Source organism: Salmo salar, chromosome ssa05 (genome assembly GCF_905237065.1).
Source record: "Salmo salar chromosome ssa05, Ssal_v3.1, whole genome shotgun sequence".
NCBI lineage: Eukaryota > Metazoa > Chordata > Actinopteri > Salmoniformes > Salmonidae > Salmo > Salmo salar.
The window spans coordinates 8,607,721-8,675,932 of NC_059446.1; the positions used below are offsets into that span (position 1 = coordinate 8,607,721).

At 43.7% G+C, this 68,212-nt stretch overlaps 2 protein-coding genes across 2 annotated transcripts; both read right to left on the reverse strand.

Annotated features, from left to right (window-relative positions):
* Window positions 1–569: 569 nt before the first annotated feature.
* LOC106604136 (complexin-2) lies at window positions 570–32,604 on the reverse strand. The gene is made up of 4 exons (XM_014198540.2): window positions 32,523–32,604; window positions 13,810–13,955; window positions 5,366–5,553; window positions 570–1,255 (listed from the first exon to the last, which is right to left on the reverse strand). Exons 2-4 carry the CDS (start codon window positions 13,838–13,840, stop codon window positions 1,043–1,045), a joined length of 432 nt encoding a protein of 143 aa, XP_014054015.1. The 5' UTR covers window positions 13,841–13,955; window positions 32,523–32,604; the 3' UTR covers window positions 570–1,042.
* A 20,171-nt stretch (window positions 32,605–52,775) lies between these two features.
* Window positions 52,776–62,352, reverse strand: LOC106604175 (solute carrier family 25 member 48). Its single transcript, XM_014198593.1, has 7 exons — window positions 62,056–62,352; window positions 60,820–60,863; window positions 60,162–60,233; window positions 59,368–59,620; window positions 57,932–58,222; window positions 54,243–54,376; window positions 52,776–53,498 (listed from the first exon to the last, which is right to left on the reverse strand). The coding sequence occupies exons 1-7, from the start codon at window positions 62,099–62,101 to the stop codon at window positions 53,394–53,396; spliced, it is 945 nt and encodes a 314-aa protein (XP_014054068.1). The 5' UTR covers window positions 62,102–62,352; the 3' UTR covers window positions 52,776–53,393.
* Between the last annotated feature and the right edge of the window lie 5,860 nt (window positions 62,353–68,212).

Below are 68,212 nucleotides of genomic sequence, written 5' to 3' on the forward strand. Positions count from 1 at the left end.
AGTGTATAATGTTGAATATGAATCGTGTATATTCTATGGATAATCTGAGTATATAATGTTGTATATAAATCGTGTGTATTCTCTGGATAATCTGAGTATATAATGTTGTATATAAATCGTGTGTATTCTCTGGATAATCTGAGTGTATAATGTTGATGCAGTGATCTTTGTTTATAATGCAACAGTAAGTAAAGATTGTTTCTCTCACAAAAACTGATAATTAGAGATGTTTTATATTAGTCACGTTTTTAAAGGGAAATCAAATAGTCCAGTTGCCTTAGTGTTTCATAGCATAAGAAGGTATGGGACCAGATCTATACATAGAGCCAGACTAACATTAAATACATACGTCATAATGTGGCAGGTTTACTTCCTATTAAGACAAACACCATATTATAAAGTTAAATTACGTCGTCAAACGACTTCAACGAGACCCTCATTTAACGGCTCCCCTGTTGGAGGAAGTCCTACGAAGACACAGTCTAAACTAACTAAACCGGTGTTCTCAAAAAGACCTAGAATAGAATATCCACTTCCCATACAGTTACAGTAGCTTACTTACTATAAAAATAGAAAAAGCCAGTGAATGAAAAAAAAGCGCTCCTTCTCCAGATAAGTGTTGGCAGTGCCCATTGAAGTGTCCATTAGTACGGTGTATTGAATCCTGCTCTCTAATGCATGGCTGGACAGAAACTCCATACCCCAGTTAATACCAATGGACAACCAATCCAAATGCATCTACCTGATTCCGTGGATCGATCTACCAATGTTTGAATGTTAGATAAGTGGATCGTTTGTTTTATATACACTTAGTCGGTGGTTGAGAGACCGACCAAAAACTGTAGGGCGATATATAACCACATTGTGTCTAGTCTAGAAAACAACAAATATTTCTGTAAAGGCAGTGAATAGCCACCTCCCACAGTTTGGCAAGAACCCTTCCACCCCTCCTACCCCCATCCTCCAGTCCCAGATCTCCCCTCCCCCTCCCCCTCCCCTGGCTGGACCGAACCATGTGTTGTTGTTGATGTCGATGTGTTCATTACTTCTTGAACATGTCCTGCAGAGGTCCAGGGAGGAACTTGAGGACGGTGTCCAGAATGCTCTCCTCATCCTCGTCGTCCTCGTCTCCGCACCCGGCTGGGATAGCCTTCTTGGTGCGCGTCAGAGACCCCTCACAGGCCTGCTCCATGGCTGCCTTCTCCATGGCTGCCTTCTCCTCCGCCTCCTTCTCCTCCTTCTTCTTCAGGCCATACTGCACGGATGAAGGGCAGAGAGTTAACGATATACAGTATATATGAAGATGTCACTTTGAAAGAAGTAACGCCCCCCCACCCCCTGTTGAGGTCATATTGTGTTCCACAAGGTTTGATTCTTGGACCTATAGTGTCTTCAGAAAGTATTCACACACTTTGACTTTTTCCACATTTTGTTGTATTACAGCCTTAATTTTAAATATATTAAATTTACATGTTTTTTTTTGTCACTGGCCTACTACACACATAACCCCATAATGTCAAAGTGGAATTATGTTTTAAGATTTTTTTTTGTTACTAATTAAAAATGAATAAGTATTCAACACCTTTGTTATGGCAAACCTAAATAAGTTCAGGAGTAAACATTTACTTAACAAGTCACATAATAAGTTTCATGTACTCGACAAAACCTATTCCTATCCCCCTCAGGAGACTGAAAAGATTTGGCATGGGTCCTCAGATCCTCAAAAAGTTATACAGATGCACCATCGAGAGCATCCTGACTGGTTGCATCACTTCCTGGTATGGCAACTGCTCGGCCTCCGAAAGCAAGGCACTACAGAGGGTAATGCGTACGGCCCAGTACATCACTGGGCCAAGATTCCTGCCATCCAGGACCTCTATACCAGGCAGTGTCAGAGGAAGGCCTTAAAAATTGTCAAAGACTCCAGCCACCTTAGTCATAGACAGTTATCTCTGCTACCGCATGGCAAGCGGTACCGGAGCGCCAAGTCTAGGCCCTTATGCTGCTGCTACTCTGTTAATTATCTATGCATAGTCACTTTAATAACTCTACCTACATGTACATATTACCTCAATTACCTTGACTAACCGGTGCCCCTGCACATTGACTCTGTACTGATACCCCCTGTATATAGCCTCCACATTGACTCTGTACCGGTACCCCCTGTATATAGCCTCCACATTGTCTTTGTACCGGTACCCCCTTTATATAGCCTATACACATTACCTACATGTACACATTACCTACATGTACATATTACCTACATTACCTACACATTACCTACATGTACACATTACCTACATTACCTACACATTACCTACATGTACACATTACCTCAACTACCTTGACTAACCGGTGCCACTACACATTGACTCTGTACCAGTACCCCCTGTATATAGCCTCCACATTGACTCTGTACCGTAACACCCTGTATATAGCCTCCACATTGCCTCTGTACCGGTACCCCCTGTATATAGCCTCCACATTGACTCTGTACCGGTACCCCTGTATATAGCCTCCACATTGACTCTGTACCGGTACCCCCTGTATATAGCCTCCACATTGACTCTGTACCGGTACCCTCTGTATATAGCCTCCACATTGTCGCTGTACCGGTACCCCCTGTATATAGCCTCCACATTGACTCTGTACCGGTGCCCCCTGTATATAGCCTCCACATTGACTCTGTACCGGTACCCCCTGTATATAGCCTCCACATTGACTCTGTACCAGTACCCCCTGTATATAGCCTCCACATTGACTCTGTACCGGTACCCCCTTTATATAGCCTCCACATTGACTCTGTACCGGTGCCCCCTGTATATAGCCTCCACATTGACTCTGTACCAGTACCCCCTGTATATAGCCTCCACATTGTCTCTGTACCGGTACCCCCTGTATATAGCCTCCACATTGACTCTGTACCGTAACACCCTGTATATAGCCTCCACATTGACTCTGTACCGGTACCCCCTGTATATAGCCTCCACATTGACTCTGTACCGTAACACCCTGTATATAGCCTCCACATTGACTCTGTACCGTAACACCCTGTATATAGCTACATGATTGTACCCCCTGTATATAGCCTCCACATTGTCTCTGTACCGTAACACCCTGTATATAGCCTCGCTATTGTTATTTTACTGCTGCTCTTTAATTATTTGTTTGTTACTTTTATTTCTTATTTTTTACTTAACACTTATTTTTCTTAGAAGTGCATTGTTGGTTAAGGGCTTGTAAGTAAGCATTTCACTGTAAGGTCTACACCTGTTGTATTCGGCGCAGGTGACAAATAACATTTGATTTGATTTGACTCACTCTGTGTGCAATAATAATGTTTAGCATAATTTTTGAATGACTACCTCATCTCTGTACCCCACACACAAAATTATCTGCTAGGTCTCTCAGTCGAGCAGTGAATTTCAAACACAGATTCAACCACAAAGACCAGGGAGGTTTTCCAATGCCTCGCAAAGAAGGGCACGCATTGGTAGATGGGTAAAAAAAGAATTCTAACATTGAATTTCCCTTTGAGCTTAGTGAAGTTATTAATTATACTTTGGATGGTGTACCAATACACATAGTCAGTACAAAGATACAGGTGTCCTTCCTAACTCAGTTGCTGGAGAGGAAGGAAACCGCTCAGGGATTTCACCATGAGGCGAATGGCAACTTTAAAACAGTTACAGAGTTTAATGGTTGTGATAGGAGAAAACTGATGATGGATCAACAACATTGTAGTTAATCCACAATACTAACCTTGTCACGTCCTGACCAGTAAAGGGGCTGTTTGTTATTGTAGTTTGGTCAGGGCGTGGAAGGGGGTGTTTGTTTAGTGTGGTTCGGGGTTGTTTGGGTTATGTTCTATGTTAGTGTATTTCTATGTTATTTCTAGTTGGTCTATTTCTATGTGGTGTTTATTGGGTTGACCTTCAATTGGAGGCAGCTGCTTCTCGTTGCCTCTGATTGAAGGTCCTATTTATAGGGGTGTTTGTTCTATGGGGGTTTGTGGGTAGTTATTTCCTGGTTTAGTGTTTGTTGCACCTGACGGGACTGTTTGGAGTCGTTTGTTTTGTATACGTGTTTATTTTGTTTTCCTTCTTCAAGTAAAAAAGTAGATGAGAATACATTTTCCCGCTGCGTTTTGATCCACTCCTTACGACAATCGTGACAAACCTAAATGACAGAGTGAAAAGAAGGAAGCATGTAAAGAATAGAAATATTCCAAAACATGCACTAAAGTAATACTGCAAGAAATGTCGCTAAAGTAATTCACTTTTTGTCCTGAATTCAAGTGTTTCGTTGAGGGCAAATCCAATACAACACATTACTGCATCATGTTATGGGTATGATTGTAATCATTAATGACTGGGGAGTTTTCAAGGATAAAATAAAATATGGAATGGATCTAAGCACAGATAAAATCCTAGAGGAAAACCTGGTTCAGTCTGCTTTCTACCAGACACTGGGAGATGAATTCACCTTTCAGCAGGACAATAACCTAAAACACAAGGCCAAATCTACACAAGAGTTGCTTACCAAGCGGTCAATGAATGTTCCTGAATGGTTGAGTTACAGTTTTTACTCAAATCTACTTGAAAATCTATGGCAAGACTTGAAAATGGTTGTCTAGCGATGATCAACAACCAATTTGACAGAGCTTGAAGAATTTTGAAATGAATAATGGGCAAATATTGTACAGTCCAGGTGTGGAAAGCTCTTAGAGACTTATCCTGAAAGACTCACAGCTGTAATCACTGCCAAAGGTGATTCTAACATGTATTGACTCAGGGGTGTGTCCCGTGTGGCTCAGTTGGTAGCGCATGTTTGCAACACCAGGGTTGTGGGTTCGATTCCCACGGGGGACCAGTATGGAGAAAAAAATGTATGAAATGTATGCATTCACTACTGTAAGTCGCTATGGATCAGAGCGTCTGCTAAATGACTAAAATGTAAATGAATACTTATATAAATTAGACATTTCTGTACTTCATTTTCAATAAATTAGCTAACATTTCTAAAAACATGTTTTCACTTTGTCCTTATGGAGTATTGTGTGTAGATGGATTAGACACAAAATCAATTTAATCCATTTTGAATTCAAGCTGTAAACACAACAAAATGTGGAATAAGTTAAAGGGTCTGAATACTTCTGAAGGCACTGTACATTATTTCGAATTTACATTAAAGGGGCAATCTAGGATTAAAAGAACAACAAAACACGTTTTTAGGTACAGTATACAGGTGAAGGTTGGGTCTGGAGAAATGTAACAGTTTTTTAATCCTAGATTGCCCCCGGGGGGGGGGCTACATTGAATGTAAAATAGTTTCAGACTAGTTTGTGGACTGCTGCAGTGCTCACCTTGTCCCTGATGGACTGTCGTACTACTTCTCTTTCTGCCTCCATTTTCCGGTGCTTATCCTTCCTCTCCTCCTCTTGTTGTCTCAGTGCCTCCTGTCTCTCCTCCTCTTCCTCCTTCTTCTTCTTCACGACCTCTGGATCCTTCTCCTCCTCTCCTCCTAACATTTTCCCCATGTCTTTAGTGGCCCCTGGAGGAAACAGTCACACACACAGAGCCAGAAGTCATTCAATTAAAATACTGTAGACTGGTGTGTGCCTTTCCAAATCATGTCCAATCAATTGAATTTACCACAGGTAGACTCCAATCAAGTTGTAGAAACATCTCAAGGATGATCAATGGAAACAGGATGCACCTGAGCTCAATTACGAGTCTCATAGCAAAGGGTCTGAACACTTATGTAAAAAAAATGTATTTGTGTTTTTAATTTTTAAAACATTTGCAGAAATGTCTAAAAACTGTTTTTTTGCTTTGTCATTATGGAGTATTGTGTGTAGATCGATGAGGAAAAAATGATTTAATAAATGTTATAATACGGCTGTAAAATAACAAAACGTAGAAAAAGGGACGGGGTCTGTATACTTTCTAAATGCACTGTATAGGATCATCTTTATAAGGTAAAGATCTTGATCCTGATTTAAAGAAGAGTGGTGAATTCCCTCTTTAGAAAAAAGGGTACTTTCAAGCTTCAAGAATGAGATATTAATCAATTAGGCCTATGCTAATCCAGTTAAGGTCCATTTATGTCTTTGAAGTAAAAAGAGAGGATGGTCGTAGTGAGAGTCCCATGAATTTGGTGGATCGAATCCCCGAGCTGACAAGGTAAAAATCTGTCGTTCTGCCCCTGAACAAGGCAGTTTAACCCACTGTTCCCCGGTAGGCCGTCATTGTAAATAAGAATTTGTTCTTAACTGACTTGCCTAGTTAAATAAAGGTTAAATAAATACAAAATATATTTTTTTAACTGTGGCTATGAATGTGCAATGTATATTATATAGAGTATAAACAAAGCCGTTGTTCCATCGTTCTTAAAGGCCTAGTGCAGTCAAAAATGTGATTTTCATATGTTTTATATATATATATATCCACACTGTAAGGTTGGAATAATACTGTGAAATTGTGAAAATTATGATAATGCCCTTTTAGTGTAAGAGCTGTATAAAAAAAAAACACATGAAATGTCTGCCTGTTTTGGTGGGATGGAGTTTTGACCTGCCTGGTGACATCACCTGTCGGTAAATTAGCTAATAGACCAATAATTAAGAGTGTTCCAAACTTCTCAGCCCAAAACAGCTACTTTTCAGTTTCCCCCTCTCCGCTCAGACCACTCCCAGACAATCCTAGCAAAATTCTTGCTTGAGAAATTGAAGAAGGTAATTTAGTTTATGTTTTTGACCATTTTAAATGAAAACAATCACAGTAAGGTACTTCATGGTTACCCAGAAATGATTTGTTATTGATATTAAAATGGCTGCATTTGGGCCTTTAGATGAAGGTGTATCTGTGGTGTTACATGGGTATATCATTAGTTAGACTGCTAAGTGAGATGTAACAGTGTTACTTCCGTCCCTCTCCTCAACCCAACCCGGGCTCGAACCAGGGACCCTCTGCACACATCGACAACTGCCTCACATGAAGCATCATTACCTATTGATCCACAAAAGGCTTGCTGAGTAAGGGAAACAACTTCTTCAAAGTCTCAGAGTGAGTGATGTCAACGATTGAAACGCTATTAGCACACACCGCTAACTAGCTAGCCATTTCACACCAGTTACAGAGACAGTCTCTCTCCATTGGATATCACTGTCATTGTCCTTTGCACATATCCTCCCCGTCCCTTGTGTCCAGCTTGCCCTACAACATACCGTTAGCAATTTGGAGCTATGTGCTAAAGTGGTCTCTCTTCATACATTCTTTGACTAGATGGTAATTATTTTTTTAATACCTCAATTATATATTCAGAGGATGGGAAGGACAGACTGGGACAAATCATCCTTCAACAGTGGATGTCATGTCTTATGAATCACCATAACTAACCCTTTGACGAGAGAGAGAACGAGAGAGAGAACGAGAGAGAGAGAGAGAGAACGAGAAAGAGAATGAGAGAGAGAGAACGAGAGAGAGAGAGAGAACGAGAGAGAGAACGAGAGAGAGAGAACGAGAGAGAGAGAGAGAACGAGAAAGAGAACGAGAGAGAGAACGAGAGAGAGAACGAGAGAGAGAGAACGAGAGAGCGAGTGAGAGAGAGAGAGAGAGAGAGAGAATGAGAGAGAGAACGAGAGAGAGAACGAGAGAGAGAGAGAGAACGAGAGAAACGAGAGAGAGAACGAGAGAGAGAGAATGAGAGAGAGAACGAGAGAGAGAGAGAGAGAGAGAGAGAACGAGAAAGAACGAGAGAGAGAGAACGAGAGAGAGAGAGAGAACGAGAGAAGAACGAGAGAGAGAACGAGAGAGAGAACGAGAGAGAGAATGAGAGAGAGAGAAAACGAGAGAACGAGAGAGAGAGAACGAGAGAGAGAACGAGAGAGAGAACGAGAGATAGAACGAGAGAGAGAACGAGAGAGAGAATGAGAGAGAGAGAAAACGAGAGAGAGAACGAGAGAGAGAACGAGAGAGAGAGAGAGAGAACGAGAGAGAGAGAGAACGAGAGAGAGAACGAGAGAGAACGAGAGAGAGAGAGAGAGAGAACATGCTAGTCAAAAGGCTGTTGCTGCTGAAAAATGTGTTAGGGATGGGGAGAAGATTGGAGAATGGAACTCATTTGAATAATGGATGACCCTCATTGGTAAATGATGCCCTCGTATGTCAAAAGTAAACCTAAATGTTGGACACTTTGGGATTAACTGATGACCAGCATCAAGAAGAGCTCATGAAGATGTACTGTAGCTAGGCTGTTTCCCAAATGGCACCCTAATTCCTACATAGTACACTTCTTTTGACCAGAGACTTATGAGCCCTGGTCACTAGAAGTGCACTACGCAGGAGATAGGGTGCCATTTCTGCTGTAGGCTACAGATGATCATGCATGTACAGAGCGGCTTTGTACACTAGCTATCTGGGGTTTTTCTATGCTTCAGGAGAAGTAAGATGCCTGACTATTACAGATATTATAATACTATTACAGGTATTATAATACTATTACAGGTATTATAATACATTTACAGGTATTCTAATACTATTACAGGTATTCTAATACTATTACAGGTATTATAATACTATTACAGGTATTCTAATACTATTACAGGTATTCTAATACTATTACAGGTATTATAATACTATTACAGGTATTCTAATACTATTACAGGTATTCTAATACTATTACAGGTATTATAATACTATTACAGTAGATATCTGGACTGTTAGCATCATACTATAACAGATGACATGAGTGGTCAGTCTCATAGTGAAGATATAGCATCTGAGTGAGCTGGTTATGACTATGAACTATATATATATACGTATATACCTGGCGCTAACATGCGTCCTTTGTCCTGATCTTGTCCACATTCTGACTGGCCCACATTTTCAGAAATATTGTATGTCTACACATGGTATTTAAATGTGTCTCTTATCTGTCCATTGTGTCCACATTGTGACCAGATTTCCTGGCCCCTCCCTGTCTAGAAATTATTTGACAGCTATTCTTTTCAAAATAATATATTATTTATTTATTTGAAGAGACATATTGATGCCGCCTGTCAATGACTTCCGCGGGCGGGATACTGATGATTTTAAATGGTTTCTCTGTCCAGATCTGTCTACACTTGTAAGATATCCAGACACAATACGTGCATGACTACCTCCAGAGGTGGACAGGAAGATCTGATCACAATCAAATCACAATGTGTCTTTTAATCGTCTACACCTGTCTGAAAATGTGTCCACAATCAGAATGTGGACAAGATCAGGAAAAAGGATGCATGTTAGAACCAGGTGTAAAAAGGGTTTTAGTCTTCTCTCCATGTTTTGACCTGCTGCAGTAACTCCTCAGCTGTCTGTCTGTTTGGAGACTGATTGAAACAGGCCCGCAATTAGCAGTCCCTGCTAATCTAATGTGGTCAGTCAGAGAGCCTGATGAACCAATATCTAATTAACTATGCAGCGACGCAAAGCAATCCCAGGCCAGAGGCTAGGATCCAGACGGAGATCTGTGTGAGATGCCGGAAGCACGTAACAAAGCACATCCAGCTTATAGCCGATGATATCAGTCTAAGGTAAATGTGATAGAGGAGTGGAAAAATAGGACTTTTTAAAATATATATATCTTAATGCCCAGAATGTACTATTCTGACATATCAAGAGTTTGGGACTACACGGTTCTATCCGCAAAAATATTATTCTAAGATAATTTGATTTACACCTCCAAACTCTAATTGGTTTGAATGATGTCAGCTATTTTTATGTCGTATTCTTTTGAGGTTAACAACGTGAATGAAGGTATTTAGAGTACTATATAGGTAGAGAACATTGAACAGAACAAGGCTACGTCAATAATTACATTTAGACAAAAATCCAGATAGAACCTAATCGTCCTAAACTCTGAATTTAGAATATTTTCATGTCTTATCTGAAGAAAGTCAAGGGGAGTGGATAAAATCCAATCAGGTTTGTTGGTTGGATACCTGGCTGTGCCAACATAACAACTTTTCAGCTAGCTACATAAACAGACTTGAACACAGTGCACTGCACTGGCTCAATTAACCTTCCATTTCAAACCCATCTTAATACTTTTAGGAATACTGTCTTGTGGTGTCACTCTATATCTCAGCAGGTTTTAAGAGCAACTGGAAACTTCCCCCAGCACAAACCCAATCCTATCCCCCCAGTCCCGCTGTTGGAACTGTATCTGAGGTTGAGCTGACTATAGATATAAATGATGGAGCCTAATCTGAGTCTATAGGTTGAGTTGACTATAGATATAAATGATGGAGCTGTATCTGAGTCTATAGGTTGAGCTGACTATAGATATAAATGATGGAGCTGTATCTGAGGTTGAGTTGACTATAGATATAAATGATGGAGCTGTATCTGAGGTTGAGCTGACTATAGATATAAATGATGGAGCTGTATCTGAGTCTATAGGTTGAGCTGACTATAGATATAAATGATGGAGCTGTATCTGAGAAGGTTGAGCTGACTATAGATATAAATGATGGAGCTGTATCTGAGGTTGAGCTGACTATAGATATAAATGATGGAGCTGTATCTGGTAGGTTGAGTTGACTATAGATATAAATGATGGAGCTGTATCTGAGTATAGGTTGAGCTGACTATAGATATAAATGATGGAGCTGTATCTGAGAAGGTTGAGTTGACTATAGATATAAATGATGGAGCTGTATCTGAGTCTATAGGTTGAGCTGACTATAGATATAAATGATGGAGCTGTATCTGAGTCTATAGGTTGAGTTGACTATAGATATAAATGATGGAGCTGTATCTGTAGGTTGAGCTGACTATAGATATAAATGATGGAGCTGTATCTGAGGTTGAGCTGACTATAGATATAAATGATGGAGCTGTATCTGAGGTTGAGCTGACTATAGATATAAATGATGGAGCTGTATCTGAGGTTGAGCTGACTATAGATATAAATGATGGAGCTGTATCTGAGGTTGAGTTGACTATAGATATAAATGATGGAGCTGTATCTGAGGTTGAGCTGACTATAGATATAAATGATGGAGCTGTATCTGAGGTTGAGCTGACTATAGATATAAATGATGGAGCTGTATCTGTTAGGTTGAGCTGACTATAGATATAAATGATGGAGCTGTATCTGAGTCTATAGGTTGAGCTGACTATAGATATAAATGATGGAGCTGTATCTGAGGTTGAGCTGACTATAGATATAAATGATGGAGCTGTATCTGAGGTTGAGCTGACTATAGATATAAATGATGGAGCTGTATCTGAGGTTGAGCTGACTATAGATATAAATGATGGAGCTGTATCTGAGTCTATAGGTTGAGCTGACTATAGATATAAATGATGGAGCTGTATCTGAGGTTGAGCTGACTATAGATATAAATGATGGAGCTGTATCTGAGTCTATAGGTTGAGCTGACTATAGATATAAATGATGGAGCTGTATCTGAGGTTGAGCTGACTATAGATATAAATGATGGAGCGGTATCTGAGGTTGAGCTGACTATAGATATAAATGATGGAGCTGTATCTGAGGTTGAGCTGACTATAGATATAAATGATGGAGCTGTATCTGAGGTTGAGCTGACTATAGATATAAATGATGGAGCGGTATCTGAGGTTGAGCTGACTATAGATATAAATGATGGAGCTGTATCTGAGGTTGAGCTGACTATAGATATAAATGATGGAGCTGTATCTGAGGTTGAGCTGACTATAGATATAAATGATGGAGCTGTATCTGAGGTTGAGCTGACTATAGATATAAATGATGGAGCTGTATCTGAGTCTAAGGTTGAGCTGACTATAGATATAAATGATGGAGCTGTATCTGAGGTTGAGCTGACTATAGATATAAATGATGGAGCTGTATCTGAGGTTGAGCTGACTATAGATATAAATGATGGAGCTGTATCTGAGGTTGAGCTGACTATAGATATAAATGATGGAGCTGTATCTGAGTCTATAGGTTGAGCTGACTATAGATATAAATGATGGAGCTGTATCTGAGGTTGAGCTGACTATAGATATAAATGATGGAGCTGTATCTGAGGTTGAGCTGACTATAGATATAAATGATGGAGCTGTATCTGAGGTTGAGCTGACTATAGATATAAATGATGGAGCTGTATCTGAGGTTGAGCTGACTATAGATATAAATGATGGAGCTGTATCTGAGGTTGAGCTGACTATAGATATAAATGATGGAGCTGTATCTGAGGTTGAGCTGACTATAGATATAAATGATGGAGCTGTATCTGAGGTTGAGCTGACTATAGATATAAATGATGGAGCTGTATCTGAGGTTGAGCTGACTATAGATATAAATGATGGAGCTGTATCTGAGGTTGAGCTGACTATAGATATAAATGATGGAGCTGTATCTGAGGTTGAGCTGACTATAGATATAAATGATGGAGCTGTATCTGAGATCGGTTGAGCTGACTATAGATATAAATGATGGAGCTGTATCTGAGGTTGAGCTGACTATAGATATAAATGATGGAGCTGTATCTGAGTCTATAGGTTGAGCTGACTATAGATATAAATGATGGAGCTGTATCTGAGTCTATAGGTTGAGTTGACTATAGATATAAATGATGGAGCTGTATCCGGAGGTTGAGATGACTATAGATATAAATGATGGAGCTGTATCTGATATAGGTTGAGATGACTATAGATATAAATGATGGAGCTGTATCTGAGGTTGAGATGACTATAGATATAAATGATGGAGCTGTATCTGAGGTTGAGCTGACTATAGATATAAATGATGGAGCTGTATCTGACAAGGTTGAGATGACTATAGATATAAATGATGGAGCTGTATCTGAGGTTGAGATGACTATAGATATAAATGATGGAGCTGTATCTGAGTCTATCGGTTGAGCTGACTATAGATATAAATGATGGAGCTGTATCTGAGGTTGAGCTGACTATAGATATAAATGATGGAGCTGTATCTGAGGTTGAGCTGACTATAGATATAAATGATGGAGCTGTATCTGAGATCGGTTGAGCTGACTATAGATATAAATGATGGAGCTGTATCTGAGTCTGGTTGAGCTGACTATAGATATAAATGATGGAGCTGTATCTGAGTCTATAGGTTGAGCTGACTATAGATATAAATGATGGAGCTGTATCTGAGGTTGAGCTGACTATAGATATAAATGATGGAGCTGTATCTGAGGTTGAGCTGACTATAGATATAAATGATGGAGCTGTATCTGAGGTTGAGCTGACTATAGATATAAATGATGGAGCTGTATCTGAGTCTATAGGTTGAGCTGACTATAGATATAAATGATGGAGCTGTATCTGAGGTTGAGTTGACTATAGATATAAATGATGGAGCTGTATCTGAGGTTGAGCTGACTATAGATATAAATGATGGAGCTGTATCTGAGGTTGAGCTGACTATAGATATAAATGATGGAGCTGTATCTGAGTCTATAGGTTGAGCTGACTATAGATATAAATGATGGAGCTGTATCTGAGTCTATAGGTTGATATTGCTTCTCTCTGAGACCTAGAACCAGAAACTGGTCATAAATTGTGAGCGTTTAATTCCTCGATACTGATCATAGCTTTACATGACAGTATATTGTCTACAATAAGTTTACCAGGCAGCTTGTTTGACTTGTTTATAGTTTAGCAGTTCTTCCAAATTCAGTTTTGTATTTTCAAGATGTCAAGAGGTACGTGCTCCCCTGAGGACAAACATCAGATCGCATGGGGAACAGATGTTCAGTCCATAATATTGACACGTTCATATAGCAGCGTATACAGTACTTACCACCTAAGGCTTGCTTCATCACAAAATTCATGGTTCCTTCTGATACTCTGGTCTTCTACAGACAAACACAACTGTCTATGTAGTCACCCCCTTCTTTACCAGATCTCTGTTTCCTTCCTCAGTCTGTGTTTACCTCTTGATCCAACCTGTGGAGACAAAGGAGAGAGAAAGACAAAACAGTTAACCGGAAGATGTTAGCAAAGGATATGGACAGTGGCTAGGTGTGGTTGAGGCAGTAGGGTGTGTGTGTGTGTGTGTGTGTGTGTGTGTGTGTGTGTGTGTGTGTGTGTGTGTGTGTGTGTGTGTGTGTGTGTATATGTGTGGTTGTAGAGCATAAAGATGTTTTCAATCTCTATGTTGTGGAGTCTATGTCTACGTCAATACATCATCACTGAGCTCTAATAGAACAGAGTATATTTCCTGCTACAGTAAACCATCTCTATGTTGTTGAGTCTATGTCTACGTCAATACATCATCACTGAGCTCTAATAGAGCTACATTAAACCATCTCTGCTGCTGCTGGATATTGCACCTCCTAGATGTCACTCTGGTCCCCCTTTAAAAGACAATCCCATTCCCCAGAGGACCCTAGGATCAATATTAAGGGTAGTGTTTTTGTTGTTGTTGAGAGGCGAGGGGTCATAAGGGGTTTGGGATGACAGTGACTATGTGCTTGAGATCCAGAGGGGTAAAGAGAAGAGCCACATGTCCATAAACACACAGTGGGCCTGATGAGCTCCAGTCAAGAGCTGTTGAGATGTAGGCTTGCGTTCCAAATGGAACCCAGTTCCTTATATAGTGTACTACTTTTAGGGCTCTGGTCAAAAGTAGAGCACTATGTAGGGAATAGGGTGTAATTTAGGACGCAGTCATATTCTATAGGGCATCAGCACTGAGCTGAGTGCTCTCCCTGCATTAGCCACTGCTACTCTTCATCTGGGAAAAGTATCTCCAGTTAACAAGAACGTATTATAATGGAGATAGTGCCAACAGCCACCTACATTAGAATAGAGTGTTTTTTATATTCTGCTTGCTTGTTTGACATAGAGTAGAACTCTATGCAGGTGTAGACTGTTGACTGTACAACCCCAAGAAGTCAGTCCAGACCCAAATTTTTATATCAACGGCAAACTTGATGACCCTTAAACGTTTCAAGTTGATAGGCCATTGTGAAATGGATTTACAAAGGATTTAAATGGACACGTAAATCTGATTTCCTGATTTATCAATAACTCAGTCATCTCTTAATTTCTTAACCAATCCCTTAGCTTTGATGTTATTTGGACTCATGGTTCGTGAGAAGAAGTTTTCCAAAATATCCAAGATGTAGGAAAATCTGTCCTGACGGACCATATGGTTTCTTGAGGTAAATTTGTTCAGCATGAGGAAAAACAACTACATACATAGTTTCAAATCTCTAGGTCAAAGGCGGGGGTCGCGGGGGAACTGCAGTGGGGTCGCCAAATATACAGTACATAAACTCAGCAAGAAAAGAAATGCCCTCTCACTGTCAACTGCGTTTATTTTCAGCAAACTTAACATGTGTAGATATTTGTATGAACATAACAAGATTCAACAACTGAGACAAACTGAACAAGTTCCACAGACATGTGACTAACAGAAATGGAGTAATGTGTCCCTGAATGTGTCCCATATATCCTGCCTGTTTGGCCCTGTCCGGGGGTATCATCGGATGGGGCCACAGTGTCTCCTGATCCCTCCTGTCTCAGCCTCCAGTATTTATGCTGCAGTAGTTTATGTGTCGGGGGGCTAGGGTCAGTCTGTTACATCTGGAGTATTTCTCTTGTCTTATCCGGTGTCCTGTGTGATTTTAAATATGCTCTCTCTAATTCTCTCTTTCTCTCTTTCTTTCTTTCTCTCGGAGGACCTGAGCCCTAGGACCATGCCTCAGGACTACCTGGCATGATGACTCCTTGCTGTCCCCAGTCCACCTGGCCGTGCTGCTGCTCCAGTTTCAACTGTTCTGCCTGCGGCTATGGAACCCTGACCTGTTCACCGGACGTGCTACCTGCTGTTCTCAACTCTCTAGCGACAGCAGGAGCGGTAGAGATACTCTCAAAGATCGGCTATGAAAAAGCCAACTGACACTTACTCTTGAGTTGCTGACTTGTTGCACCCTCGACAACTACTATGATTATTATTATTTGACCATGCTGGTCATTTATGAACATTTTAACATCTTGACCATGTTCTGTTATAATATCCACCCGGCACAGCCAGAAGAGGACTGGCCACCCCTCATAGCCTGGTTCCTCTCTAGGTTTCTTCCTAGGTTTTGGCCTTTCTAGGGAGTTTTTCCTAGGGAGTTTTTCCTAGCCACCGTGCTTCTTTCACATGCATTGCTTGCTGTTTGGGGTTTTAGGCTGGGTTTCTGTACAGCACTTTGAGATATCAGCTGATGTACGAAGGGCTATATAAATACATTTGATTTGATTTGATTTGAACAAACGGGGGTCAAAATCAAAAGTAACAGTCAGTATCTGGTGTGGCCACCAGCTGCATTAAGTACTGCAGTGCATCTCCTTCTCATGGACTGCACCAGATTTGCCAGTTCTTGCTGTGAAATCTTACCTCACTTTCCACCAAGGCACCTGCAAGTTCCCGGACATTTCTGGGGGGAATGGCCCTAGCCCTCACCCTCCGACCCAACAGGTCCCAGACATGCTCAATGGGATTGAGATTCGGGCTCTTCGCTGGCCATGGCAGAACACTGACATTCCTGTCTTGCAGGAAATCACGCACAGAACGAGCCGTATGGCTGGTGGCATTGTCATGCTGGAGGTTCATGTCAGGATGAGCCTGCAGGAAGGGTACCACATGAGGGAGGAGACTGTCTTCCCTGTAACGCACAGCGTTGAGATTGCCTGCAATGACAACAAGCTCAGTCCGATGATGCTGTGACACACCGCCCCAGACCATGATGGACCCTCCACCTCCAAATCAATCCCACTCCAGAGTACAGGCCTCGGTGTAACGCTTTTGAGAGCACTTTTTGTAATCGAACCCTGTTATCGAACCATGTAATCGAACCATGTAATCAAACCCTGTAATCGAACCCACAAATGCTGATGCTCCAGATACTCAACTAGTCTAAAGAAGGACAGTTTTATTACTTCTTTAATCAGCACAACAGTTTTCAGCTGTGCTAACATAATTGCAAAAGGGTTTTCTAATGATCAATTAGCCTTTTAAAATGATTAACTTGGATTAACTAACATAACGTGCCATTGGAACACAGGAGTGATGGTTGCTGATAATGGGCCTCTGTACGCCTATGTAGATATTACATTAGAAAACTGCAGTTTCCAGCTACAATCATAATTTACAACATTAACAATGTCTACACTGTATTTCTGATCAATTTGATGTTATTTTACTGGACAATTTTTTAAAACTTTTTTTTCAAAAACAAGGACATTTCTAAGTGACCCCAAACTTTTGAACGGTAGTGTAGGTATCAAAAAGGTTCCTTGTCTCTTGATTACTAGCCTAGTCCCCAGGACCAACCACTAGTGAGAGAGAGAGCAGGCTGCTGGATGAGATCCTTCCCCTTATGAATATCCATAACTTGAACATACTATTGCAAACACTACAATAACATAAGGTTAAGCGGTTAAGTGTTTCAGAGCTTGATTCTTTGCTACACTTTGCAAACAGAGGCTGGTATCATTTTTCTTCATTCTTTATATCCATGTTATTGTAACACACCTTGTCTTCAGTGACACTCCTTTAAAGGTTGATGAATCTAATTACTATATTTGGGGAGAAACAATGGAAATGTGTGTTCAGTACAGAACTCCAAACTGTCTTCCCCCCTACAGCACTCTGATTGGCTGAAACAAGCCAGATAGCTTTACAGTGACAGGTTTATGGGGTTGTTACCAGGACAACCACTTCTTAAATCAGCTAGATAAGTGAGAGAGAAGGATCCCAGAACCATTGTTCTGTCAGGACAGGAGATGAAACAGCAGCAGCTGTAGGACCAGACCAGGTCAGAGAGGACCAGGTCAGAGAGGAGGAGGACCAGGTCAGAGAGAAGGAGACCAGGTCAAAGAGGAGGAGGACCAGGTCAGAGAGGACCAGGTCAGAGAGGAGGAGGACCAGGTCAGAGAGGAGGAGGACCAGGTCAGAGAGAAGGATGACCAGGTCAGAGAGGAGGAGGACCAGGTCAGAGAGGACCAGGTCAGAGAGGAGGAGGACCAGGTCAGAGAGGAGGAGGACCAGGTCAGAGAGGAGGATGACCAGGTCAGAGAGGAGGAGGACCAGGTCAGAGAGGACCAGGTCAGAGAGGAGGAGGACCAGGTCAGAGAGGAGGAGGAGGACCAGGTCAGAGAGGAGGAGGAGGAGGAGGAGGACCAGGTCAGAGAGGAGGAGGACCAGGTCAGAGAGGAGGAGGACCAGGTCAGAGAGAAGGATGACCAGGTCAAAGAGGAGGAGGACCAGGTCAGAGAGGACCAGGTCAGAGAGGAGGAGGACCAGGTCAGAGAGGAGGAGGACCAGGTCAGAGAGAAGGATGACCAGGTCAGAGAGGAGGAGGACCAGGTCAGAGAGGACCAGGTCAGAGAGGAGGAGGACCAGGTCAGAGAGGAGGAGGAGGACCAGGTCAGAGAGGAGGAGGAGGAGGAGGAGGACCAGGTCAGAGAGGAGGAGGACCAGGTCAGAGAGGAGGAGGACCAGGTCAGAGAGGAGGAGGACAGGTCAGAGAGGTTGAGGACCAGGTCAGAGAGGAGGAGGAGGAGGAGGAGGAGGAGGAACAGGTCAGAGAGGTTGAGGACCAGGTCAGAGAGGAGGAGGACCAGGTCAGAGAGGAGGAGGACCAGGTCAGAGAGGAGGAGGAGGAGGACCAGGTCAGAGAGGAGGAGGACCAGGTCAGAGAGGAGGAGGAGGAGGACCAGGTCAGAGAGGAGGAGGAGGACCAGGTCAGAGAGGAGGAGGAGGAGGAGGAGGAGGAGGAGGAGGACCAGGTCAGAGAGGAGGAGGACCAGGTCAGAGAGGAGGAGGAGGACCAGGTCAGAGAGGAGGAGGACCAGGTCAGAGAGGAGGAGGACTAGGTCAGAGAGGAGGAGGAGGAGGAGGAGGAGGACCAGGTCAGAGAGGAGGAGGACCAGGTCAGAGAGGAGGAGGACCAGGTCAGAAAGAAGGAGGACAAGGTCAGAGAGGAGGAGGAGGCATGAACACAGAGATGCTTACTATGCCAGAGGCCCAGAAGCTTAAGAAATGAGAAATTATCATACAATCTTCCTCCACGGACTGGATACAGGATAAGAGAGAGAACAAAGACATTTCCTTCTATAACATCGGAAGGTGTAACCTTTCAACCTAACACCAACCACCTTTGACCGATCAAACGATCCCAAATTTACAGTGTAACCTGACCACCAAGGTCCAATCTCCACAGGGTGACACAGCATCTAAAGGCTTGTGTAGCGGAGGAGACCAATGTTCTCCCTGTACAGATAGAAGTTACCACGGAGACCATACATCCATATAGACATCATCAGAGTTATCCTGAGTGAACAAGTGTCAGATAGATACCAAAACATGGATAGTAAATCATTATTCTGTCACTCATTCAATAGTCAGTCCTCTGGATACTGTAACAGAGATACATACGGCCTCAGAGGAGGTATTGTCCTTTCCTTCCTGGACCATTTGCCACGCAGCTCCAGGGGACAGAGAACACATAAATCAGGGTGGAGCCTACAGTCCAGACAGCCAGATGACGACATGACTCAGGAGTCGTTAGTTGTCCCGCGAGGCCCATCGTAGCGAGGCCCATGGTAGTGAGGCCTATCATAGCGAGGCCCATGGTAGTGAGGCCTATCATAGCGAGGCCCATGGTAGTGAGACTTATCATTGCGAGGCCCATGGTAGTGAGGCCTATCATAGCGAGGCCCATGGTAGTGAGGCCCATCGTAGCGAGGCCCATGGTAGTGAGGCCCATCATAGCGAGGCCCATGATAGTGAGACCCATGGTAGTGAGACACATCATAGCGAGGCCCATGGTAGTGAGTCCTATCATAGCGAGGCCCATGGTAGTGAGTCCTATCATAGCGAGGCCCATGATAGTGAGACCCATGGTAGTGAGTCCTATCATAGCGAGGCCCATGATAGTGTAATAAAGATAATCTAACGTTTTACCTAATGATATATAAGGAGGGCATTTGCACAACATGTTTCACAACAGCACACAACAAAATTCCAGAGACATATTGAGCGACCAACTGATACCAATCACGACCACACCCAGAGACAGATGGCTGACTTAAGCCCTAGCCACACGAACTGACCACTGGTGTAAAGAACAACATTCCATGAATATCGCAAGCACCCAGACAAGAATTACCAGAAATACACACACACACACACACACACACACACACTTAGGTGTGTTGGACTCCGAGGACAAAGGACACTGCCAAGGGCCAATGGGAAGTCGACACCACCTGGAGAGTGGACCGTCCCTCCACTCATCGACCAGTCAGGAGAGCGGACCTACTAGACTCAACGTCAACACACTGTTATTTCATTGTATAAATTGGATGTACACTATGTTTCGGGGCTCTCTTCTGCTAGTTCCCTATGCGCTAAACGAAGGAGTCCGTGCACGCTCAGCCAAATATCTTTGTCTCATAATAAACTGCCTTACTATATACTGAATCCACCTGGTCCATCGTCTTGACTTGGTTTCCTTCTCAAATAACTAATCATCAACAATAGTGAGACCCATGGTAGTGAGACACATCATAGTGAGACCCATGGTAGTGAGGCCTATCATAGCGAGGCCCATGGTAGTGAGACTTATCATTGCGAGGCCCATCGTAATGAGGCCCATGGTAGTGAGACCTATCATAGCGAGGCCCATGGTAGTGAGACTTATCATAGCGAGGCCCTTCGTAATGAGGCCCATGGTAGTGAGACCTATCATAGCGAGGCCCATGGTAGTGAGACTTATCATAGCGAGGCCCATGGTAGTGAGACTTATCATAGCGAGGCCCATGATAGTGAGACCTATCATAGCGAGGCCCATGGTAGTGAGACTTATCATAGCGAGGCCCATGGTAGTGAGACCTATCATAGCGAGGCCCATGGTAGTGAGACTTATCATAGCGAGGCCCATGGTAGTGAGACTTATCATAGCGAGGCCCATCGTAATGATGTCCATGGTAGTGAGACCCATCATAGCAAGGCCCATCATATCGAGAACCATGGTAGTGAGACTCATCATAGCGAGGCCCATGTTAGTGAGACCCATGGTAGTGAGGCCCATGGTAGTGAGACCTATCATAGCGAGACCCATGGTAGTGAGACCTATCATAGCGAGGCCCATGGTAGTGAGGCCCATCATAGCGGGGCCCATGGTAGTGAGACCTATCATAGTGAGGCCCATAGTAGAGAAACCTGTTAGTGGCCTATCGTGACCTCAGAACCAGGTTCCTGGGGTCTGTTAGTGACCTATCGTAACCTCAGAACCAGGTTCCTGGGGTCTGTTAGTGACCTATCGTGACCTCAGAACCAGGTTCCAGGGGTCTGTTAGTGACCTATCGTGACCTCAGAACCAGGTTCCTGGGGTCTGTTCAGGAGGGAGCAACATGACAAAATAATCAGATAGAAATGCATTTCGCAGACAGATTTTTCTGCCCTGTAGAATTGGGGCATCATGTCAGCGGCTCTAATCATTACAATTCTATCAAATCAAATTTTATTGGTCACATACAGATGTGTCAGGTGCAACCACACTAAACAAGAAACAATTACCCACAAAACCCAAAGGAAAAACATGCTCCTTATGTGTGACTCCCAATCAGCAGCAACGAGCTTCAGCTGTGCCTGATTGGGAGCCACACACATGGCCCAAAACAAAGAAATACAAAAACATAGAAAAAGGAACATAGAACGCCTACCCAATGTAACACCCTGGCCTAACCAAAATAAAGAACAAAAAACCCCTCTCTATGGCCAGGGCGTTACAAGATGTTATTGGGGGTGTAGTGAACTGCTTATGTTCCTAGCTCCAACAGTGCAGTAATATCTAACAGTTCATAACAATACACAGTAATCTAAAAGTAAAAGAATGGAATTAAGAAATATATAAATATTAGGACGAGCAATGTTGGAGTGGCATTGACTAAAATACAGTACAATAGAATACAGTGTAAACATATGAAATGAGTAATGCAGTATGTAAACATTATTAAAGTGACTAGTGCATCGCTCTGGGAAGAGGAAGGGTGGGGGTGTATGCTTCATGATTAACGACTCATGTTGTAATCATAACAACATACAGGAACTCAAGTCCTTCTGCTCACCCGACCTACAAGTCCTTACATTCAAATGTCGGCCATTTTACATCCCAAGAGAATTCTCTTCAGTTATAGTCACAGCTGTGTACATTCCCCCTCAAGCAGGGGCGAAAATCTGATATCAACTTTGGAGGGGACAATTACATGAAATTTTCACAAGAGCAATTCCTGAGGGGGACACCAAAAGTAGTGCTGTAACACATAGCCTACATTGTAATATGGTAAATGTATATTGAGGAACCAAAGAAATAAGGTGTTTGCCGTACTCCTAACTACCGGTACCCAAAACTACACAACTAATCACAACAGCAATACCATTGCCTTTAACAAATCTTAGTTCAGTCACCAGTTTAAGTTGAGAGTGGGGGTATCCATGGCATTTTCCAATTATGTTCCTATTTTACAAGTCAAAAAAATTGAGAACCTTTCATAATGTTGCCAAACAAAGACTCAACAAACTTACCTGAGACACCCTGTCTCTGCCAGTCTGTCCCTGCATATCTGTCCCCAACTCTGCTGTCTGTGTGCCATCTGTTGCCTGCTCTGCCTAATGACATCATTGTGAAACATTTCCATTAGAATTTCATTTCTTTCTTATGAACATTTTATCAACTAGTCTTTGAGATATTAGGATACTAGGGTTCTTACTTTGCGTTTTGGTGTACTGAAAAATACTCTGATGTCCGTCTTTTTTATTTTTCTGCCATTTTTCTACCTGGCTGGCTGGCTGGCTGGCTACACACACACACACACACACACACAGTGTGTAGGTTATTTACAGTAGGAGATGGGCCTCTATCATCTTATCTTCTATCATTCTATTTGGGCTTCAATCTAAAAGGTAGCTAGCAAATGTGAAACGGATTGCAGTGACAAGAGTTGACAGCTGTATGAGTTCAGCATTTACACAACATATGCTGCAACCTTTTGTAATTTTAATAGTTTGTTTCATATTGGCTGGCTTCCAACAATAGCTGAATTTGCAAAGCTAGCGAGCACCAATTCCATTTCAGTGGTGTTTGCTATAATCTTTGCTACCCGGGTTAAATAAAGGTGAAATAAAATAAATAAAAGTTCCCTTGCGACAATTTAGCTTTTGCAACGAGACCATTAAATATATTTAAGACAATGGTAGAAGAGAGTGTAGTTCTGTTCAGTTTGGACTTCAGTTTATCGCTGTAACGGCTGTCTTCAGAAATGAACCAAGGCGCAGCAGGTATGTGAATACTCATCTTTAATTACCCAAAAAAAGGAGTAAAGCATCCACAGGAAACAATAAACACGACAGAAGCAACAGTTTGCAGGCTAAAAAACGCAGTGCAAAACAACCACCCACAACCCCAAAGAAAAACACACACACCTATATAGGACTTCCAATCAAAGGCAACTCAACACACCTGCCTTCAATTGGAAGTCCCAATCACCAACCCAACATTTAACAAACACAAACCACCTGCCACATCCTGACCAAGACTAACACCATTACGCCCTCCGCTGGTCAGGACGTGACAGTACCCCCCCCTCAACGTGCAGACCCCGGGATGCACCTAAAAAAAGAAAACACAAGAAAATCCCCAATACCCCAACAAAACCAACAAACAATAACCCCTAAACAATAAGGGAGGGAAGGGAGGGTGGCTGCCGTCACCGACGGCACTGTGCTACACCCTCCCTCCCCAACCCACCTATCCTGGAGGTGGCTCAGGTGCAGGACGTGGACCTCGCTCCACCTTCGGCGTCGCCCACTTTGGTGGCGCCGATAGCTGCGCCGGGCAGACGGACCACTCGGGCTGACCCTGGCAGATGGACCACTTGGGCTGGGTCGGAAGGCATTCGGGCCACTCGGGCTGGGCCGGAGGGCAGGAGGGCCACTCGGGCTGGGCCGGAGGGCAGGAGGGCCACTCGGGCTGGGCCGGAGGGCAGGAGGGCCCCTCGGGCTGGGCCGCAGGGCAGGAGGGCCCCTCGGGCTGGGCCGGAGGGCAGGAGGGCCACTCAGGCTGGGCCGGAGGGCAGGAGGGCCCCTCGGGCTGGGCCGGAGGGCAGGAGGGCCACTCGGGCTGGGCCGGAGGGCAGGAGGGCCACTCGGGCTGGGCCGGAGGGCAGGAGGGCCACTCGGGCTGGGCCGGAGGGCAGGAGGGCCACTCGGGCTGGGCCGGAGGGCAGGAGGGCCACTCGGGCTGGGCCGGAGGGCAGGCAGGGCACCCTGGCAGATCCGGGCAGGCGGGCACCTCTGGCAGAACCGGGCAGTCTGGCCACTCTGGCAGTTCCGGGCAGTCTGGCCACTCTGGCAGTTCCGGGCAGTCTGGCCACTCTGGCAGTTCCGGGCAGTCTGGCCACTCTGGCAGTTCCGGGCAGTCTGGCCACTCTGGCAGTTCCGGGCAGCCGGGCCACTCTGGCAGTTCCGGGCAGCCGGGCCACTCTGGCAGTTCCGGGCAGCCGGGCCACTCTGGCGGCTCCTGACTAGCGGGCGGCTCTGGTGACTCCTGACTGGCGGGCAGCTCTGGCGACTTACGACTGGCGGGCAGCTCTGGTGACTGTTGACTGGCGGGCAGCTCTGGTGACTGTTGACTGGCGGGCAGCTCTGGTGACTGTTGACTGGCGGGCAGCTCTGGTGACTGTTGACTGGCGGGCAGCTCTGGTGACTGTTGACTGGCGGGCAGCTCTGGTGACTGTTGACTGGCGGGCAGCTCTGGCGACTGTTGACTGGCGGGCAGCTCTGGCGACTTCCGACTGGCGGGCAGCTCTGGTGACTTACGACTGGCGGGGGTGGGCTGACGCACTAGACTCCTGATGCGTGGGGCTGGTATTGGACGTGCCAGCCTGGAGACACGCACCTCCATGCTAGTGCGTCTAGCGGGAAACACCGGACCGAAAGGGCGCACTGGCGGTCTTGAGTGCAGGGTTGGCATCACCCCTTCCGGCTCGATGCTCACCTTGCCCTGGCACCTGCGGGGCGCTGGTACTGGGCGAACTGGGCTGTGCGTCCGTATAGGCGAGATGGTGCGTACCTCAGCGTAACATGGCGCCCTCCACCTCATTCGCACCTCCCTGTAGTCACGGGTAGCTGGCTTACGGCTCTTCCCTGGCCTGGCCAAGCTACCCGTGTGCCCCCCCCAAAAAAATTATTGGGGGTGCCTCTCGGGTTTCCTTAGCTCCCTTAACTTGTCCTCCCAGAATTGTCTTTCGTCCTGCCAGGTCCATTCCTCCATTCTTTCCTCCCGTGGCTTCCTCCTCTTCTGCTGCTTGGTCCTTTGGTGGGTGGTTCTGTAACGGCTGTCTTCAGAAATGAACCAAGGCGCAGCAGGTATGTGAATACTCATCTTTAATTACCCAACAAAAGGAGTAAAGCATCCACAGGAAACAATAAACACGACAGCAGCAACAGTTTGCAGGCTAAAAAACGCAGTGCAAAACAACCACCCACAACCCCAAAGAAAAACACACACACCTATTTAGGACTTCCAATCAAAGGCAACTCAACACACCTGCCTTCAATTGGAAGTCCCAATCACCAACCCAACATTTAACAAACACAAACCACCTGCCACATCCTGACCAAGACTAACACAATTACGCCCTCTGCTGGTCAGGACGTGACAATCGCTAACCTTATCGCAGGGACTTTGAAGCACTAACTTACATCATCTGCATGCTGATCTTGGGATAAATTGACGATAGCAAAGATTCCATCTTTGACGACGCCACATAAATGGAATAGGTACTAGCTAGCTTAATAGTGAATATTTGCGCGCTAGCTCTGCAAATTCAGCTAGTGTGTGTGTGAACCCTGCCAACATAAAACAAAACATTTCTATGGCGCGATTGACTGGATTAACCTCCCGTCAGTTACATTCATTGAGTGCCTTTCAGACAGTAGATACGAACCCTCTGTTACCTTGCCAACTAAGGAACTGGCAGTGGATCAAACCATTGTGAGGCAAAGGGTGGGGGGGTCGCAATCTTTTGAAACTTAAAAACACGCTATTAAGTGTCTACAATCAGCACAATTGCTTTCATTGCATATTATTAATATTATTTAAATTACATAGTTATGTTTACAGTGATATATTGGGGGGGAGAAATCATATTTTTCCCAGGATGGAGGGGTCGTGTGTCCCCCGTCCCCCCTGGGATTTCCGCCCCTGAATGTGTCCAAAGCCCTCAATCAGACACCACGACGGCGCTCAAGGAACTTCACTGGACTCTATGTAAACTGGAAACCATATATCCTGAGGCACAGGGGTAATACACTCGATCACTGCTACTCTAACTTCCACGATGCATACAAAGCCCTCCCCCGCCCTCCCTTCAGCAAATCCAACCACGACGCCATCTTGCACCTACCGTCTTATAGGCAGAAACTCAAACAGGATGTACCAGTGACTAGACCCATTCAACGCTGGCCTGACCAATCGCAATCCACGCTTCAAGATTGTTTTGATCACGCGGACTGGAATATGTTCCGGTCAGCCTCAGAGAACAACATCGACCTATACTCTGACTCGGTGAGTGAGTTTATAAAGAAGTGCATTGGAAATATTATACCCACTGTGACTATTAAAACCTACCCTAACCAGAAACCGTGGATGGATGACGGCATTCCCGCAAAACTAAAAGCGCTAACCACCAGTTTTAACCATGGAAAGAGGTCTGGGAATATGGCTGAATATAAACAGTGTAGTTATTCCCTCCGCAAGGCAATCAAACAAGCGAAATGCCAGTACAGGGACAAAATGGAGTTGCAATTCAACAGCTCAGACACAAGACGTATGTGGCAGAATCTACAGGAAATAACGGACTACAAAAAGAAAACCAGCCACGTCACGGACACTGATGTCACGCTTCCAAACAAATGAAATACCTTCTTTGCCCGGTTTGAGGATAATACAGTGCCACCATCGCAGCCCGCTATCAAGGACTGCGCCCTCCCCTTCTCCTTCTCCGTGGCCGACGTGAGTAAAACATTTAAACGTGTTAATCCTCGCAAGGCTGCTGGCCCAGACAGCATCTCTAGTCGCGTCCTCAGAGCATGCGCAGACCAGCTGGCTGGTGTGTTTACGGACATATTCAATCGCTCCCTATCCCAGTCTGCTGTCCCCACATGCTTCATTATGACCACCATTGTTCCTGTACCCTAGAAGGCAAAGGTAACTGAACTAAATGACTACCGCCCAGTAGCACTCACTTCTCTCATCATGAAGTGCTTTGAGAGACTAGTCAAGGATCATATCACCTCCACCGGCCACCCTAGACCCACTTGGGTTTGCATACCGCTCCAACAGGTCCACAGACGATGCAATCGCCATCACACTGCCCTATCCCATCTGGACAATAGGAATACCTATGTAAGAATGCTGTTCATTGACTAGAGCTCAGCATTCAACACCATAGTACCCTCCAAGCTCATTATAGAGCTGGAAGCCCTGGGTCTCAACCCCGCCCTGTGCAATTGGGTCCTGGACTTTCTGACGGGCCGCCCCCAGGTGGTGAAGGTAGGAAACAACATCTCCACATCGCTAACCCTCAACACTGGGGCCCCACATGGGTGCGTGCTCAGCCCCCTCCTGTACTCCCTGTTCACCCACGACTGCGTGGCCATGCACGCCTTCAACTCAATCATCAAGTTTGCAGACGGCACAACAGTAATGGGCTTGATTAGCAACAATGACAAGACAGCCTACAGGGAGGAGGTGAGGGCACTCGGAGTGTGGTGTCAGGAAAACAACCTCTCTCTCAATGTCAACAAAACAAAGGAGATGATCGTGGACTTCAGGAAACAGCAGAGGGAGCACCCCCCCCCCCCAATCCAGATTGAAGGGACAGCAGTGGAGAAGGTGGAAAGTTTGAAGTTCCTTTGCATACACATCACATACAAACTGAAATGGTCCACCCACACAGACAGTGGGGTGAAAAGGCGCAACAGCGCCTCTTCAACCTCAGGAGGCTGAAGAAATTTGTCTTGTCACCCAAAACCCTGACAAACTTTTACAGATGCACAAACGAGAGCATCCTGTCGGGCTGTATAACAACCGCAAGGCTCTCCAGAGGGTGGTGCACAATGCATCACAGGGGGCAAACTACCTGCCCTCCCGGACCTCAACCACCTGAGCCACAGCCTGTTCACCCTGCTATCATCCAGAAGGTGAGGTCAGTACAAGTGCATCAAAGCTGGGCCCGAGAAACTAAATAACAGTTTCTATCTCAAGGCCATCAGACTGAGATAGAAACTGTGCTTGACCATGGTGCTTGCCTACGGAGCTGTGAGGGGAACGGCACCTCCGTACCTTCAGGCTCTGATCAGGCCCTACACCCAAACAAGGGCACTGCGTTCATCCTTCTCTGGCCTGCTGCCTACCTCTGAGGAAGCACAGTTCCCGCTCAGCCCAGTCAAAACTGTTCGCTGCTCTGGCACCCCTATGGTGGAACAAGCTCCTATTGTAAAGTGGTTGTTCCACTGGATATCATAAGGTGAATGCACCAATTTGTAAGTCGCTCTGGATAAGAGTGTCTGCTAAATGACTTAAATGTAATGTAAAATGTTAAATAGCCATCACTAGCCGGCTACCACCCGATAACTCAAACCTGCACCTTAGAGGCTGCTGCCCTATGTACATAGTCATGGAATCACTGGTCACTTTAATAATGGAACACTAAATCAATTGATTGCCTTACAGAGGGAATAACTACACTGTTTGCATTTGACCATATTCCCAGTCACTTTGCCATGGTTAAATGCGATGATTCACGCTTTCAGTTTTGTGTGAATGCTGCCATCTATCCAATATTTTTGGTTTGGGTAGATTTTAATAGTCACAGTGGGAACAACATCCTCTGTACACTTCCTGATGAACTCAGTCACTGTGTCCGTGTACCCGTCAATGTTATTCTCAGAGGCAACACGGAACATATCTCAGTCTGCATGATCAAAACAATCTTGAAGCATGGATTCCGATTGGTCAGACCTGCGTTGAATAGACCTTAGCACGGGTACTTCCTGTTTGAGTTTCTGCCTATAGGAAGGGAGGAGCAGAATAGAGTTGTGATCTGATTTGCCGAAAGGAGGGCGGGGGAGGGCCTTGTAGCCATCCCGGAAGGGAGAGTAACAATGGTCAAGAGTTTTTGAAGCGCGAGTTCTACAGGCAATGTGTTGATAGAACTTCAGCAGCGTTTTCCTAAAATTTGCTTTGTTCAAATCCCCAGCAAAAAATAAATGCAGCCTCAGGATATGTGGTTTCCAGTTTGCACAAAGTCCAGTGTAGTTCCTTGAGGGCCGTCGTGCTATCGGCTTGAGGTGGAATATACACGGCTGTGACTATAACTGAAGAGAATTCTCTTGAGAGGTAATATCTGCAGTGTTGTGAAGAATATGAACATTTCAGCTCATTGAACAACCCCCCCCGGTGTCTTGTATCATTGCCCCCCTGCTGAGAGGTGCCAAAGCAGAGTAGTGGCGATGGTTTGAGTCTCACTTGGAGGTCCTGGGAACCCCCTTCCTCTACACGGTGGGGTCTAATTAGCCTCTGTCAAAATGGATTTTAACCAGCCCACATGGGTGCGTGCTCATTATCTGTTACCATTTCAACTACAGATTAGAAACTCTATCCATTATCTGGTACCATTTCAGATATAGATGAGAAGCTCTATCCATTATCTGTTACCATTTCAGCTACAGATTAGAAGCTCTATCCATTATCTGTTACCGTTTCAGCTACAGATTAGAAGCTCTATCCATTATCTGTTACCGTTTCAGCTATAGATTAGAAGCTCTATCCATTATCTGTTACCATTTCAGCTACAGATTAGAATATATCCATTATCTGGTACCATTTCAGCTCTAGAAGATCTATTCAATTACAATCAGCTCCTCTGGTCAAAAGTAGTGCACTATATAGGGTGCCATTTGGCACTGGTTAAAAGTAGTGCACTATATAGGGAATAGGGTGCCATTTGGCACTGGTTAAAAGTAGTGCACGATATAGGGAATAGGGTGCCATTTGGGAAACACCATGTCTACTGGGTACTGAAATACAGACTGAACCTGATCCTTGAAACCTGTATGGCAACATCCTCATCACGGGCTCCTAAAGGTCATTGTAACAGGAGTTTTTATTGTTTTCATTATTACATTATAAACATCTCACAACATCTTGATTGAGGTTTATTTCTGTGGGAGATTATATTAATAATTCATCAGTTTGAATCCTCTGTGGTTCAGCAGCTCAGTCCCTGCCTGCAGCTAGGCTGGGCCTCTTTTCTCTCTCTCTCTCTCTCCCTCTCTCTCTCTCTCTCTCTCTCTCTCTCTCTCTCTCTCTCATCTCTCTCTCTCTCTCTCTCTCTCTCTCTCTCTCTCCCCATCTCTCTCTCTCCCCCCTTTCTCTCTCTCCCATCTCCCTCTCTCTCCCTCTCTCTCTCTCTCTCTCGCCCTCTCCCTCTCCCCCATCTCTCTGTCTCTCTCTCTCTCTCCCTCTGTCTCTCTCTCTCTCCTTCTGTCTCTCTCTCTCTCTCTCTCTCGCCCTCTCCCCCATCTCTCTGTCTCTCTCTCTCTCTCTCTCTCCCTCTGTCTCTCTCTCTCCTTCTGTCTCTCTCTCTCTCGCCCTCTCCCTCTCCCCATCTCTCTGTCTCTCTCTCTCTCTCCCTCTGTCTCTCTCTCTCCTTCTGTCTCTCTCTCTTGCCCTCTCCCTCTCCCCCATCTCTCTGTCTCTCTCTCTCTCCCTCTGTCTCTCTCTCTCCCTCTGTCTCTCTCTCTCTCGCCCTCTTCCCCATCTCTCTCTCTCCCTCCCCCTCTCTCCTCTGCTGCACTGCTAACAGAACAGAACGCACACAGGAATCGTCAAACCATCACATCTGTCATCTACAACCCACTTTTGAAGAGATGATTCATCTCCTTCCAACTAGGTGACAGGCAAGCCTGGATGGCATTTTACCCTCAGCATCTGCTGGAGGCTGTAGGCTAGTATTACAGTTATACAATTATTACAACATGTACTGTAGGCTAGTATTACAGTTATACAATTATTACAACATGTACTGTAGGCTAGTATTACAGTTATACAATTATTACAACATGTACTGTAGGTGTATTACTTGAATTGTTTTTTTTTGCATTGGATGTACAGAAGGCAATCTATGTAGTCTTAAAAGTGATTGAAAGGCTGTGGATGAGCTCACTGAATTTCATGAAGTCTAAAGGTTCTTGCACTTAACGTGACTGAGGATTACATGAATGAACTGTAGGGTTGGCTGCCTCCAAGCTCTGATAGACTACTGTACAAGCATGGCTGGAGGCTGTTGCTTCAGCTATAAGCAACTGTTGAAATATTACCATTGGTAGGCCAACGATGAAACACGGGCACTGACTGTAAATGTTGAACTCATCCATCCCTTAGTTCTCAACAACAAGGATTCTACATGGTCTAATTGGTGGACCAGTGTCCTGAACTTTTCTGGATCCTGTATACTTATGTATGCATTTCTCTCTCTCTCCTTCTTTCTCTCTCTCTCTCTATCAATCTCTCTCTCTCTATCAATCTCTCTCTATCAATCTCTCTCTCTCTCTCTATCAATCTCTCTCTCTCCTTCTTTCTCTCTCTCTCTCTAGCAATCTCTCTCTCTCTATCAATCTCTCTCTATCAATCTCTCTCTATCAATCTCTCTCTCTCTCTCTCTCTATCAATCTCTCTCTCTCTCTCTCTCTCTCTCTCTCTCTCTCTCTCTTCACACACACACACACACACACACACACACACACACACAGTGTGAGTGCATATAGCATGAATATTTAGGCTAATCCATTCAGCATAACATCAAATATTTAAGGTGTCCATAACATGAGATCTGGTCCATTTCAACAGACTGGTAACCTACACCCTCAACAAAAACACATTGGTCTACGCATACAACATACCTATATAAAATGCATGTATAACTGGAACAACCCAATACATGTTCAGACCGATCGCTCATCGAACAGAGCGTCTCAGTAGACTATCTAACGCATGCACAACAACCCGCCCATTGACGAAAAACATCAGCGCCACACACGCATCTCTCTCTTTACTCCTCCGCCGCTCAATAGCTTTGAGGAGGACACACATTCCCCCCCCCCCACCTACTGCCAGATGTGGCGGTAAAATAGGCAACAACCATGATCATTATTTTCATTTTTCTAACAACATGGTGCTGAAAGTAACAGTTCAACACGCCTTGAAACCAGCGTGTACCCAACCCTCTCTCCATTGTCGACTCCAGTTCGCACCACCAGAAAGCCGAGCTGGTTTCAGCACCAGGCGAGTGGAAAGTCAAAACGTGTTCCCAGCTATAGTAAACACCTGTTCCTCAAAATGAATTGATCGGAGAAAGGTGGTGCGTCATATTAGTTGTTTAACAAACCTCGGAGCAGATGGAGAAAGTCAGGCGGCGTCTCTGTCGGTCCCCAACCAACCAACCAGTCTGTCTGTTATCCTCCACCGTTTGGAGATGAGTAGTATCGCCCGCCCTCAATCCCGACCACCCCTTCACTATTCACACTAACACTTCAAGTTTCGCCAAAAATACAAAAAAAATATCACAATTTACACAGTTGGCATTTTGTATCTCCTAGAATTGTTCATGGACACCAAACGGTTATTTCTGGTTATGGATATTACTTTTTGTGAAATAATTTTTATGGAATCAAAGCCGAAGGGTTAACTTGCTTTAGAGATGGATAAAGATGATTTACATTGTGTTATTATATCGTTATTTAGGACCCAATATGCTATTTGGCAGACTTCAGTAGAGAACCTATAGGCCTACAGAACACGTAGGACAATAGACTACAGAGTGACAATGAAGACTATTAAGAGATACTCAATATAATGAATTATTGATTTCAATGACACATTCAAGAGCAACATGTAATTTCAATGGGTCTCAGTGCATAGAGACCTAAATTATATTGATGCCGATGGGAAGGAGCACTGATCAGATTGATGCCGAAGGGTAGGAGCACTGATCAGATTGATGCCGAAGGGAAGGAGCACTGATCAGATTGATGCCAAAGGGAAGGAGCACTGATCACATTGATGCCGAAGGGAAGGAGCACTGATCAGATTGATGCCGAAGGGAAGGAGCACTGATCAGATTGATGCCGAAGGGAAGGAGCACTGATCAGATTGATGCCGAAGGGAAGGAGCACTGATCAGATTGATGCCGAAGGGAAGGAGCACTGATCAGATTGATGCCGAAGGGAAGGAGCACTGATCAGATTGATGCCGAAGGGAAGGAGCACTGATCAGATTGATGCCGAAGGGAAGGAGCACTGATCAGATTGATGCCGAAGGGAAGGAGCACTGATCAGATTGATGCCGAAGGGAAGGAGCACTGATCAGATTGATGCCGAAGGGAAGGAGCACTGATCAGATTGATGCCGAAGGGAAGGAGCACTGATCAGATTGATGCCGAAGGGAAGGAGCACTGATCAGATTGATGCCGAAGGGAAGGAGCACTGATCAGATTGATGCCGAAGGGAAGATGCCGAAGGGAAGGAGCACTGATCAGATTGATGCCGAAGGGAAGGAGCACTGATCAGATTGATGCCAAAAGGAAGGAGCACTGATCAGATTGATGCTGAAGGGAAGGAGCACTGATCAGATTGATGCCAAAGGGAAGGAGCACTGATCAGATTGATGCCAAAGGGAAGGAGCACTGATCAGATTGATGCCAAAGGGTAGGAGCACTGATCAGATTGATGCCAAAGGGTAGGAGCACTGATCAGATTGATGCCAAAAGGAAGGAGCACTGATCAGATTGATGCCAAAGGGTAGGAGCACTGATCAGATTGATGCCAAAGGGAAGGAGCACTGATCAGATTGATGCCAAAGGGTAGGAGCACTGATCAGATTGATGGCAAAGGGTAGGAGCACTGATCAGATTGATGCCAAAGGGTAGGAGCACTGATCAGATTGATGCCAAAGGGTAGGAGCACTGATCAGATTGATGCCAAAGGGTAGGAGCACTGATCAGATTGATGCCAAAAGGAAGGAGCACTGATCAGATTGATGCCAAAGGGAAGGAGCACTGATCAGATTGATGCCAAAGGGTAGGAGCACTGATCAGATTGAAAATCAGACATAAATGCATTTTATACTGCAGGAAGATCATAAGCAGTTTGTTACCAAGCCTCTGTTGTGAGACTGCAGGGTGTGTGAGGCTGCAGGGTGTGTGTGAGGCTGCAGGGTGTGTGATGCTGCAGGGTGTGTGTGAGGCTGCAGGGTGTGTGAGCCTGCAGGGTGTGTGAGGCTGCAGGGTGTGTGAGCCTGCAGGGTGTGTGAGACTGCAGGGTGTGTGAGACTGCAGGGTGTGTGAGGTTGCAGTCTGTGAGAGGCTGCAGGCTGCGAGAGGCTACAGGGTGTGTGAGGCTGCAGGCTGTGTGATGCTGCAGGGTGTGTGAGCCTGCAGGGTGTGTGAGGCTGCAGGGTGTGTGAGGCTATAGGCTGTGAGAGGCTGCAGGCTGTGAGAGGCTGCAGGCTGCGAGAGGCTGCAGGCTGCGAGAGGCTACAGGGTGTGTGAGCCTGCAGGGTGTGTGAGGCTGCAGTCTGTGTGAGGCTGCAGTCTGTGTGAGGCTGCAGGATGTGTGAGGCTGCAGGCTGTGTGAGGCTGCAGGCTGTGTGAGGCTGCAGGGTGTGTGTGTAACCAAGGAATCCATTGTCCGTCTGTCATTACAAAGCTCATACATCAAGCCCATAGCAGGTGTTCTGCTGAGGTAACACAACACTCACATTGAACAAGAGAGAACATCACAATAAAATCTAATCAAATTGTATTTGTCACATGCGTCGAATAGAACAGGTGTAGCAGTGAAATGTTTACTTACAAGCCCTAACCAACAATACAGTTAAAAAAAATAAAAATAAAAGTAACAAATAATTAAAGAGCAGCAGTAAAATAACAATGTGGAGGCTATATACAGGGGGTACCGATACAGAGTCAATGTGGAGGCTATATACAGGGGGTACCGGTACAGAGTCAATGTGGAGGCTATATACAGGTGGTACCGGTACAGAGTCAATGTGGAGGCTATATACAGGGGGTACCGGTACAGAGTCAATGTGGAGGCTATATACGGGGGGTACCGGTACAGAGTCAATGTGGAGACTATATACAGGGGGTACCGGTACAGAGTCAATGTGGAGGCTATATACAGGGGGTACCGGTACAGAGACAATGTGGAGGCTATATACGGGGGGTACCGGTACAGAGTCAATGTGGAGACTATATACAGGGGGTACCGGTACAGAGTCAATGTGGAGGCTATATACAGGGGGTACCGGTACAGAGTCAATGTGGAGGCTATATACAGGGGGTACCGGTACAGAGTCAATGTGGAGGCTATATACAGGGGGTACCGCTACAGAGTCAATGTGGAGACTATATACAGGGGGTACCGGTACAGAGTCAATGTGGAGGCTATATACAGGGGGTACCGGTACAGAGACAATGTGGAGGCGATATACAGGGGGTACCGGTACAGAGTCAATGTGGAGGCTATATACAGCGTGTACCGGTACAGAGTCAATGTGGAGGCTATATACAGGGGGTACCGGTACAGAGTCAATGTGGAGGCTATATACAGGGGGGTACCGGTACAGAGTCAATGTGGAGGCTATATACAGGGGGGTACTGGTACAGAGTCAATGTGGAGGCGATATACAGGGTGTTACGGTACAGAGTCAATGTGGAGGCTATATACAGGGGGTACCGGTACAGAGACAATGTGGAGGCTATATACAGTGGGTACCGGTACAGAGAATGTGGAGGCTATATACAGGGGGGTACCAGTACAGAGTCAATGTGGAGGCTATATACAGGGGGTACCGGTACAGAGTCAATGTGGAGGCTATATACAGGGGATACCGGTACAGAGTCAATGTGGAGGCTATATACAGGGGTACCGGTACAGAGTCAATGTGGAGGCTATATACAGGGGGTACCGGTACAGAGGCAATGTGGAGGCTATATACAGGGTGTTACGGTACAGAGTCAATGTGGAGGCTATATACAGGGGGTACTGGTACAGAGTCAATGTGTAGTGGCACCGGTTAGTCAAGGTAGTTGAGGTAATGTGTACATGTAGGTAATGTGTAGGTAATGTAGGTAATGTGTACATGTAGGGAATGTGTAGGTAATGTAGGTAATATGTACATGTAGGTAATGTGTACATGTAGGTAATGTGTAGGTAATGTAGGTAATATGTACATGTAGGTAATGTGTAGGTAATGTAGGTAATGTGTACATGTAGGTAATGTGTAGGTAATGTAGGTAATATGTACATGTAGGTAATGTGTACATGTAGGTAATGTGTAGGGAATGTAGGTAATATGTACATGTAGGTAATGTGTGGGTAATGTAGGTAATGTGTACATGTAGGTAATGTGTAGGTAATGTAGGTAATATGTACATGTAGGTAATGTGTACATGTAGGTAATGTGTAGGTAATGTAGGTAATATGTACATGTAGGTAATGTGTACATGTAGGTAATGTGTAGGTAATGTAGATAATATGTACATGTAGGTAATGTAGGTAATGTAGGTAATGTGTACATGTAGGTAATGTGTAGGTAATGTAGATAATGTGCACATGTAGGTAATGTAGGTAATGTAGGTAATATGTACATGTAGGTAATGTGTACATGTAGGTAATGTGTAGGTAATGTAGATAATATGTACATGTAGGTAATGTAGGCAATGTAGGTAATATGTACATGTAGGTAATGTGTAGGTAATGTGTAGGTAATGTAGATAATATGTACATGTAGGTAATGTAGGTAATGTAGGTAATATGTACATGTAGGTAATGTGTAGGTAATGTAGGTAATGTGTACATGTAGGTAATGTGTAGGTAATGTAGGTAATGTGTACATGTAGGTAATGTGTAGGTAATGTAGGTAATGTGTACATGTAGGTAATGTAGGTAATGTAGGTAATATGTACATGTAGGTAATGTGTACATGTAGGTAATGTGTAGGTAATGTAGGTAATATGTACATGTAGGTAATGTATAGGTAATGTAGGTAATGTAGGTAATGTGTACATGTAGGTAATGTGTACATGTAGGTAATGTGTAGGTAATGTAGGTCATGTCTACATGTAGGTAATGTGTAGGTAATGTAGGTAATTTGTACATGTAGGTAATGTGTAGGTAATGTAGGTAATGTCTACATGTAGGTAATGCGTAGGTAATGTAGGTAATGTGTACATGTAGGTAATGTGTAGGTAATGTAGGTAATGTGTACACGTAGGTAATGTGTAGGTAATGTAGGTAATGTGTACATGTAGGTGGAGTTATTAAAGGTAGCGGGGGAGATGAAACATATTAAACTCACACACAGCCATGGAGTCTCCTATTTCACATGATGTGTTGTATCTCAGTCTGGGGGGGGTCTCCTATTTCACATGATGTGTTGTATCTCAGTCTGGGGGGGTCTCCTATTTCACATGATGTGTTGTATCTCAGTCTGGGGGGGGTTCTCCTATTTCACATGATGTGTTGCATCTCAGTCTGGGGGGGTCTCCTATTTCACATGATGTGTTGTATCTCAGTCTGGGGGGGTCTCCTATTTCACATGATGTGTTGTATCTCAGTCTGGGGGGGGTCTCCTATTTCACATGATGTGTTGTATCTCAGTCTGGGGGGGGTCTCCTATTTCACATGATGTGTTGTATCTCAGTCTGGGGGGGGTCTCCTATTTCACATGATGTGTTGTATCTCAGTCTGGGGGGGTCTCCTATTTCACATGATGTGTTGTATCTCAGTCTGGGGGGGATCTCCTATTTCACATGATGTGTTGTATCTCAGTCTGGGGGGGTCTCCTATTTCACATGATGTGTTGTATCTCAGTCTGGGGGGATCTCCTATTTCACATGATGTGTTGTATCTCAGTCTGGGGGGGTCTACTATTTCACATGATGTATTGTATCTCAGTCTGGGGGGATCTCCTATTTCACATGATGTGTTGTATCTCAGTCTGGGGGGGTCTCCTATTTCACATGATGTGTTGTATCTCAGTCTGGGGGGGGTCTCCTATTTCACATGATGTGTTGTATCTCAGTCTGGGGGGGTCTCCTATTTCACATGATGTGTTGTATCTCAGTCTGGGGGGGGTCTCCTATTTCACATGATGTGTTGTATCTCAGTCTGGGGGGGGGGTCTCCTATTTCACATGATGTGTTGTATCTCAGTCTGGGGGGGGTCTCCTATTTCACATGATGTGTTGTATCTCAGTCTGGGGGGGGGTCTCCTATTTCACATGATGTGTTGTATCTCAGTCTGGGGGGGTTCTCCTATTTCACATGATGTGTTGTATCTCAGTCTGGGGGGGTCTCCTATTTCACATGATGTATTGTATCTCAGTCTGGGGGGGTCTCCTATTTCACATGATGTGTTGTATCTCAGTCTGGGGGGGTCTCCTATTTCACATGATGTGTTGTATCTCAGTCTGGGGGGGGTTCTCCTATTTCACATGATGTGTTGTATCTCAGTCTGGGGGGGGTTCTCCTATTTCACATGATGTGTTGTATCTCAGTCTGGGGGGGGTCTCCTATTTCACATGATGTGTTGTATCTCAGTCTGGGGGGGGGGGTCTCCTATTTCACATGATGTGTTGTATCTCAGTCTGGGGGGTCTCCTATTTCACATGATGTATTATATCTCAGTCTGAAATGGAGTCAAAGAGTAAAGCTCCAGTGGAGAGATATAAACCTCATGACATCATGTCTCTGTAGACTAGAGGCTAGGTCAAATCATGTAGCTAATGTAAATAATGGATCTAGTATAGAGGGGAATGAATGAGATTGACTACGGTGTTGTCGGGAACAGAGAACAAACCATCAACCGCATTCAGAGCTCAGAGACGAAGGGTTAAGGAATGGTAGTTCCCTTGGGATGATCTTTCTCTCTCTCCTATGGACAAACGTTGGTAGTAGAATGGCCTTACTGAAGAGCTCAGTGACTTTCAACGTGGCGTCGTCATAGGATTGAACCCCATCGAACACCTTTGGGATGAATTGGAACGCCGACTGCGAGCCAGCCCTAATCGCCCAACATCAGTGCCTGACCTCACTAATGCTCTTGTGGCTGAAAGGAAGCAAGTCCCCCACAGTAATGCTCCAACATCTAATGGAAAGCCTTCCCAGAAGAGTGGAGGCTGTTAGAGCAGCAAAGGGAGGGACCAACTCCATATTAATGCCCATGATTTTGGAATGAGATGTTTGACGTGCAGGTGTCCACATACTTTTGGTCACATAGTGTATCTGCTCACATAAAATCTAGAAATGTACTTGAATTAAATTAATTCCTTTATAGGGATATACTGTTACAACTTTTGGACATAATAATTTCAGATAAGAATAAAGACAATGTTGACCAAAAGGGGATTTCAGCTATGTACTATTGTACTCCTAATGAATGACTTCTCAAAAGCCCTCTGGAGTTGCAGCTTAATTACCACTTTTTTTCACCACTTGGCTACTTTTTCCTGTAATGAGTTAATTAATCCGTTTACTAAATACATCTTAAAACAATATGATATTAACATATTGTAATAAATAATAGAGTGTAACAAATGTGCATTTCTAACTATAGCCTGACAGCTGAGGAGAAATTATTCAGTCCGATCCAAATATCTGATAATATCTACTTGAGATGTATTCTAGCAGGACAGAATATTCTCATTTTGGTAATATTTTAATGAATTGCACACAGAGCAAATTGAAATCAAAATGTTAATGGGTTTTAGTGCAGAGAGAGAGAGAGAGTGAGAGTGAGAGAGAGAGAGAGAGTTTGAGTTTTTATAAAACCTTTATTTTATACTCAAGTTAACATAAATAATGACACACTGTCTTTTCAGAAATGAAACAACAAATGTAATTAATAAAAAAAAAAAAAAATTAAAAAAAAATACAAAAGAACATATACATTCAACTTATTTCATCAACAAAAAATAGTTTCCCCTCCTCTACAAAACAAAGCGCTCCTTCGTATGCCCACTTCTCCTCAAACAATGGGAGACCTTTTACAGCTGAGAAGAACTCAAAATCCACTTTTATTCTTACTTTCACTAATCCTTTAAAAACACATCTTACCTCCTCCCCATATCCCGTTTCTATCTTATATTTCCTACTCAGAAAAATTGACATCTTAGCTTGTCCCCCCCAAAAATTTAACAGTTGACATTTTCTTTTCTGTTGCTTACTATATTGAAACCCCAAAATAAAAACAGTGTTATTGAAAATCTCCCCTACAGCTTTAAACAAAGACTCCAGCATTTCCAGAAGGTGACTGTTGACCCAGGGTTTAGAGTGTTCCCTCAGCAGTAGAAGGTGACTGTTGACCCAGGGTTTAGAGTATTCCCTCAGCAGTAGAAGGTGACTGTTGACCCAGGGTTTAGAGTGTTCCCTCAGCAGTAGGTGACTGTTGACCCAGGGTTTAGAGTATTCCCTCAGCAGTAGAAGGTGACTGTTGACCCAAGGTTTAGAGTGTTCCCTCAGCAGTAGGTGACTGTTGACCCAGGGTTTAGAGTGTTCCCTCAGCAGTAGGTGACTGTTGACCCAGGGTTTAGAGTGTTCCCTCAGCAGTAGGTGACTGTTGACCCAGGGTTTAGAGTGTTCCCTCAGCAGTAGGTGACTGTTGACCCAGGGTTTAGAGTGTTCCCTCAGCAGTAGGTGACTGTTGACCCAGGGTTTAGAGTGTTCCCTCAGCAGTAGGTGACTGTTGACCCAGGGTTTAGAGTGTTCCCTCAGCAGTAGAAGGTGACTGTTGACCCAGGGTTTAGAGTGTTCCCTCAGCAGTAGGTGACTGTTGACCCAGGGTTTAGAGTGTTCCCTCAGCAGTAGGTGACTGTTGACCCAGGGTTTAGAGTGTTCCCTCAGCAGTAAGGTGACTGTTGACCCAGGGTTTAGAGTGTTCCCTCAGCAGTGAGGTGACTGTTGACCCAGGGTTTAGAGTGTTCCCTCAGCAGTAGAAGGTGACTGTTGACCCAGGGTTTAGAGTGTTCCCTCAGCAGTAGAGGTGACTGTTGACCCAGGGTTTAGAGTGTTCCCTCAGCAGTAAAGGTGACTGTTGACCCAGGGTTTAGAGTGTTCCCTCAGCAGTAGAAGGTGACTGTTGACCCAGGGTTTAGAGTGTTCCCTCAGCAGTAGGTGACTGTTGACCCAGGGTTTAGAGTATTCCCTCAGCAGTAGAAGGTGACTGTTGACCCAGGGTTTAGAGTATTCCCTCAGCAGTAGAAGGTGACTGTTGACCCAGGGTTTAGAGTGTTCCCTCAGCAGTAGAAGGTGACTGTTGACCCAGGGTTTAGAGTGTTCCCTCAGCAGTAGAAGGTGACTGTTGACCCAGGGTTTAGAGTATTCCCTCAGCAGTAGAAGGTGACTGTTGACCCAGGGTTTAGAGTATTCCCTCAGCAGTAGGTGACTGTTGACCCAGGGTTTAGAGTATTCCCTCAGCAGTAGGTGACTGTTGACCCAGGGTTTAGAGTATTCCCTCAGCAGTAGGTGACTGTTGACCCAGGGTTTAGAGTATTCCCTCAGCAGTAGGTGACTGTTGACCCAGGGTTTAGAGTATTCCCTCAGCAGTAGGTGACTGTTGACCCAGGGTTTAGAGTGTTCCCTCAGCAGTAGAGGTGACTGTTGACCCAGGGTTTAGAGTGTTCCCTCAGCAGTAGGTGACTGTTGACCCAGGGTTTAGAGTGTTCCCTCAGCAGTAGGTGACTGTTGACCCAGGGTTTAGAGTATTCCCTCAGCAGTAGGTGACTGTTGACCCAGGGTTTAGAGTGTTCCCTCAGCAGTAGGTGACTGTTGACCCAGGGTTTAGAGTGTTCCCTCAGCAGTAGGTGACTGTTGACCCAGGGTTTAGAGTGTTCCCTCAGCAGTAGAAGGTGACTGTTGACCCAGGGTTTAGAGTATTCCCTCAGCAGTAGAAGGTGACTGTTGACCCAGGGTTTAGAGTGTTCCCTCAGCAGTAGAAGGTGACTGTTGACCCAGGGTTTAGAGTGTTCCCTCAGCAGTAGAAGGTGACTGTTGACCCAGGGTTTAGAGTATTCCCTCAGCAGTAGAAGGTGACTGTTGACCCAGGGTTTAGAGTGTTCCCTCAGCAGTAGGTGACTGTTGACCCAGGGTTTATAGTGTTCCCTCAGCAGTAGGTGACTGTTGACCCAGGGTTTAGAGTGTTCCCTCAGCAGTAGAAGGTGACTGTTGACCCAGGGTTTAGAGTATTCCCTCAGCAGTAGAAGGTGACTGTTGACCCAGGGTTTAGAGTGTTTCCTCAGCAGTAGAAGGTGACTGTTGACCCAGGGTTTAGAGTATTCCCTCAGCAGTAGAAGGTGACTGTTGACCCAGGGTTTAGAGTATTCCCTCAGCAGTAGAAGGTGACTGTTGACCCAGGGTTTAGAGTATTCCCTCAGCAGTAGAAGGTGACTGTTGACCCAGGGTTTAGAGTGTTCCCTCAGCAGTAGGTGACTGTTGACCCAGGGTTTAGAGTATTCCCTCAGCAGTAGGTGACTGTTGACCCAGGGTTTAGAGTGTTCCCTCAGCAGTAGGTGACTGTTGACCCAGGGTTTAGAGTATTCCCTCAGCAGTAGAAGGTGACTGTTGACCCAGGGTTTAGAGTGTTCCCTCAGCAGTAGGTGACTGTTGACCCAGGGTTTAGAGTATTCCCTCAGCAGTAGAAGGTGACTGTTGACCCAGGGTTTAGAGTGTTCCCTCAGCAGTAGAAGGTGACTGTTGACCCAGGGTTTAGAGTGTTCCCTCAGCAGTAGGTGACTGTTGACCCAGGGTTTAGAGTATTCCCTCAGCAGTAGAAGGTGACTGTTGACCCAAGGTTTAGAGTGTTCCCTCAGCAGTAGAAGGTGACTGTTGACCCAGGGTTTAGAGTATTCCCTCAGCAGCAGTAGGTGACTGTTGACCCAGGGTTTAGAGTGTTCCCTCAGCAGTAGTAGGTGACTGTTGACCCAGGGTTTAGAGTATTCCCTCAGCAGTAGAAGGTGACTGTTGACCCAGGGTTTAGAGTATTCCCTCAGCAGTAGAAGGTGACTGTTGACCCAGGGTTTAGAGTGTTCCCTCAGCAGTAGAAGGTGACTGTTGACCCAGGGTTTAGAGTGTTCCCTCAGCAGTAGAAGGTGACTGTTGACCCAGGGTTTAGAGTATTCCCTCAGCAGTAGAAGGTGACTGTTGACCCAGGGTTTAGAGTATTCCCTCTCATACACTATGGCTTTTTTTTAATGTCTCTTGCCCCATTTACATTTAAAGAAGAAATCTTAAAACTGCTCATGGGTGATAAAAAAATACAGAGGAAGACCCAGAAACCACATCTCTTTACAGAGTTAAAACTGCGACTGAACTCTTTCATTTTCTTTTGAATTTACATCACTTATCACTCTCGCAACCACTTTCTTGAGTCTAGCAATTTCAGGGCTTGTCAAACCTCCCCCTGTTATTTTTGACATCATAAACTTTGCTGAATCAATAAACAATTCGCTTTCAGGGAAAAAATCTGTTACATTGTAATCCTGCATATATTTCTTCCCTTTTGTCAACTTCAGAAATTGACGTACCTTCTCAATCCCATACCTCCCTTCCACCCCATTTATCTCACTATTTTGTTGTGACGCGTCAGATGACTCACTCTCGCTATCCTCCCCAGAAGAAAACTCCACGATCTCTAAAACCTGTTTATCTTCAAGTGATTTATTAATCTCTACCTTCCTCTTGGAATTAGACCCTTCACCACCCCTTACATTCTTCCTCTTACTCCTCGGTACTTTGAAAACAGCTGCTTCCTTTTCCATTATTCCAATCTCCTCTTGACCTCCAATTTCATTTTCCAGCACCACCTCAGCGATGGCAGTCGCAATCTCACCGACTGTTTCCCCTCCCTCTTTGTTCTGATCTACCACAATTGCCCCCTTATCCACACTGCCTTCCTCTCCTACTTTTCCTACCACATCTGCCCACCTTCTCCCTTCCCCTGCACCCTTAGCATGTTCATCCCTTCGCGGTGGTGCGTTAGCTGCACCAGCACTAGAGCTGCTACCGGGCTCTGCGTGCTCATTCTCGGGACAATTACGCACCAAATGCCCCTCTCTTCCACAGCAAAAGCATTTCATTGATTCAGTAGAAGCGTAGAAGACATAATCAAATCCATCAATCTTAAAACTGAATGCTAAATTCAGTTCATCAGTGTCCTTTTTTAAAATCATATGCACTTGTCTCCTATGAGACACGACATGTTTCAGCAACGGAGATTTACATCCAAAAAGAACCTTCTTTATTGTTGATACAATTTGACCATGACGAGATAACTCTCGCTCCAACACTTCATCTCTAACAAATGGTGGCACGTTAGAAAGTATAACTTTCTTTGCCGGATTCATAAGCGGAAATACCGGTGTCTGTGTCTCCCGCAACACAACACCACTCTCAACTATCTTATTCACCTTTTCAATGGAATCTAAGAATATCACTACAGCGCTATTCATCCTTGAGGCTGATTTGATACTATCATACCCAATGATAGCACCAAGCTACATTCTTCCACTGAACACCCGGCCGCAGCAGGAATCTTTACTCCATGTCGCCGACTAAGTTTTTCAAACTCCAAACTTCCGCGAGTGGCCATTGCAACCAGCCCCACCCGCTGGTTGTGCCCTCGCGAAAACCAACCTCAACGATCCCACCACCCCTGTACGTGCTTAGTGATATTTAGAGAAGATACCCTTAAAACAACTAAACTAATCAACATATATATATACACACCAATATATACACACCAAAACCCAATAGAGTGAAGATAATTCCAGTCGCTCTCACAATCACTCCTGCTTCACGACTCACTCCCAGCATGCACTCCAGAGAGAGAGAGAGAGAGAGAGAGAGAGAGTGAGAGTGAGAGTGAGAGTGAGAGAGAGAGAGAGAGAGAGAGAGAGAGAGAGAGAGAGAGAGAGAGAGAGAGAGAGACGGAGGGGGAAATCAAACCATGGGCGTTTCCAGAGGCAGAGAAAAAGTTAATTCCTTCCCACTAAAGGCACTGGACTCATCTGGAATGGGATCCTATTCCCATAGTGCTCTAGCCAAAAGTAGTGCACTCTATAGGGAATAGGGTGCCATTTTGGATGCACACACTGTCGCAGCGGGAGGGGAGAGGGGACAGTAGAGTGGACTGCAGCAGATCTAATGTAGGAGACTACGTGTAGCTCAGTCCCTCTGTTACATGTCACAGAATCTTGATGTAATTATATTAGCCCATCACAGTGTCTTTAAATAGCCAAAATATCCGCAGAGAAACATGGAAAATATGTGATTTGGACACATTAGTGTCCACATTATAGTCGTTGTTCTGACAGTTGAAACTACAGTATGTTTGGGGTCCACTGGTCCAACAGTCGTTGTTTTGACAGTTGAAACTACAGTATGTTTGGGGTCCACTGGTCCAACAGTCGTTGTTTTGACAGTTGAAACTACAGTATGTTTGTTAACTCTATCTTGTTGGGGATACACAACACAGTTGTGAGTTTAGGCTGTTATTGCAATGCAAAACAAATAACACCCATCATCAATCGTATTTTATCATGAACATTAGGACAATGCAATAGCAGCAGTCCCTGCCAGAGCCAGCAGAGACAAGTATCATATATGTAATCAATCCCATAAATGTTTTCATAAAAACACTTTAATCAAAATGTATCAAAAAGCTTAAACGATATCTGTTGAAGGTCTTCCACGGGGTTGTAATGAAACAGTGTTTCGTTCTCTATTGTTTAGCTGTGGGAGCCACTGTTCCTGTGGTAGATTTACTGCCTTACTCAATACAGTACACCATCTGGCTGGCCCTGACTGAACCTCCCCCTCTCCTCCCAATAAAAACAGCCATACAGTCTCATGTGCTACAGCGAGTCATCTATAAAGTCTTATATGTGTTAAACCGGGTCGAATAGGGCTATCTTCTGTATACCACCCCTGCCTTGTCACAACACAACTGATTGGCTCAAACACATTAAGAAGGAAAAGAATTCCACAAATGAACTTTTAACAAGGCACACCTGTTAATTGAAATGCATTCCAGGTGACTACCTCATGAAGCTGGTTGAGAGAATGGCAATATTAAATATATACTGATTTGTTGAAAACTTTTTTGGGTTACTACATGATTCCATATGTGTTATTTCAATGTAGAAGTGAAATGTGTTGTTTTACAGGGTCAGCCATAGTAGTACAGAGCCCCAGGAGCAATTTAGGGTTAAGTGGCTTGCCCAAGGGCACAGCGACAGATTTTCCACTCTTTCAGCTCGGGTATTGCAAAGAGGTATCAATGTTGCAGAATTCATGTTGTGATCCAAATGATACAAACAACAACTAATGAACAACAACTAATGAATTGGCTGAGCCGCATATCAGTTATCTCCTGCTGTGTGTTTGTTACATGTGCACACTGTGAGGCCTGTGTGGGTGTACTGTACTGGAGCAGCAGAGATACAGGGTTATAACAGGTCACAGTAGTTAGGACCGTGGGTGTTCTGTACTGGAGCAGCAGAGATACAGGGTTATAACAGGTCACAGTAGTTAGGACCGTGGGTGTTCTGTACTGGAGCAGCAGAGATACAGGGTTATAACAGGTCACAGTAGTTAGGACTGTGGGTGTTCTGTACTGGAGCAGCAGAGATACAGGGTTATAACAGGTCACAGTAGTTAGTCGATCCATCCATCTACAGATTGCTGTGTTTCCTCCAGAGATAGAAAGTAATATAGATGTTTAAATATTCGATGTATTCAGGCAAGCTGTGGAAACTGAGGATGAGTCTGAAATAGCACCCTATTCCGTATATAGTGCTTTTGGTCTAACGAAAGTAGTGCACTATGTAGGGAATAGGGTGCCATTGAAGTAACAGACTGAAAGCTTGGTCTTCTCTGGTAGCCTTGTTAAAAAGGGATGATGGGTCAGTACCTGTAGGATGGATGGTGACACACACACACACACACACACACACACACACACACACACACACACACACACACACACACACACACACACACACACACACACACACACACACACACACACAACTACACTGCATTGTGAAAGTATTCAGACCCCTTGACTTTTTCCACATTTTGTTACGTTACAGCCTTATTCTAAAATTGATTTTAAAAAAAATCTACACACACAATACCCCATAATGACAAAGCAAAAACACATTTTTTGAAACGTTTGTAAATGTATTAAAAATTATCAGCTGAAATATCACATTTACATAAGTACTCAGACCCTTTACTCAGTACTTTGTTGAAGCACCTTTGGCAGCGATTGCAGCCTTGAGTCTTCTTAGGTATGACGCTACAAGCTTGGCACACTTGTATTTGGGGTGTGTCTCCCATTCTTCTCTACAGATCCTCTCAAGCTCTGTCAGATTTGATGGGGAGCGTCGCTGCACAGCTTTTTTCAGGTCTCTCCAGAGATGTTAGATCGGGTTCAAGTCCGGGCTCTGGCTGGGTTACTCAACAACATTCATAAACTTGCATTTTCTCTCCTGCGTTGTCTTGCCTATGTCCCTAGGGTTGTTGTCTTGTTGGAAGGTGAACCTTTGCCCCAGGCTGAGGTCCGGAGCACTCTGGAGCAGGTTTTCGTCAAGGATATCTGTACTTTTTTCTCTGTTCACCTTTGCCTTGATCCTGACTCGTCTCCCAGTTCCTACGGCTGAAAAACATCCCCACAGCATGATGCTGCCACCACCATGCTTCACCGTAGGGATGGTGCCAGGTTTCCTCCAGACGTGGCGCTTGGCATTCAGGCCAAAGAGTTCAATCTTGGTTTCATCAGACCAGAAAATCTTGTTTCTCATGGTCTGAGAGTCTTTAGGTGCCTTTTGGCAAGCTCCAAGCGGGCTGTCATGTGCCTTTTACTGAGGAGAGGCTTCTGTCTGGCCACTCTACCATAAAGGCCTGATTGGTGGAGAGCTTCAGAGATGGTTGTCCTTCTGGAAGGTTCTCCCATCTCCACAGAGGAACTCTAGAGCCCATCGGGTTCTTGGCCACCTCCCTGACCAAGGCCCTTCTCCCCCGATTGCTCAAGTTGTAGAAACATCTCAAGGATGATCAATGGAAACAGGATGCAGCTGAGCTCAATTTCGAGTCTCATAGCAAAGAGTCTGAATACTTATGTAAATAACGCATTTCTGTTTAATACATTTGAAAAATTCTACAAACCTTTTTTTTGCTTTGTCATTATGGGGTATTGTGTGTAGATTGCTGAGGATTTTTAAAATGTATTTAATACATTTTAGAATAAGGCTGTAACGTAAAACAAAATGTGTAAAAGTCAAGGAGTCTGAATACTTTCTAAATGCACCGTACACGCACACGCACACACACGCACACACACGCACACACACGCTAACACAATCGAGTACAGACGGCGGTCCTGGCTCGTACCATCTCTCTGTCTAGACCTCTCACAGATTCTGCTGACACACAGATTACAAAATTAATCTTTCACCTTTTATTTCCATTTGATTGCCTCTCGTGTTGTTTTATGACTGTCCTCTTGGTGTCTTTGTCCAGTCTACAAGGCTACCATAAAACACAGATCACCATAGCTACAGCTGTTTGGCATGATGATAACTGAAACTACTGAGATATTACATTTATTCTTTCAGATATTAAACTGATCCTGATTGGGCCTTCATCTGGTTGTCAGGGAAATATTTACTACAATGAAAATCATTAGGGGAGTTTCCCAAATGATGGGTAGAACAATGTTTCCCAAACAGTAGGTCAATATAGACTGGTCCATTCTGGTGTGTCCCAGGTTGTAATTTCTCTTGGGTGCTTTGCTGAATGACCTGAAAACTCATACCCTTTTCACTACCGAGCTGATCCAATCTGTTCTGCCTGGTTACACATCCAGACAATCTGTTCTGCCTGGTTACACATCCAGACAATCTGTACTGCCTGGTTACACATCCAGACAATCTGTTCTGCCTGGTTACACATCCAGACAATCTGTTCTGCCTGGTTACACATCCAGACAATCTGTACTGCCTGGTTACACATCCAGACAATCTGTTCTGCCTGGTTACACATCCAGACAATCTGTTCTACCTGGTTACACATCCAGACAATCTGTTCTGCCTGGTTACACATCCAGCCAATCTGTTCTGCCTGGTTACACATCAAGCCAATCTGTTCTGCCTGGTTACACATCCAGAAAATCTGTTCGGCCTGGTTACACATCCAGAAAATCTGTTCGGCCTGGTTACACATCAAGCCAATCTGTACTGCCTGGTTACACATCCACCATAGTTGCTGGAACTATGCTCGAAAGGACAATGTAACCATAGGAAAGGACAATGTAATTTTAGGAAAGGACAATGTAATCTTACCTTTGTTTGGTTGGTGGGTCAAAACAACATGCTACAGAAAAGTTAGTGGTCATCCAGTACACACATCCTAATAAAGTAACATTTAAAATGACAGAAAGGCCTGCTGATTAGCTCCCAAATACCACCTTTATTGGCAACGTTTCCATCCAACCTGGGGACCTGACGAAGGTCCATCGAACCTGGGGACCTGACGAAGGTCCATCCAACCTGGGGACCTGATGAAGATCCATCCAACCTGGGGACCTGACGAAGGTCCATCCAACCTGGGGACCTGATGAAGATCCATCCAACCTGGGGACCTGATGAAGATCCATCCAACCTGGGGACCTGATGAAGATCCATCCAACCTGGGGACCTGATGAAGATCCATCCAACCTGGGGACCTGATGAAGATCCATCCAACCTGGGGACCTGATGAAGATCCATCCAACCTGGGGACCTGATGAAGAGCCGTGTTGGATCTTAATGTCATCACTAAAGGTGGTAAGTTGGGAGCATGTTCAGTGTGAGGACCTGATGAAGATCCGTGTTGGATCTTAATGTCATCACTAAAGGTGGTAAGTTGGGAGCATGTTCAGTGTGAGGGCCTGATGAAGATCCGTGTTGGATCTTAATGTCATCACTAAAGGTGGTAAGTTGGGAGCATGTTCAGTGTGAGGGCCTGATGAAGATCCGTGTTGGATCTTAATGTCATCACTAAAGGTGGTAAGTTGGGAGCATGTTCAGTGTGAGGGCCTGATGAAGATCCGTGTTGGATCTTAATGTCATCACTAAAGGTGGTAAATTGGGAGCATGTTCAGTGTGAGGGCCTTTCTATCCTTTTCTAAACAACACGTTCCCTAAACTTTAGGTGGATCACAGTCTTTATGTGATCTGTGTTCACAGCAGAGTGCTATTTAAAAGGAAGATATCTTAAGTAAATGTTACGTCACTTCCCTCATCCTTCCCTTGATGTATCCTAAGGCTATCGATCTATACAATAGTCAGTCACTGGCTACACACACACAGAGACAGAGAGACAGAGACAGAGAGAGACAGAGAGAGAGAGAGAGAGAGAGAGAGACAGAGAGAGAGAGAGAGAGAGACAGAGAGAGAGAGAGAGAGAGACAGAGAGAGAGAGAGAGAGACAGAGACAGAGACAGAGAGACAGAGAGACAGAGAGAGAGAGAGAGAGAGAGAGAGAGAGACAGAGAGACAGAGACAGAGAGAGAGAGAGACAGAGAGAGAGAGAGAGAGAGAGAGAGACAGAGAGAGAGAGAGACAGAGAGAGACAGAGAGAGACAGAGAGAGAGAGACAGAGACACAGAGACAGAGAGACAGAGAGAAACAGAGAGAGACAGACAGACAGACAGACTATATATGTATAGAGGAAGTCTGAAATAAAATATAAAGAGCGATATTTAATATAATTATTGTCCTCGAGGACAGTGGTTTTCAAACCTCTTCAGGGACTACAAGACGTTTTACAATTTAGTTGTAGCCTTGTACTAGCTCCATTTAACCTAATCAAGGGCTTGGTATTCAGTTGAATCAGGTGTACTACATCTGTAACGGCTGGGGATCCCAGAGGAGAGGTTGAAACCCCCTGCTCTAGGATTACAGCTGTTACAAGTTTGCCATCTAGAGAACAGTGCTATCTAGTGGAGGTTGTTTGCAGCCAACAGTTCATTCACAGAAATAGCAGATGATTTACTGTACATCAGGCGAGGGGTTTACCAAAAACACTACCAAAACTTAATGATGAGTTGGTTATTTGAAATCAGCTGTGTAGTGCTAGGGCATGGGGGCCCGGGATGGGGACCTCATGGGGGCCCGGGATGGGGACAGAATTTTGGGAAACCCTGCATCAGACTACAGTAGACAGTGTAAAGACAGATGTACAGACTTTATCAGTCAGCCACAGCCCTGAGATAAGGTTCATAAAAAAAAGGGGGAAAAAAGAAGATGATTTGCACCCAACACGTGCTCAACATGTGCTCAGTAACACGTGCCCAGTAACACGTGCTCAACATGTGCTCAGTAACACGTGCTCAGTAACACGTGCTCAACATGTGCTCAGTAACACGTGCTCAGTAACACGTGCTCAACATGTGCTCAGTAACACGTGCTCAGTAACACGTGCTCAGTAACACGTGCTCAACATGTGCTCAGTAACACGTGCTCAGTAACACGTGCTCAACATGTGCTCAGTAACACGTGCTCAACATGTGCTCAGTAACACGTGCTCAGTAACACGTGCTCAACATGTGCTCAGTAACACGTGCTCAGTAACACGTGCCCAACATGTGCTCAGTAACACGTGCTCAGTAACACGTGCTCAGTAACACGTGCTCAGTAACACGTGCTCAACATGTGCTCAGTAACACGTGCTCAGTAACACGTGCTCAACATGTGCTCAGTAACACGTGCTCAGTAACACGTGCTCAACATGTGCTCAGTAACACGTGCTCAACATGTGCTCAGTAACATGTGCTCAGTAACACGTGCTCAGTAACACGTGCTCAGTAACATGTGCTCAGTAACACGTGCCCAACATGTGCTCAGTAACACGTGCTCAACATGTGCTCAGTAACACGTGCCCAACATGTGCTCAGTAACACGTGCTCAACATGTGCTCAGTAACACGTGCTCAGTAACACGTGCCCAACATGTGCTCAGTAACACGTGCCCAACATGTGCTCAGTAACACGTGCTCAGTAACACGTGCTCAGTAACACGTGCTCAGTAACACGTGCTCAGTAACATGTGCTCAGTAACACGTGCTCAGTAACACGTGCCCAACATGTGCTCAGTAACACGTGCTCAGTAACACGTGCTCAGTAACACGTGCTCAGTAACATGTGCTCAGTAACACATGCTCAGTAACACGTGCTCAGTAACACGTGCCCAACATGTGCTCAGTAACACGTGCTCAGTAACACGTGCCCAACATGTGCTCAGTAACACGTGCCCAACATGTGCTCAGTAACATGTGCTCAGTAACACGTGCTCAGTAACATGTGCTCAGTAACATGTGCTCAGTAACACGTTCTCAGTAACACGTGCCCAACATGTGCTCAGTAACACGTGCTCAGTAACACGTGCTCAGTAACACGTGCTCAGTAACACGTGCCCAACATGGTGGGCCCTAAAATGTTAGTTTTTTACTGTATTCACGCTGTCACTGTTCCATGTCAGTATCTTTAATGTTACTGCACTCTGACCTTTAGAGAGAATTTTAAAAGGAAGAATACCATTATTAGATTTGAACAATACGTTTATTAGGTTTTCCAAGTAAAACTGTACAAAAACAGTCTGTAACAAGAATTCCAAATAAACTCACATTAAAGTACAAATTATGCACAAAACAAACTATGCCTCCTTGTTGAATTACATTTAATTTCTCTCATACTTATTTACAAAGATAAAACACTTCAAAGCCTGGCACCAACTTAGAATATATTGATTCATGTGCGGATCATCACTGAGGTTAGAACTGGTTAACTGTTGGGTACTAATAACTGGTTAATTTATGCAGTACAGCTAAAAACATGAAACGGTTACTCTATATTATAGCACCACATATTTAAAATGTATGCATTTCTGAAATCATGTATGGCACTTTTAATAAGATGTTTTCTTAACATAAGAAATTAGTATTTACACTTTACAAATACATTGTATTATGGCAAAAGTGGAGATAATTCTCAACTAGAAAATGTCAAGTCAAGTTGCTCCCCACTTTCTTTCTGCAAGAATTTAAATGATCTTCCAGGTGAAAACCTTTGGGGGGCGTTTCAAGGACAAGAGGATAGCTGTCAAGATAATGTGTCATTCAGTGGACATACTGTTCTGTAGCATATTCCTGGTGTAAACACTAGAACCCCCTGAAGAACTGCAGAGAGAGTTCATAACCCAGAAACATGGTGGCACTCATGGGAAAGCCTCGGATAGCATTCACTGAGGCTCCGCGGAAGAAGACCTGGAGAGAGAGAGAGAGAGAGAGAGAGAAAATAAATATAAATGTTTTATAAAAAAAGGAATATAATTAAACCTATGTTCATAATAGCCAACCAAACAAATATCTAGCTGAAGCCACATGGTTCAAGCCTATTTAAGCTTATTCAGGCTTTTTCAGGCCAAGTGCCTATCTTGTTAATGATTGTCAGGTATTGATCAAAATGTCCCTTCTCAGTCTCTGTCTGCAAAAACACATTTGAACAAGAGCATCGGTCTGATCACTTGGAATGGGGATGTGACACACAACATATTGACTTTTAACTATTTTGTTACATCACAAACTGACCAAAACATGTTTGAACTCCCTCTTAAGCTGGGAACAACCTTGGCAGTTTGATAATAACTTTTCTTTGGAACAGATCTTGTGACTTTTACAGGACAGGTTGAGTTCACCCCAGTTGAACTTTTAAACTGAAGGGACTAAAACTTACAGCTACTAATACTGTCAGCAATAGTCTATGTTGCCACAAAGCTACACCAAAACCACACATGCAGGCTACTGTATTCCTCTTCAAATTAAATGTACTGACGAATCAATCTTAAAATTGCTACACTTTGGGTTGGTTTCCCGTACAAAGATTGGTCATACGATTGGACAAAAAAAAAGCATGCTCAAGGAAGGATCTTCACTGAAAGTGCTGCTTAGTCCAGGTCTATAGGCTTAATCTGAGTCCGGGAAACAGCCCCTGTGTGTCTGTTAGCTCACATGTATCCCCTCGGTCTTGTAGCTCTGGACGATGCAGTGTACAATCCCTCTGTATTTCCTTGTGTGGAGGGAGTCAGCCTGTAGTCTGCTCTTCACCACGTCAGCCGGAGTAGCCGTGACCCACGAGATAGAACCTGTAGACAGACACATGTCAGGAGCTTCCGGAGATTTACGGTTGCATTTCAAAAAAAAAAACTTCATATGATATGAAGATGTTTCTTCAAACACACTGAACAGGCAGTTTTTAATTATATATATATATTTTTAAATGTGCTGAGACACACTGTTAGAAAGACCTTTCAGTGGGAATGGAAGCTTTTTCCTTCTGTTCTAATCCATTTAAAATCTCCAAAACTGTTAAATGTCCTGTCCATGTTGCTTTCCGCACAAACTGTTTTTATTTGACCAAAAACCTCAGTCCCCCACTTACTGAGAACTAGGGTAAACTACCTGGAGGGTAAACTACCTGGAGGGTAAACTGCCCGGAGGGTAAACTGCCCGGAGGGTAAACTGCCCGGAGGGTAAACTACCCGGAGGGTAAGCTCATCTCAAAAAGTGTCTATTGGATAATGCTAATGTTTCAAACCCCCTTTTTGCAATAAAACTACTGAAATGTTGGCGCCGCCGTCAGGTTACCATCTAGCTGAGCTCCCAAATGTCATTCACAATATGGAGTAGGTTAAAGAGTGGAAGAACTCACTTTAACCTGCATTGGATAATCAAAACCTAACATACAGTAGATGTGACTATATACGAATACATTTTGTAAAAGTTATTCAACTATAAATTACCAAAATGACGATAGATTAACATACAACCTATGGCAATTACCAAAATTACTGAAGATTCCGGTAACTACCAGTAGCTTTGCAACCCTACTGAGAACTGAATCATCCCACATTTCATCAGGATCTCTGTGTCAAAAGGAAATGTTTTAGTCAATACAGCTCCATGCTGTTCACTGGGATGACGTGTCAAATCAGTTGCTTACTCAGCTATACCTGTAGTGTCAGTGGAAAGGAGTAGACTAAAATCAGAGGTCATTCAACTCATGAACTAATCAGATTTGTCTTGGACCTATTACATATGTCCATTGAAGTCTTTATCACAGCAGACTGTTGGGTGAGTAAGACCATGTCATCATTTACAGGCCACAATCTGCTTGGCGGCTGTGTGAAGTAGGCCAATAATTGCATAATCAAAGAACGAGGGTTGGAAATGCTTTCCCTGGAACTTGACCTTTTAGCAGTGATGGCATCACATCAATAAGATGCAGCAGGCAGCTGAACCAGCAACTGCCCAAAGATGCTGGGGTGCAGTGGAGGCTGCTGAGGGGAGGACGACTCATAGTAATGGCTGGAACGGAGCAAATGGAATGGCATGTGTTTTGACGTATTTGATACCATTCCACTGATTCCGCTCCAGCCATTACCACGAGCCCGTCCTCCCTTAATTAAGGTGCCACCAACCTCCTGTGGTCTACAGCATAAACTAAGGAGGCAGATGAGGGCTAACCAAGGAAGTAATCAAACTGGATTATTTGAGTAATCCATTGGATTACATAACTAACTACTTTTATTGTCTGTAATCTGTAATCAGTAACTGTAAATCATCCTTCCAACCCTGGGTAGGCCTACAACATTTTCAAGATGGCATCATAAAATGGCATAAAGTAATGGCAAAGTTTTTATAGGTGGCAGACAAGGCGAAGACAACTATTCAGCTTTGGACTTGACCCTAAGACTGTAAAGGGGCCGTTCTACGAAATGAGTGCCTTTTGTGTACCTTTGATATTTTAAGTAGAAATTGTTCACAAATATAGAACTTTAAAAACGTGTTATTTTAAATAATTGTGCCCTTTAATATAGAATTAAAATCAATCTAATTTTGAATATGAAAAAAGGCTTGCTAAAGTGCCAAAAATTCTTCATGTTGACGTGTCCCTCAGTGTACTGCAGACTACAGTTTTAGTTGAAAGTCCACATAGTAGCAACATTCAAATTCCTGCATAAATGATGATTCCAATGTGTTTAGCCGTTAGTTTAGAGCATGGTGATAGCAACCAGGGACATAAATACATATCAGGACACCGAGGTCCAGACCTCTGTCCATTGTTTTGTAATTATGAAAACATAATAAAAAATACATTTTGTTCAAAATAAATTAAGTCAATTATGGGTTAACATGTAAATATTTCTCCCAGTGTTGATCAAAGCTCAGAACACTTAAATGATTGATCTGACTGAGTTCTAATCACGCCTGCCTCTCTGCAAACAAGTGGAATCATGAACATTGGTTTGTTCGTTATAAATCGCCTGCGTCTCTGTGAACGAGTGGAATCATGAACAGTGGCTTGTTCGTTATGTTCACCTGCGTCTCTGTGAACAAGTGGAATCATGAACATTGGTTTGTTCGTTATAAATCGCCTGCGTCCCTTGGATTTGTGTGCCAGATTTGCAGCACATTCCCCACTCTCTAAAGAGGCTGAAGGCGTCCGCATGCTTCCCAACCGAAACAGTTCGGAAGCGTTTGTGCATATATTATGATGCCATTTTGTGACGTTTTAGTTCATTTTGGACTTCGGTAAGGGGTTTTTCCGTTATTCTTGCACACAACATTTTTTCTTGATGCATGCAGGAGGAAGCAGAGAAGAAAGACAGAGAGAGGAAGCAAGCAGAGAGAAGTTAGTCCAGTGGTTGCTAAACTTGGGGTAGGGGCCCCATGTGGGGTCCCCTGAGAAAATCTGTACTAATGTTATCAAACAAGTTAGGAACTTACATCAATATTTTCACATGGCCTATCTTCCCTATAGGCCGACATTAAAATGCTATCAACGTGCAAACAATACAGTTCTAAAAATGACCTACATTTTCCTTTCTACCGGTGGTTGTCCGTCCACTGGAGTTTATAGTTTACACATTACCCACCTTTTACCACTATTTACCACTGATTATACAAAATTGTAAGTAATTTTCTAATAATGAATGTGAATGGGATAATACAATCATCTGTGTGCTTCATTGATATCCGGTTGTGCGGAGCTTGATTAGTAATGCCTAGGAATAAAAATGTGAATGCTATGTATTTTGAAAAAAGAGATACTATATTTATGTAAAGAGTTGATGATTTTATGCAATTCATCATTCCAACTGACTGAACAGTCACTGATGCTAGGTGTCAGTGTGAATCATTTCTCATATTCCCCCCCCATTTCAGGGGTATAACATTACAGTTGTATAGCTATTAGGCTACATGCTTGTAGATGGACTGAGGTGAATGAAGCTATAGCAACAAGGTGATAATGACTGGGGTCATTTTGGCTTGTTGTTGCTGTTCTCCAAATAGCATTTTAAAAAGTGTTTTAATTGTATACAAATGCAGTAAATAGGCTTCAACTTTCAAAAAAAAATCCTGAAAGGTGGGTGGGTGGGTATCCCCCATCCAGACCTCACTAAAACTCAAACCCTGGTTACGGCCCTGCTAGAAAAGTCAGGATTGTGATTTCGATTTATGTATGGGCCCAATAACCCTCCACTAATACATTCTCTGGCCTAGTGGAAACCAAAACGAGGCCACGGTTTCAACAGAACGCTCCTTTATCTGACCTAAAGGCTAATTTCTATTTGCTTCAACCAAGCACAGCTAGCAACAGTAACATTACCATCCATCCGCAAACACCTTCCAGTTACCTGCCAGTCCTCCAGACACCCATATAGAACAGGGATGAGGTGATGATCTCCCTTCAGAGGATAGCCAGCGACGGAACAACGCGTAGGGGATGAAGTACAGCGTGTACCCAGGGACGTCTCTCAGGACCATGGCCCCGGCCCCTCTGTAAAGCCCCCGGATCCCCTCAGTCTGCAGTATGGAACTGATACAGTGGATGGGCCCTCTGTAGGTCGGATGGCCCTGGAGAGTCATGGAGCGCACAGCGATGTTACCGTTCCCGTTTCCGGTCGTCCCGGCAAGGTTCAGGTTCTCTAAAACACACAAGGAAACAAACAATAAAGATCAGACTGTACTTGACTTTATTGACTACACATGCAGAAGGAGGATAGTTTGGATTAAGGTTCAATCTTATGCGGAAGGAGGCTTTAACTATATACCAGAACAACAGGTGATGGTGAAGATTTAACATGTATTTTATGATGCCCTATACTGTAGGCACCATAAGGATCCATGGGGCAACACACAAGGACGTCTGGTGCACCGTCATATAAAAAAGGTGCAGCAATTTCCATCTTCAAAACGGTGACTGGTGACTTATCACTGATGTAGGACATTGACAGGTGATTATGACGCCTTTAGTTTATCAACGTTTAAGTGAGCTGGTTACAATCCACGGGATTTATCATCTCAAGCTAGCTCGTCCGAGTTGCTGTTGTGAAATATGAATGGCAGTTGAAAGACTGATGGGGCGTTGAACCTGAATAGGAGAATTATACGTTTTCTGTGGTTCCTTGAACTGTCAACTAGACCTCTGAGTAGAGTCCCACTGAAATGAGCTTTCTAAACCCATGAGTACTATAGGGACTGTACCTTCTAGAAAGGTCTAAAAGGATAGTTATACTAGAGGAAATACCTGCTAAAATAATGACCTTCTAGAATGTTCTAGAATGTTGTATTGGGCTTTGACTTTACCTGCTAAAATAATCTAGAATGTTGTATTGGGCTTTGACTTTACCTGCTAAAATAATCTAGAATGTTGTATTGGTCTTTGACTTTACCTGCTAAAATAATCTAGAATGTTGTATTGGGCTTTGACTTTACCTGCTAGAATAATCTAGAATCTTGTATTGGGCTTTGACTTTACCTGCTAAAATAATCTAGAATGTTGTATTGGTCTTTGACTTTACCTGCTAAAATAATGACCTTCTAGAATGGTCTAGAGTGTTGTATTGGTCTTTGACTTTACCTGCTAAAATAATGACCTTCTAGAATAATCTAGAATGTTGTATTGGTCTTTGACTTTACCTGCTAAAATAATGACCTTCTAGAATGGTCTAGAATGTTGTATTGGTCTTTGACTTTACCTGCTAGAATAATGACCTTCTAGAATGTTGTATTGGTCTTTGACTTTACCTGCTAGAATAATCTAGAATGTTGTATTGGTCTTTGACTTTACCTGCTAAACAGGGCAGAATCTGCATCTGCAGTCTGATCTTAACCAGGTCGACCGGAGCTCCGAGTCCCACTGACATCAGCCCTGTCAACATGCTGGCCAGGGTCATGTCCAGCATACCACACGGCTGCCTCTCATCACCATGGCGGAACTTGCTTATAACCCTCTGTGTGTTGTTGAAGAACCCAAACACCACTGAGTTATACACGGTGATGCTGGCCAGCGGGAAGGAGAGACCCTTGAAGAAGCCAGCAAACTAGGAGGAAGAAAAATACAAATGAGACGTTTTATGCAACAGTGTGTTCTGCAGAAGGACTGCGTCCCAGTATACCATTTGGAATTTGGCAACGGGAAGAAAAAAAATTCCACCTCCCAGCCAGAGAGAGGCTACATATGGAGTATTCACAGCAAGGCTCAAGGATATTTGTTAAAACAAAAGCACAGTTGCTTCAAAAGTAAAACAAATATTTCCAGAACTGGTACATCTAGGCCTACGGTTTAATCTACAGATAAGAGTTTGTAAAAATGAATTTAGGATGTTATAATTAACTTTTAGAGTAGTTGTCGAGGTTGACACTTATGGACAAGACCTCCGCAGTTCTGAAGGAAACCATACCAATGCCATGACAAATGGATTATCATGCCAGATATTATCCCATGGCCTCCTATGCATTACTGTGGGACAATACAAAATGTCTCCGCACGCGTGACTAAGTTGCTTTGGGTAAAAGTGTCTGCTAAATGGTATATATATATATATTACATTTAGACTACAAGAGCAGTGACATATCACTTACAGTTTCCTTTCTGTAGATTTGGAGGACACAGTGGAGGGTGTTCTTGTATCCTTTCCCAGCTTGCAGACGAGTCTGTTGTGTAAAAAAAAAAATCAGAGAATGGGAAATGTTAAGAACTTCAACAATCCTCCTACATAAAACAATGGCCTACACAATCTACAACAAGTCAGCTAGGTGATGTGTGGTCAGTCATGTTAATGTTACTGCAGGACCTATTGCCTACTAAATGGTAACTGTGTATGTGTAGATAAACTAATATTACACATTTGGTAAAAACCAATGGTTTGACATTAAGGGCTGATCTATTTCCTAGAACAAGTGAACTGAACAGTTGGGCAAGCTGAGCCTGCTCTGAGGTTGCCCCTATTGGGCCGTTTTTATTTTGTATTTTTTACTGACAACACCAAACTGCAACCATTGATCTGCCTGGTTCCCCTCCATTGTTTAAGTGAAAGAGACAATTGCCTTTCAGACTTTAATGTCAATCCCTGATTTAAACCTCATCGGACAGTTTCCTGGAAAACCAATTAAGCCTAGTCCTGAAACTCAAGATAAACAGAGAATCTCCATTGAAAGTGCATTTTAGTCCAGGACTAGGCTTCATCAGTGTCTGGGAAACCAGTCCTTTATGTGTTGAACTGTGTGTACTCATATCTACCTTGACTGTGTCCAGCGGATGACCCACAATAACACTGGAAGCTCCTATTGGAAAAACAGATGGAAACCACGTTTAGAAGAGTAAGGAGGGATGGATGGATAGAGAGAATGTGAAAGAGAGAGAGAGAGAGAGAGAGAGAGAGAGCAAAAGAGAGAGAGAGAGAGTGAGAAAGAGAGAGAGTGAGAAAGAGAGAGAGAAAGAGTGTGAAAGAGAGAGAGTGTGAAAGAAAGTGAGAAAGAAAGAGAGAGAGAGAGAGAGAGAAAGAGAGCGTGTAAAAGAGAGAGTGTGAAAGAGAGAGAGAGTGAGAAACAGAGAGAGAGCGTGTGAAAGAGAGAAAGAGAGAGAAAGAAAGAGAGAGTGTGAAAGAGAGAGAGAGTGAGAAAGAGAGAGCGTGTGAAAGAGAGAGAGAGAGAGAGAAAGAAAGAGAGAGTGTAAAAGAGAGAGAGTGAGAAAGAGAGAGAGAGAAAGAGTGTAAAAGAGAGAGTGTGAAAGAGAGAGTGAGAAAGGGAGAGGGGGAGAGTTAACATATAATGTTGATTCAGTGGCATCCTGCCTAGAACATCCAACCCTCCTCAGACAATAGAACTACAGTACCACAGATTTCAGGGCAAATACAAGAGAGAACAGAAAGAATCATATCCCAGCCAGACAGCCAAACACTACCACTGCTTAGGGATCATTCTGACTCAACATTTGCAAAAACAAAACTTAGGCCGATAATGTTCATAACTACAGTAGGCTGCCTATAGGCGAATAACAGGCGATGAAGACTGAAAACAGTTACAGCATTCCACAGATACAGTATCATTATGCAATGTGCAACTACTATGCCCCTACTGTCCGTTTCAGGTAGCGCGCCTTGCAGAAGTACAATATAGTCACGGAGAAAACTCGAAAATAAATAGTCAAACATGCACAACTGGTTATTTAATTATTAACTACATTTTTATTGTATGTTAAATGTTGAGTGTTTGATCAAAATGATCAAATGTCCAGCGCTATGTGGGCAATTAGATTTGGAAAATCTGCGCATGTTCCAATTATTCATATATACTTTTTTCTAATCGAACATAGATTAGACATAGGCCTACATAGCAAATGTATTAAAATAAAAAATGTTATGATAAACAAAATCGATATGCAATAGTCCAACACTGCTCTATCCCAAACTCATCCTCACATAAAACCTCTTAATTCAACGGCTAATTGACTAGTTCATAAATAACGGACACTCACCTCCAATCCACCCTGCAAGGAAGTCATCTAGATGAAAACAATTCATTTTTGATAGATCTTAATTCCGTTTCTTCTGTCACAAGTCACCGGTGAGAGGAAATTGTATGCGTCTGGAAGTCAAAGTCGATACAGACACGCGGGATAGGATATTTGAGAAGCAAAGTAATAAAAATGGACTTTTCTAGCATCTATGTAAACCTCCCGTTAGGTATAGGAGGGTCTGTAATAGACATAAAAACAGGGATTGGGCGTCTCTAAACCAATCAGCATCTAGGATTTATGTACGACCCTTGCGGTCTGAAAACAATGGGGAAATTTGTTTTGATGGCCCGGTGCCCCGGCTTAGTGGACAATTTGTTAAGGACCACTGGAATATTCGGAAATGTACCAACTACTCTGAACCGGGGTACAGGGCCATGCATATTTGCCATGAAGCGGTTCAAGCCGTGCTAAATTGTTTTTGCAGTTGGGAAGAAAATAATATCATAAATACTGTAAGCCAAGAGGAATGGCGATGCAAACAAAATATAAACGTCATTGGCCACTTACATAATTATCCACATGGAGGGAGATTGATGCATAAAGCCAGAATTTTTGTACAAATGAATAGTGGAAATGTGGCTTAGGCTTCATCATATCACAAAACATTTACTTTATCAACTTATTTGGGCAAAACAAATAAACTCCATAAACGTTGTGCAACATAACTTAATGAAAAAAAAAATGAAAAAAAAAAACTATTTTCATATTTAATAGGCTATATACCAATGTAACTCTATATATTGTGAAAGAGGAGATAACAGGGGGTTAAACACAGCCTAGCGGTATTGCCAAGAAAACACACAGATAACACTCAAAGATAAGAAACCATTGCACAGCAGGATGGAAAATTACAAGAACAAAATGGTGCCAGATGTGGTAGCGACAGATTTTCTGTTTGCTTGCACCTCTGAACCTCAAGACTCATTCAGAAAAAACTATTATTATAAAAGCCTACACTTTTATTATCATTTGCATTTAGTGAAAATATTCACACCACTTGACTTATTCCACATTTGTTTACTTTTATTTTTGGTTGAGATAGAGACGTGAATCCAACATTAACATATTAATTATGTAGATTCCATTTGAAATCAACCAAAAGCTTAAAAACCAAGGTCAATATGTAGTGTCCATTTTTTGTTGAACCCTGGGTTGAACTGAAACAATATCTGGTGATACAGGCCTAAATATCATAACTGAGGAGAAATTGATAAAGTATGGTCACATTTATTTGCTCTGTTTTTATTTTTTATTTAACTAGGCAAATCAGTTAACCCTTGTGTTGTCTTAAGGGTAAAACATGACCCGCCACTATGTTTAACAGCAGAGAAAACCCCCTAAATTATGACTTTTCCTAGAGTGACCCCAACATTAAAAAAAGTGAAGCATCGCCTTTGTTCATATTTCCATGAAAGCTGTACATCACCAGGGTACAAATATTGCATTTTTGAAAGACACACACACACACAATGAGAAATGTAGATTATGTGTGCTACTGATTGAACTCAGACAAAACTAAGACTTTATTGTGCATGTGCAGCATCTCCCCTCACGACCCCACACATGACTCAAGTTCACAGACAAAATAAACATTTCAGACAAAATAAATATTTATTGAAAGCATTGTTTACTAATGGGGAATGGAGTCGGAGGCTATAAAGGTGCTGCAGATGACAGTCCCCCCAGTTCTCTCTATGCTGAAGCCATGAGTGCACTCTTCAGTGCCCAACAGGTCGTAGATCTGATTTATTCAGATGTCCAGGAGGAACAAGAGAACAATGATTTAGAAGAGTAGGAGGTATCTGAAGAAGAAGATAGTGAGAATACAACCCAGAGCTCGATGCATCATCTTCAGATGAAGAAGAAATCCCCCAAGCTGAAAGAGAGACATTTTTTGTCAAAGAACAGCAAAATAACATTGTCGTGTCTTTGGGGGTACCATTAAACTGAAGATATGTTTATCAATTAGCTCCCTGTAATTATTATCACGCGATTAAACTGATTAATCGTTTAATTGTAATTAACTAGGAGATCGGGGCACCAAGGAGAATATTCAGATTACAAAGCTATAATTTTCCTAATATAACTTTCCTGTACTATAATATTCTATTCTATTACAGTATAGGCCGATTATCTTCTAGTTTAAATGGTGTATTTACCTCGCGTCCAGTCTCATTCCAAACATCGTAAATTGTTGTATCTGCACGAACCCAGTCTTTACTAAAATCATCCATACATCAATTGTCTTAAAATCATTTATTTACTACACTAAGTAATTAACAGAAAACATACAAACAGTAATTATCGTCACAAAGGATTGGTAGGGTAATGTGCGCTAATGGCTAACAGGCATGGCTGGTCTGTTAGACAATGGGTCATAAACGGTCAGCTGAGAATGCACACCTACAGAGTTCATTAATATTAACAATTGACAATTGAAGGCTCACTCATTCGGGAACAATCGCAATCAATATATATTTACGCTCAGTGTGTCGTTCTGATTCTTGTTGGAGAGTAGTTCTGATGGAGAGTCTCTCTCTCGGTTAGAATGGATCTTTCAAAGCGACATTCATTAATGTCGTCATCGAATGGTTGTTTCGTTGGTCTTCACGTTCAATGATATAATTTACTTAGCTGCAGACTAATAATTAATATCAAATACTTGTTCTTATTCTGTCGGTATCAATAGTCTAAAAGTTAACCACGCGGTATGGTTCACTTTCAGTAGAGGAATTGGATGGTAAAACCTATTGGCCATGGAGTGTAGGCCTGGTCTGAAGAAATGTAAATCAGGGGGTGTTTTATAGTGCCCATCGAACAGGCTTGTCAAATGACGCCTGGTCCTGTATGTGTCCCTGGGGGCGTGCCTATGACTGAGCTAGACTTGGTTACAGAAATACAATTCTATCACATTAACATCAGTACAATAGCATCTCAATGTATTATAAAAGCTTTATCCTTATTAATACATTCCATACACCCATTATGATGCAAGTCTCAAGCTGAGGCTATTATATAAACAGTTTTATGGTAATATGGCTATATTGTCTCTTCTGAGTATCACAAAATTGTACCAAGCGGATCAGTTCGTAGCTGGATTCTTCACCAATCTGCCATACCTTCTCCAGCACACACATGTCGCTCGGTTCTCCAATTCTATGAGTTGGAAGAATTTCCTTTGTCTCTCTATGGGCCATGTGGCCAGAGACTCTCCTGGAATTTTAGAGTTTTTACAACCCTTTACACACAGGGCCTGGGTTGGGGGGAAGGTAGGTTGGGTGGTGGTGCAAAAGGGAGGGGGTCAACTGTCCTCCCTGTACCAAAAGAGGCCAACGTCATGACAACATGGTCCTTGTCACCATATGACAACCAGGGCAGGATGTCAGCACAACATGTCATAAGGATGACCCCAGGGCCCACAAGTTGCCCATGTCCAGGACATCGCCTCAACATTCTACATGTTCATCACACCAGCCATCGAAAAAATCATCCTGGAGATGACACATTTGGAGGGTTTCTGTAAATATGGAGACAACTGGAAAAGGATGGATGAGATTGACCTGCGTGCCTATATAGGGCTGCTAATCTTAGCGGGTGTGTATAGGTCCCGAGGCAAGGCTACATGTAGTCTCTGGGATGCAGAGAGTGGAAGGGTGATTTTCCGTGCCACGATGCCACTCAAATTCTTTCACACTTTCTCAAGGATGCTACGATTTGATAACGTGAGTCAAGACCTGCAAGACGTGTGAGAGACAAACTGGCAGCCATAAGAGAGGTCTGGGAGAAGTGGGTGGAGCGTCTGCCATACCTCTACAACCCTGGGCCTGAAGTAACAGTGGATGAGCAACTGGTTCCATTCAGAGGTACGTTTTTATTTTCATATCTGTAATGTAAGTGATTTTCACTGTTCATTTTATTATGTATTGCTGTAATATCATTGATTTATGTGATTGTTTTCTGTGACACTGATACTAATTACTGATTGTAATCTCTTTTGTCAAAAGGTCGCTGTCCTTTCCAGCAGTATATGCCCAGCAAGCCAGCAAATTATGGCATTAAGATAATGGTGGTCTGTGATGCACAATCCAGCTACGCTTGGAAGATGCAAGTCTACACAGGGAAGCCGACCAGTGGAAGCCTGGAGAAGAACCAGGGGACGCGGATTTTGCTTGATGTGACAGATGGACTGAGGGGGCACAATGTCACGGGTGAACAATTTCTTCACCTCTTATGAACTCAGCCAGCAGCTCCTAAAGAGGAAGATCACCATGGTTGGCATAGTTAGAAAGAACAAGCCTGAGTTCCCCCCTGCACTCCTCGCAAGAAGTGGGAGAGAGGCCTTCACATCAAAGTTTGCCTTCACCCCCACCACCACTCTAGTTTCTTACCTCCCAAAGAGGAACAAGAATGTGGTCCTCCTGAGCACACTGCGCAAAACGGCTGAGATCAGAGATCGTGAGGACAGGAAGCCAGCCATCATCCTGGACTACAACCACAACAAAGGAGGCATGGACAATCTGCACCAGGTGTTTGGAACTTACAGCTGCAGGAGGACGACAGCCCTCTGGCCCCTGGTCATCTTCCAAAACATCATTGATATGTCCTCATACAATGCCTTTGTGATATGGAATAAGATCAACCCTACCTGGATGCATGATAAGTGGAACAAGAGGAGGGTGTTCCTGGAGCAGCTGGGAAAGGCACTTGTAACCCCATACATTCAAAGAAGGGAGCACCTCCCCCGCACAGCAGCCTCTGCAGCGCTTGTGAAAGCTGTTCATCGGGCTGAATCTTGTCCTGGTACACCTGAGGCTGCAGCTGGGGCGGGCAAGAGGAGGAGATGCCCATTCTGCCCCCCCAAAGAAGGACTGTAAAACAAATACTATATGCTGCACATGTGAGAAATACATCTGTAAAGTCCATGCACACACACTTGTATACTGTCCTACATGTGCTAATTAGAGTTGATTGATTTATGTTCTTCACGTTTTTGTTTAGTATCTATTATCTTATTTTATTCTTATTTATTATTGTTGTTTATACACCTTGTGGGTGGGGGCAGTGATAAAAAAATGGGATTAGACTAGTATTTTGTCGTTGAATTCCTCATTGTACAGTATATATAGAATATATCACTATGTTGCCAAAAAAGTTCAAGACTGTTATTATTTCCCCTCAATAAAATGCATTCAAAACTACTTCCTGCACATTTCTGCTACTTTCTTAGGCTATACAAGTGATATCTCTTGCTAAAAAAAAGTATGTTTACGCAGTACCTTTAGCAATAATAACAATAATAATAATAAACCTCTACTTTAGTAAAGAAAACAATTATGACAGGTGTGTTGTAATAAAGATGACTGGTGTCCACCATTAAATGCAGTCTTTCTGCATTGTGAAGAGGGAAAACTCAAATATTCAAAAAGTTTGTGATGAACGACAAGTTGTTTCTTCATGGAAAACAGATTTGGGGTTTAAAATTCAATTAAGCTGCTTTATTTTCAGGGTTTAGTGAAGGCAGGTAATTTTTTACCCTTAGGATAAGGGTAGTTCACAGAATATTAAACCCACACAAGGTTTAAGAACAAATTCTTATTTACAATGACGACCTACACAGGACATCGCTGGGCCAATTGTTCGCAGCCCTATGGGACTCTCAATCACAGCCAGATGTGATACAGCCTGGATTTGAACCAGGGACAGTAGTTATGCCTCTTGCACTGAGATGCAGTGCCTTAGACCGCTGCGCCACTCAGGAGCTCTGTTAAACCTACCCTTTGTAATGACTTCGATAGCAACAGTACATCTATTAAGGGGAGATTTCTCCATCATTCTCACTATAACACACTGGATAATAGTCAGTGAAAATATTGAAGCTGGGCTTGGTTAAAACCCTGGATGGGAGTCTGAAGTACGTGCTGCCCAGACTGGTTTCTTTTCTTCTCATAGTGGATAGAACGTTGAAGCTCTGATGTTGTTTTAAAGGTACAAATTCAACAAATTTTGTACAAGGCATCATATGTATTTTGGCCATGTTTCTCATGTCTGTCTACCTACATACTTAGAAATAGTGAATAAGGAACCCATCAGCAGCTTTTCTTAGGGAAAGTGTATG

Coding starts and splice junctions, on each gene's coding strand:
- LOC106604136 (XM_014198540.2), bottom strand. CDS start 13,840: ATGAATTTTGTGATGAAGCAAGCCTTAGGTG. Junction 5,554..13,809: donor GATGAAGCAAGCCTTAGGTG/GTAAGTACTGTA, acceptor TGTTTCCTCCAG/GGGCCACTAAAGACATGGGG. Junction 1,256..5,365: donor GACAGTCCATCAGGGACAAG/GTGAGCACTGCA, acceptor TCATCCGTGCAG/TATGGCCTGAAGAAGAAGGA.
- LOC106604175 (XM_014198593.1), bottom strand. CDS start 62,101: ATGAATTGTTTTCATCTAGATGACTTCCTTGCAGGGTGGATTGGAG. Junction 60,234..60,819: donor ATCCGCTGGACACAGTCAAG/GTAGATATGAGT, acceptor TTTACACAACAG/ACTCGTCTGCAAGCTGGGAA. Junction 53,499..54,242: donor ACAAGACCGAGGGGATACAT/GTGAGCTAACAG, acceptor CTCTCTCTCCAG/GTCTTCTTCCGCGGAGCCTC.